At 48.5% G+C, this 71,540-nt stretch overlaps 1 protein-coding gene across 2 annotated transcripts; it reads right to left on the bottom strand.

Moving 5' to 3' along the window:
* Window positions 1–20,934: 20,934 nt before the first annotated feature.
* UBASH3A (ubiquitin associated and SH3 domain containing A) lies at window positions 20,935–60,910 on the bottom strand (the record flags this gene model as incomplete). Of its 2 annotated transcripts, XM_082655649.1 has the most annotated exons (14): window positions 20,935–21,103; window positions 22,924–23,033; window positions 26,257–26,363; window positions 27,019–27,163; window positions 31,227–31,319; window positions 32,639–32,761; window positions 35,570–35,669; window positions 41,178–41,301; window positions 47,726–47,934; window positions 48,866–49,035; window positions 52,893–53,091; window positions 55,883–56,069; window positions 58,772–58,825; window positions 60,798–60,910. In XM_082655649.1, 14 exons carry the CDS (start codon window positions 60,908–60,910, stop codon window positions 20,966–20,968), a joined length of 1,872 nt encoding a protein of 623 aa, XP_082511775.1. In that variant the 3' UTR covers window positions 20,935–20,965. The 2 variants fall into 2 exon arrangements, with proteins under 2 accessions (XP_082511775.1, XP_082511776.1); XM_082655650.1 differs by lacking the exons at window positions 22,924–23,033; window positions 26,257–26,363 and having other exon boundaries at window positions 20,964–21,103.
* Between the last annotated feature and the right edge of the window lie 10,630 nt (window positions 60,911–71,540).

Below are 71,540 nucleotides of genomic sequence, written 5' to 3'. Positions count from 1 at the left end.
CCCAGCACCAGTTCAGGCCCCACTGCTCTGAAATCATGAACTCCGGAGGAGCCCCCGCCTCCCATTTCTCCAGCTCGGCTTCACCCATCCTCCCCTGTTCCCAGAGTCACTCAGAGGGCAAGGGTCTCCAGCTCACCCCAAAATGTCCTTGGGAGCCGGTCTGCCCAGCCCCAGGTCACGCACTGTATCTGGTGGTTATGCCCCTGAACGTGGGGCCTCTGTAAGAAACAGCACACAGCACTATGGATATAAAGTTACATGAAGCAAATATTTATTCAGAATGAGAAATTTCAAAATGATTATGAGCTAAAAGGTGACAAATCCACATATAGCACAACTAGAAAACTGTCAGACTACTGCTACTAATTCATTGCCTAATACAATTCTCTAGTATTTCTTTTCCTACAATTTTTTCGCCGGCATGTTCTTTGATTGCCTCTTCTTACGACAGTAATTTTGTAAGGTTTTCTACAGGGACATTAACAAGAAAATTAGTTGTTCCTTGAGCGTGGTTTATGAAATACCAATGGTCGAGGGGCACAAAACGCTTATCTTCCCTTGCGGGCGTGTTGCTACTCACAAAATTGCTCCAGCGTGGCATTTCAAACAAGCACTGTGATAAACCCCACTGCGTGTGAGTCCCTCAAAAATTGTATACGCTGCGATTAACATACATACACTACTATATATAAAATAGGTAAACAGCCAGGACCTACTGTATAGCACAGGGAACCATAGTCAATATTTTGTAATAACTACAAAGGAAAAGCATCTGAAAAAGAATATATATATATATATATCACTGAGTCAGTTTGCTGTATACTTGAAACTAGCACAACATTGTAAATTACCAATACTTCAATAAAAAAAAAAAGAAAACAAATTGTATACGTTGTATCATCACATTCCCCACAGGACATACTCTGTTTTGATCTGGCATCAGTAGTAACCTCCCTTACAGCTTTGCACATCTGATGATTGAAATACTTTCCCATAGCCTGGAGCCTGTACTCCTTGTCCACTCCCACATCTATGGTGCTGGACTCACCAGACAAGTTCAGACTGAGACTTGACCTTTGACCCCACGCCCTGGGGTGTCAGAAGCCTGGGTAAGTTATCCAAATGGCTGGCAGGAGTGTTTCTGAAAGCTTTTCCAGAACAGCTAGCAATGACAGAACTACACGTGGAAGTTACTGCAAACGTGTCACACACAGATACATGTATTCTACCAAACCCAAACTCCTAAGTCTATCCTCAGTTCAGCTCACTCAATGCTCCCTTAAATGGATTCTAAAAATGCCCCTGATTGTTCAAGTGACCCCATCGTGAGGACGTGTCTGAATGAGCCGGGAGAAAAGAGACGGAGGACGCAGGTGATTATGGTTAAAATACTTCGCTTCCGCAACTACACAAAAAAAGTCACCACATGAATGCACAGTCAGGGTCTTGGAAGGGCCCAGGTTGGTGAGCTGAATTCACGATAAATCCCCTCTGCCCTTCGCACTCTATTTTGTACAGTCCCTCTCACATCGCTGGGGTTTTTTGGTTTTGTTTTTTGTAATGTTTTTTTAGCAACACTGGTTTTGAAGAAACTGAGCCACTCCCTGGCAGAATATCTGACCTTCTCCATGTGTCTGGATTCTCTTAGCTTGTTCTTCTGTCCCCATATTCCTTATGTTCTAGAAGTTACAGCTAAAGGCGTGATGATTCACCGTTTGTGGTCGTGTGTACTCCCCACTTCGTTAAGCAGAAGGTGTGGTGAACCTGGCTGACCCGCCGTCATGGTTGACCCTGGTCCAGCACAGTGGCCGATACCCCTCTGGTCCCCTTTGCTGCTCAAAGTGTGTGCCAGGTGTGATTCTGGCTCTGTGTGCCCGTCCAATTCCCCACAGTCACTTACCTGACAGTTTCAACACTAGTGGATAACCTTCGTCTGAGTTAATTTCATTATTGTCTTGGTTTCCTAGGGCTGCTGTACAAATTACCACAAACTGGGTGGCTCTAAACAACTAAAACTTATTCTCCCACAGTTCTGGAGGCCAGACATTCAAAACTGAGGTCTCGGCAGGGCCGTGCTCCCTCAGAGGCTCCGGGGGAGGATCCTTCCTGCCGCTCAAGCTTCTGGTGGCTCCCACGTCCCTTGACTCGTGGCCACGTCACCACGTCGATGCCTCCTTTCACATCTGTATCAAACCTCCCTCTGTCTCTCTTACAAGGACACGTGTGATGAGGTTTAGAGCTCTCCTGGATGATCTAGGATAATCCCCAAATCTTTAATCACATCTGCAGAGATCCTTTTTCCGAATGAGGCAACATTCACAGGTTCCAGGGTTTAGGACCTGCTATCTTTGGGGCCACCACTCAGCCCACTACAATTACGGTTTAAAAAAATGGTTTTTCTAACTACCGTTCCTTCTGCATTTATCAGGCTGTAAAATGTGCTTTTATTTGGTTCCCATGAAATACAGTCCTCCTGGGAAGACAGGGTAAATACTTAATTCCTTCCTTTGAATTACCAATGTTAAAAGCAAGACATTAGTTCGATAAATGCTTCAAAGGGTAACAGATTAGTTTTTCTGGACCTCTCTTTTCTGAGCCGTCATCATGGACTCCTGGGTTTTCATGGACTCCATGTGTTTTAATCCACTACAATTCTTATTCTTTATCGTGCTGAAACAGACACAACTTTGGCCAGTGGTAGCTCTTCATGCTAGCTCTGGTCCTTTGGGCACAACTCTGTTAGTCCTTGAAAATTTCATTCCATCTTCCTCAGTGTTTTTATAATTTATTTTTATGTATTTTCAAATTTACAAAAACATTGCAAGAATAGTAAAAGGAACTCCTCTATCCTCCTTAACCAGGCTCAGCAATGACTTACATCTTTGCCCCATTTGCTTTACTGACAGAAAAAGAGTATGTATAGTATCTATATAGTATCTATACTATATATACTATAGTATAGTAGATATACTATATATATCTATACACATACTATTTCATATATATATATATATACACACACATATATGTTATATATAGTATATATTATATACTATAATAGTATATTAATAATATAATAGTATATTATATACTATTATATAATATATAATTATATTATATTATATATATTATATATATTATATAATATATATAATATATATAAATAATATATATAATATAATATATAATATATATTATATATACTATATAATATATTATATACTATTATATATTATATACTATTTGTATATATATATGTATGTATACTATATACATGTGTATATAGTATATATACATATATAGTATATATATACACTATTTCTTCAGAACCATTTGAATGTAAGATATGTCTAAGTTTTTCAGTGTATTTTTTAGAAACAAGGACATTCTCTTACATAACCACAGTATAATTATCCAAATCAGGAAACTTCACCTTGATGTAATTTGGTATGATTCCCCCAATCCCCACTCCTTATGTAAATTTCATCAATTTTCCCCTTAATGTCCTTTTTAGCTAATATTAACGACTCAACATTTATTCGTGTGCTTATTGGATATTTACATAACATTCTTTGTGAAATGTTTGTTCAATATGTTTTCTAGTTTTTAACTGGCTTGTCTTATTTTTTGATTTGTGGAAGTTCTTGATCTCTTCCGGATGTAATTCCTTCATCAGACACACGTTTGCTTTCCGTCTGTGGCTGGCCTCTTCTCTTTTCTTTTTCTTTTTTTTTTTTTTTTTTTCTGTACGCGGGCCTCTCACTGTTGTGGCCTCTCCCGTTGCGGAGCACAGGCTCCAGACGCGCAGGCTCAGCGGCCATGGCTCACGGGCCCAGCCGCTCCGCGGCATGTGGGATCTTCCCAGACCGGGGCACGAACCCGTGTCCCCTGCATTGGCAGGCGGACTCCCAACCACTGCGCCACCAGGGAAGCCCTGCCTCTTTTCTTGACAGTGTCCTTGACAAGAAGACGTTTGAAATTCTGATGATCTAATTTGGGCAGATTTATCCACAGAAGTTGAGGCTCCTCCTTTCTGGCTTTATTTTCTGCTCACTTTCCAGCAGCTGTGGTGGCCCTGAGCCTGGTCCTCTAGCTCTTCAGATCAGAGAGGTGCCCTTTTCTATCGGCATCTAGTCACTCTGTGTGGCTACCACTGCCCCAGGCTAAAGTTATAATCACGGAAGCTCACCCTTCTATCTCCTCTCCAGGTGTCAGCTCTCTGTCAGGTCCTGGCCAGTTTTTGTTCACTCCATTGGCATCAGATAGTTGTCTGGTGACTTCTCCAGAGTTTATCTCCTGTTATCTGCAGGAGGGCTAGGTCTGGAAGGAGCTTACTGAATTTGGAACCTTCAGTGCGTAATGCTGGGTAGAGGAGAGTTTTGTTCACCGAATGTCTTCACCATAAATGAAATGAGTAAGACATTCATCTTGATCTCAAGATGTGAGTGATTCATATTCAGGACTTCTGACACCCGGGGCTGTCCCCGGCCTCGGCCAGCTCCGTGGGTTCTGGCATCCTGGGCCTCGGCCCAGGGCACCTCCTCAGAGCTGCCCCCTCTGCTGGAGCCCATCCCGGGGCCCTTCCCTGCATAGTTGCCTTCCCGAGTGAGGTGTCTGGGAGCCCACCTCAGAGAAGCCCCTCCACTCTACCCATTCTTCTCTCCGCCAGCCCAGAAGGGTGGTCTGGATGTTGGCTCACCCCTCCTCACCAGCCGGGGGTCCAGCTTCCTGGGCTCTCCTGCCAGGTGCCTGCACACTAGTTCTTGGTTGTTGATTTGGTTTGGTCCCAGTTTGGGGTGGGCAGGCAGGGGAACAGGGGAAGAGGAGGGCCTCCAGCGAGGCTGCTGTGAATGAGCAGGAAGCAGAGAAGGGAAAGAGGGTGGAAAGGATTGTAGAAAGAGAGGCATGGAGGGTGAATGGAGCTGCTGCTGGATGTCTACAGTAATGGAATCTCACCAGCAAAAAGCATCTATTTCTGCACCTAAAAAGAGCGTGCAGCACAGGAATTCTGGAAACCCTCCAGCAAGGCTGCAGACCCTGGACGCTGCATGATCTTTCAGCCACTCTCCTCGGGCAGCATGTGAACCCAGGGGTGCGGGGCTGGTTCAGAGGGTGCAACGTGTCTGTTCCCTGTCTCCTTTGCCATCATGCGAGTTACAGAGACAAATGCCACCGGGGTACCTCACCAGCGGAGTCTGAGTCTCCCGTCTCTGATTTGTACCCGCTGAATCTTGACCCTTTAGCCCCTGCCACGCCCCCTCTAAAGCCACATGTGTTAGGAAAAGCTCCATCTACCTCCTGCATTTCTCCTTTACTCTCCATGACTGCCACACTCACAGCACTTCTGACACGGATGTGTGGGTTTCTCCACACCCGGCACTTCTGTGACCCCAGCTGGTGTCCTACGACTGAACTCAGTTCTGACACTACCTACCTGGAGATGGCATCAGATCCCACAGGCTAAGGGCTCAGTCCCACAGGACTGCCCCCCACACACTTCAGATGCCAATGACAAGGAGTGGGTCCCCAGGTGACCCACAACTTCTGTCCGACTTGGCTACAGATCGGAGGTTCCCATGACTGCCTCCCTTTTGGATGCAGTAATTTGCAAGAACAGCTCATAGAACTCAGGGAAACACTTATTTACATTTACCAGTTTATTAAAGGATGAGATAAGGGACACGGATGAACACCCAGATAAGGAGGTACAAAGGCGAGGTCTGGGAGGTCCCTGAGTGCAGAAGCTTCTGTCCCCATGGAATTGGGGTGCATCACCCTCCAAATGCACAAACTGGGAGCTCCTCAAACCTCATACTGTTGGGATTTTATGGAGGCTTCCTCGCAAGGGCATGATCGATTATTAACTCCATTTCCAGCCCCTGTCCCATCTCTGGAGAATGTTGAGGAGAAGGGGCTGAAAATTCCAAGGTTCTAATCATGGCTTGGTCTTTCTGGTGAGACCAGCCCCCATTCAGGAGCCCAGAGTCACCTCATTAGAACAAAAGACACTCCTATCACCCAGGAAATTCCAAGGGATTTAGGAGTTCTGCGGTCAAAGACCAAATATAAGAACAAATTCTAATTGTCTAGTTGTCTTAATTGTTGACAAACTGTCAACAAGTTCACCTTGTCTTATCACCTAGAAAATGACTAGGGTTTCAGGAGCTCTGTGCCAGGAGCAGAGACCAATTTATATATTTTCTATTATTTCACACCACCCTTATCTTTCACCTCTTCACAAAGGCCTTCTTTGACCCAGTCTCTTTTAGGCCCCTCCTAATGTCCTATCTCCTAGCACTCTTTTGTTTTTCTTTATGCCATTTCTCATAATTTTCAATTCATTCATTCAACAAATACTTCCTGAAAGCCAGCTGCTTGCCAGGTAGTGTGTTGGAGGTAGGGCTTAGAGTGGGATGCTTATTCCTAGGACCCCCCGTTACACAGTGAAGCAAAAGGGGTCTGGCTTCCTTGACCGTATTTGCCACTGCAGCGGCCACTTCCAGAACGCATCCTCACTCAACACCCAGCCCTGGTCAGTGCTGGCATCTTTCTGCCCTTGACCATCATGCCCACACTTCTGGCAATCAGTTTTTCTGATTGTCAAATTTTCCACAATACAATATGAGTCTATTACCAACAGATGGCAACATGAAAATTTGAATCTTGCAAAAGATGTAGGATTTCATGGAATTGATTAAATTTATGTTGAATGACTGCTCAAATCACATACAAAGCTGGGAGAGGTTCTGGCAAAGTTAGACTGAATAACAATAGGGTATAAGGACATCAACAAAGGGATAAACCCAGTTTCTGGGGTAAACCTCACTTGGTCAGGATATATCACCTTTTTTATATATTGTTGTATTTGATTTGCTAAAATTTTGTTAATACGTTTTGCAACTATGTTTATGAGGGATATTTACTTGTAGTTTTCTGATTTGAAATGTCTTTTTCTAGTTTTGTTATCAAGGTAATGCTGGCTTCATAGAATATGTTGGTGAGCGTTCCCTTCTCTTCAATTTTCTGGAAGGGTTTGTTTAGAATTGGTATTATTTCTTCCTTCATTGTTTGGTAGAATTCACCAGTGAAGTCTTCTGGACCTGTACTCTTCTTTGTGGAAAGGTTTTTAACTACAAATTCAATTTTGTTATTAGATATAAGACTGTTCAGATTATTTTTTCTTTGTTGAGCTTCGACCGTTTGCATCTTTAAGAAATTTTCTATTTAAGTTTTGGAAATTGTTGGCACAAAGTTGTTCATAATGTTGTCTTTGTTTTTTTCCTATTTTTTTTTTTTTAGAAGATGTTGGGGGTAGGAGTTTTATTAATTTATTTTATTTATTTTTGCTGTGCTGCGTCTTCGTTTCTGTGCGAGGGCTTTCTCTAGTTGTGGCAAGCGGGGGCCACTCTTCATCGCGGTGCGCAGGCCTCTCATTATCGCGGCCTCTCTTGTTGTGGAGCACAGGCTCCAGACGTGCAGGCTCAGTAGTTGTGGCTCACGGGCCTAGTTGCTCTGCGGCATGTGGGATCTTCCCAGACCAGGGCTCGAACCTGTGTCCCCTGCATTAGCAGGCAGACTCTCAACCACTGTGCCACCAGGGAAGCCCCATAATGTTGTCTTTTAATATCTGCCAACTCAGTAGTGATGTCACCTCTCCTGATAGTGGTAATTTGTCTTTTCTCTCTCTCTTTTTCCCTCTGGTTAGTCTGTTGGAGGCTTATGCATTTTCTTGAATGTGTTCAAAGAGCCAGCTTTTGTTTTCATTGATTCTATTAGTTTTTCTGTTTTCTATTTCATTGATAAATCCTTGGATCTATATCATTTCCTTTCTTTGGCTTATGTTGGGTTTAATTTGCTGTTATATTTCTAGTTTTTAGGGTGGAAGCTAAGCTCATAGCTTTTAGACTTTCCTTCTCTTCTAAGAATGACATTTAATGTGCTATAAATTTCTTTCCAAATCGTGCCTTAATGACATCTAACAAGTTCTGATACCTCGTATTCTCATTTTAACTCAGTTCAAAACTTTCCATTTACCCTTTTGATTTCATCTTTAATCCATGCGTTATTTAGAGATGGGTTATTTAGTTTCCAAATATTCTAGATATTTTACTGTTATCAATTTCCATTTAATTCCTTTTTGGTAAGAAAACATACATTTAATGACTTGAGTACTTTTATTAAACTTACCAAGACTTGTTTTTTAGCCTAGAGTATGGTCTATCTTAGTAAATGGCCCATGCACACTTGAAAAAGATGTGAATTCTGCGGTTGCTTGGTGGAGTGTTCTATAAATATTGATGAGGCCAAGTTGGTTGATAGTGTTGCCAAATTCTATGTACTTACTTATTTTATGTCTACTAGTTTTTATCAATTATTATGAGAGAGATTGAACTCCATGACTAGAATTGTGGATTTTTCCACAGTTGCAGTTGTATCAGTTTTGGAAGCTCTGTTATCTGTAGTACAAATGTTTGGGGTTGCTATATTCTTTGGATGAGTTGACTCATTAATTATTATGATGAAATTCCTTCTTTATCTCTGGCCATAATCTTTGCTCTGAAATGTTTAACATCAATATAGCCATTCCAGCTTTATTCTGAATAGAGTTAGCAGGGTATATCTTTCTCCATTCTTTTACTTCTAATAATTTTTAAAGAGAGGCAAAAGAGGTTTCACGTAGGTAGCATGCAGTTAGGTCTTGATTATTTATCTTATCTGTTGAGCTATGCTGTTTAATGGGTATGTTTAGACTACTGATGTTTAATGGTATCATCGATATGACTAGGTTTAAATACCAACTGTCATTTTATTACCCTCTCCCCCCCTTTTGTCTTCTTTTAGATTGTTTTTATGGTTCCCTTTATCTCTGTTCTTGGATTATTAGATATAAATCTTTGTCTTCTCTTTTAGTCATTGTTTTAGGGTCTACAGTACACATATTTAGTTCTTCACGCTCCGCTTTCAAGTGATAGTATATCAGTTCTTGTGTAGTATAAGAACCCTATTTCTACTTCTCTGTTCCCAGGCTACTGTTGTCTTATATTTTAATTTACAGATATTATAAACCCCATCCTACATTGTTATTATTTTTGTTTATGTATCCCACAGTCTCTTAAAAATAACAATAAGAATAAATATTATATACTTATCCATGCAGTTAACGTGGTAGATGCTCTTTATTCCTTTGTGTACATTCAGATTTCCATCTGGCATCATTTTCCTTCTGATGAAGAATTTCCTTAAGATTTCTTGTCCTGTGAGTTTGCTGGTGATACCTTTCTTTAGCTTTTTATATTTGAAGAAGTTTCTGTTTCACTTTTATTTTCGATGCACATGTTCGCTGGGTATAGAACTCTATGTTGGCAGTTTTTTCCTTCAGTACTTAGAGATGCTTCGACGTTACCTGTATTGTTTCTGACAAAAAGTCTGCTGTTATTCTTAAATTTGTGTCTCTGTCTGTTCTGTATATTTTTACTCTCTCTGCTTTTAAGATTTCTTCTAATTCCTGGTTTGGAACGATCTGCTTATATTTTTTTCTCATGTAATTTTCATTATATTTCTCGTGCTTGGAGTTTGTTGAGATTCTTGGCTGAGGGCTTGTGGTTTTCATGAGATTTTAAAACATTTTGGCTCTTGCGTTCCAAAACTATTTTTTCTTCCCCCATCCCTTTCAGGGACTCCAGTTCTTCACGTACTAGCCTGCTCAATATTTTCCTACAAGTCGCTGATGCTTTGTTCATTTCATTGTCGGTCATTTTTCTCTCTGTTTCAATTTGGTTAGTTTTTATTGTTATGTGCTCATATTCACCAATCTTTTTCTTCTGCAGTTCTATCCAATGTGTTTTTAAGTCTTAGTCATTATAGTTTTCATCTCAAGAAATTTGACTTAAGTAAGTGCTCTGCTGAATAATTGAAGTTTACCATCCACATGTCCCTGGAGCTCTCTCTGTGCCACTCTCTTGTCTGGTACTGGTGAATCCCTGCTGCCTTGTCTCTACAAACTCTCACCCCTCCTCATCTACTCAGGCAGACTACTGGGCTTACCTAGGTTCTCGCTCTCTGTACTCTGACCTGGAAACCCTCTCTTCAGTCAGTAAGATGGACAATTGCTGGACTGCCTGTTGTCCAACATCTGAGAAAAACCTGTTTCAGATATTTTTGATGAACCTTCTCATTGTTCATGGTGAGAAGGCGAGGGCCATAGCAATTACTTCCAGGACCCAGTTTCACTTTTGATACTGGATCTAAATGTTTCTAAACCTGTACCCATCTCTTCTCACCTGGGCTCTATCACTTACGAGGTATTTGACTTGAAAAGCCACACCTTTTCACTGATACTGAGATGGTATTTCTCATCCTCTTATAAAGTGTTAAAAGCATAAACTGAAAGAATAGAAAATGATTCAAGAAAATAAAAAGCATTCTGTAGAAGCTACTGTTATTTGTCATCTTGCTCTTTTCAGGAGCCATTTTCTCTTCTAAATTGCTCTAACTTTCTGATTACAACAAATGACTACTTTACCTTTTTGTATATAATTCTTTTAAATCCAAGTGCATAGAAAAATTGATTTAAATCAATTTTCTCAAGTTCTAGGTCCTGCTTCCCTCTCGGTTCACAATACCCCATGTAAATATCCCTTAAACACTCCACATCTAGGCTCACAGGGCCAGAGTGGAAGAGGGAATCTAGAAAAAACCTGAATGGTTTTATTGGTAATCGAAGCTACGATATAAAAAATAACAGAGCTTCCAACACAAATTGAGATCACTGTGTTCTAGGCATTATGCTAAATATTTTATGTAAAGAACATTGGTTAGCTTCACCTCACAACGATCCTATGAAGGAGGTACTAACATATGTCCATTTTTTAGGTGAGAAAATAGAAGTTTAGATAATTAAATGACTCCAGGTCACAAAGTAGGTGAGTGTCAAGTGTGGGCTTAACTCAGAGTTTTCTGACTTGAAACTTGTGCTCTTTTTAGCTCCTCTGCACCACCGTGACCTAATGACCAGATTGGGCCACTTCACGTGCTCTGACGTCACCCACGCCAATCATGACTGCAAACAGTCCACAGAGGTTCCCCAGCTCCAGTGTCCTGCTCCGTGCTCTATACAAGCGAGATGGAACAGGAAACTCAAGAAGCATAGACATGGCAAGATGATTTATGTCCTCCCCAGATGACGTCCTGGCCGGGCCGTAGCTCTGCTTCCCTCCCTTGTCCCCTGCGCCTGCTGGCAGGGTGGCTGGAGGCCTGGATTCTTGCAGGGTGAGAGCCCAGGGTGAGCTCTCCAGCCCCGGAGCAGGCCTGGCCCAGCTCATCCACCCATCCAGCCCACAGATTCCAGTGTGTCCTTCTTCCTGAGCCTCTACAGGCAACTGTCAGGTGTGATAACCAAGCCCCCGTCCCCTGCACTGCTCCTGAAAGATGAGTCCATCCACCCAGCAGGGCCCAGGACCACGTTGGGTTTACATCCTGAGTCGAGAACCAGTCTGCTGTGAACAAGGACTGCTTGGTCCACTTTTCTTTCTTTATAACCCCTGGGGTGGACAGCTGTACTCAGTTCACCGGGGTTCAATTTGGGGGCCGGCTCTCTTTTTGAGCTTCGTTTCATCTCTAGCTCACATGAAGTGACCAGTGTTTTCTCCCAGCCTCCTGGTTGGCTATCTTCCCGCTGCTGCTCAGGCCTCCTCGGTGGGGCTGGGCTGCAGAGCCAGAGGACACGACCGGGATGACGTTTATGTAACAGCGAATGGGCACTGGAGATGTGCCCATTCAGACTTGATCAGGTGAGGCGGTCTCCTTGGGGCTCCCCAGACCCCCGCACGCCCCGATGATGTCCCATTGCTCGCTCACCCATGCATGTCCTGCGCACGGCGGGGACTGAGTCTAAGTTTCTGTCTCCAGGGCCTCCAGCTGCCCATGTAGATGATGCCCATGTTCATCTCACATAAACTCTGAGGCTTCCGAGGAGGTCTTAAGGGCGGAAGAAAGCTTTCCCTCTAGTGGTAAAATCTGGGTTCACTTATCTTTTATTTTTATTGAAGTCCAGTTGGTTTACAGTGTTGTGTTAGTTTCAGGTGTACCGCAAAGTGATTCAGTTACACATATATTCTTTTCAGATTCTTTTCCATTACGGGTTATTACAAGATATTGAATATAGTTCCCCGTGCTACACAGTGGGTCCTTGTTGTTTATCTATTTTATATATAGTAGTGTGTATCTGCTAATCCTAAACTCCTAATTTATCCCTCCACCCCTTTGGTAACCATACGTTTGTCTTCTATGTCTGTGAGTCTCTTTCTGTTTCGTAAATAAGTTCATTTGTACCCTTTTTTTTAGTTTCCGCATATAAGTGATACCATATGATATTTGTCTTTCTCTGTCTGACTTACTTCACTTCGTATGAACTTCTCCAGGTCCATCCTCGTTGCTGCAAATGGCATTATTTCATTCTTTTTCGTGGCTGAGTAGTAGTCCATCGTGTACATGCACCACATCCTCTTTGGGTTCACTTATCTTAAGGAAGGAAGGAAGGAAGGAAGAGGACTAGTTAGGAAGACGCTAGAGCAGTCAACTGGGACCTCAGAGGCTCAGGGCGTGGTGGCACATTTCTATCACAAATGCTGTGTCACCATCCCTGTGTTCCCTTCTCTGCTGTGTCCCTTTTCATCTTCGCATGGCACATGACATAATATATTTTCTTCAAGGCAGACAGCACCTCTTCACGTTCACTTCATGCAGACCCGCTGGGGACTGAGTCAAAATGCAGCTTCTGACCCAGTAGGTGAGTGAGGGGCCTGAGACTCTGCACTTCTAACACGCTCCCAGGTGGTGCCCATCCCACTGCACGTTTGAGAAGCAAGCTGATAGATGGCTTATTCAGGGTTCCTTGCTTTTCCTCAAAGACTGGTTGTGTTTTCCCAGATAATAAGCTCTGGAACCCCCGGTTTTTAGTGATGTCAATGTGAGCCAGGGTAGAGGGTCCTCCCTTCCGTCAGCACCCCGAGCAAGGAGAGCAAAATGGTCCAAGGATCACTGAAGGCAGTAAAACGTGTACTTTCCAGAATCAACTGCTAAAATCAGCTGGGCTGCCTTTCTGGGAAGGGTTTTGGGGGAGAGCCTGCCTGCAGTTCACTCAGAGCATTTCTCCTTTGGGATTTATGTGCTGTAGCTTCTTGGGAAAACACTTTGCTTATTGCACTAACAGATTCTCACCTTATTGTGAGTGGAACAGAATGAAAGGTAATGAGTTACCAGTTGAAAGAAACACTTTTGGAGGGAGAAGGAGAAATCTGACATTTCCAGATCATTCATTTTTGGAATGATTTCTCCAAGAACGTCTTTGCTCCACTGAGGAGATCATGTGTGTGTATGTGTGTCTAATTCTTAGCTTTTGGGGGGGCTTCAGTTTTAGAAGCAAATGGTATTCAACAGCTGGAAGTGGCATTTACTTGGAACCAAACAGGGATGAGAAGCTAAGGATTCTGGAAATTTTCTGCGGAGACTTGCGAAGACCTTTCGACACAGCTGAGTTCCTACTACCCTTTGCGATGGAGAAGCCTGTAAAACCTGTGACATCTCTAAAAGTCAAGTTCAGCTTGGTAGTTGGCCATCTCCACCCCCCAGACTTTACTCAGTGCGTGGAGTGTGCAGACTTTGTCTTGCCTTGGAGGAAGTGTGTGGTTTTCTCGTGTGTGTGTTGGGGGGGACAGCAGGTCAGGAGGGGGTGGAAGCAGGTGGTGCCCAGTTGAACAGGGAGACTGGGTACAGGCAAGCGGTGGAGCTCCCTCCAGGCAGAGTCCAGGCGCCAGAGTCGCTGGTTGGACCCGGAACCCGGAAGAGACACAACCTTGGAGGGATCCTAGGAGCCAAACGTCTGTCCAGAGCCCAGCACACAGCATCTCACTTGATACCCCCTGGCCCGGCTCTTCTGCCAAGTCTTTCCTCCCAGCCCAGGGCCATAGTCTCCTCACTCTCCTGTTCTGGCTCCCTCCTCCTGCCCGTCCCCCTCTTTGTGAAGGAGGCTTGTTTTCTTTAGCAGGAAGTGGGCACCAGCCCGAAGCACATGGCTGCGATGGTGCCCGCAGGCCCGTCGAAGCCCCTCTCACTAACCCTGACCTCCCCCCACAGAGCAGTGGTGGGCTGCAGCCGGCTCACGCCAGCTCAGGAGAGCAGCTTTTGATATTCTCAGGCATTTTGTAAATCGACTGTTAAAACGCTGATGGCTCAGAATCCACCACGGTGGGAGGAGCATTTGCATCATGGAAATTGGCAAACGCCACAGACACCCCAGCTCAGCCCCCCAGTGCTCACTGCTAAGAGGGTGCCACTTCCTCCTGAAGAGCGGGTAGGATGCTGTTACCCAATGCCAGGTCACAGTGGCGCACGCAAAACACACAGAAATGGTACCCGAGGTCACATGAGTAAAAGACAGAATCGGAGCTCAAACCCAGGTCTCCCAAACCCAATTTAATTCCTCCGGACAATGCTGGTGGTGACGTTGAATAATTAATGTCTCCTTCGTTATTGGAAACTATTTCTTGCCATTCTATTAATTTTGTGTGTATCCATTGTCTGCTGGCCCTTGGGGCCTGGGGGAGGGAGGAAGCACGGGATAGGGATTGGGAAGATTACTCTGATTTGGGACCATGCGCTGTGTCCAAAGACTCTACAGCCATTGGGCGTTCATGGCAGACTTTCATATGGTATCACTTATACGTGGAATCTAAAAGAACGATACAAAGGAGCTTATTTACAAAACAAACAGACTTAGGAAACAGACTGATGGTTACCAAAGGGGAAAGGTGGGGGGTGGAATAAATTAGGAGGTTGGGATTAACATACGTAACTACTATATATAAAATAGATAAATCAATGAGGATCTACTGTATAGCACAGGGGACTCAATACTCCATAACAACCTGTATGGGAGAAGAATCTGAAAAAGAATAGATATATGTACATGTATAACTGAATCACTTGGCTGTACACCTGAAACTAACACGACATTGTAAGTCAACTATACTCCAATATAAAGTAAAAATTAAAAAAAACAAAAACAGACTTTCAACTTCTAGAATTTGGTTGGAGGTCTCGGTCAAATGGACTAAAAGACTAGAAACAAGGCTGGGTTGTCACCAGGTCTCGGCCACCCGGACAGAAAGACCCACTTGACAGAGCTCTCCCCTGCTGGTCTTGGCCACCCCTCCGTGCAGACCCCAGGCTCACACAGCTGTTCACAGGTACCCCCGGGCTTCCTCTGTCCTGTGATGCACAAAGCCCTGCCCTTCAGAGCAACACAAGCTGCTCAGCTCAAGATAGGGACCTATTGGTTAAGGCATTTGTCTCCATGATAGCACGTGTACCCAGCAGGGGTTCCACCCACACACGTGTGTGGGTCCTGGGGAGCCCAGGTGACTTCACGTGTCATCACCTGGGGACAGGGCTCTCGGCATCTCTGGGAAGGGGATACATCAGTGGTTCTCAACTGGGGTGATTTTGCTCCCCCAGACACATTTGGCAATGTCCAGAGACGTTTCTGGTTATCATCATGGGGAGGAGGGGTGCTTCTGGCATCTTACTGGGTCCAGACCAAGGATGCTGCTGGATGCCCACAATGCACAGGACAGCCCCCATAAGAAGCAATTATCCCTCCCCAGTGTCAGCAGTGCCGAGGTTGGGAAACCCTGGACCACGTAAATGGAGCAGGTTCGCAGGTGAATCACTGTCACAGAGGTGACGGGGTGCCACTCCCTGCCCAGGTCCTGGGCTTGCGGTGAACTTGGCACGTGGTCACCGTTGCATCCTTTGAAATAAGCAATGTCTACACAAACAAGTGACAGCAAACAGCAGAGCGAGGCAGAGCATGGCTAAGGGCATCGGGGTCCCTGCGGTGCAGAGGGAGGAGGCTGGGTGGGCTGGGGGTAGGGTTACGCTTGTAGTACTTTTAAATTTTGTACTTTCCCAGCTTGTACTTTTGAACTTTGTTTAAGGTGCTTTTTAAAGCAGATTTGAAGAATATTTTAGTTGAATTTATCTATTTTTCCTTTTATAGTTCCAGATTTCTGTGTCATGGTTACAAAGGCCTTCCCCCCACTCTGAGATACTTTTAAAAAGTTCTCACATGGTATCTTCTAGTACTTTTACAATTTTACTTTGTACATTTAAACCTTTGATTTTTTTTTTTTTTCCCTTGCAATGAGTGAGGAACGACTCCAACCTTCTCTTCCCCGGATGGCGACCCTATTGTCCCAACATCACTGACTTAATCATCTTCCGCCCCACCACCCAGTCATTCCATTACCCAGTTTAACATACATAAACGCTTATATTTCAGGGCTGATTCCTGCCTTTCTATTTATACCTCTGATCGCTCTGCCTAAAATCCAGCACTTCTGCCACACTGTTTTAACTACAGTAGCTTTATAATGTGTTTAAGGGGCTTCCCTGGTGGTGCAGTGGTTGAGAGTCCGCCTGCTGATGCAGGGGACGCGGGTTTGTGCCCCGGTCTGGGAAGATCCCACATGCCGCGGAGCGGTTGGGCCCGTGAGCCATGGCCGCTGAGCCTGCGTGTCCGGAGCCTGTGCTCTGCAATGGGAGAGGCCACAACAGTGAGAGGCCCACGTACTGCAAAAAATAAAATAAAATAAAATATAATGTGTTTAATATCTGTTGGGGTTACTTCCCCTCTTTATCCCAACACTCCCTTTTGGATTTTGTTAGTTATTCCTCCTGGAAGTTTGTTTTTCCTCATGAACTTCAGAATCCACTCATTTCTCCCTCAAAAGTCATTTTCATGATTTGAATTTGATTGTGATCACCCTGTGGATGAATTTAGGAGATGGCATCCTTGTGATGTTGAGTCTTACTTTCTATGGGGGAACATGGCGTGCCTTTCCAACCATTCCAGCCTTCTTCTGTGCCCCTTGGTGGTATGTTAAGTTCTCATGAGTCCTGTAAGTGTATTCCTAGGTGTTTCATGTTGTGCTGTCAGGGCCATGCAAACGGGACATTCTCTGTGTCGTATCTCCTAAGGATGTGGGCCTAAACAAAAGTTATTGATGTTTGAACTTACCCATGAGCTCAGCCATGTGGCTGAATTCTCTTCCTGGGGTACGAGGATTTCAGTCCATTTCTTGGGGTTCCAGGCTTATGGTCCCAGCATCTGCAAGTACTGACAACTGGCTTTCGATGTGTGGCCAGAGGGTGCAGGGTCTCTGCACGTGGGTAGGAGGGACGCCTCTGTTCCCCACTTCCTCTGCCACGCTCCTTGGACTGATCTGGGGGTCTGATGGAGTGGGAGAAGCAGTTAGGGCTGTTTGTAGGCCTTTGTGAGCCCCCAAGACCGGGTGACAAAGGGACTTGGAGAGGCTCCAAGCCTGGCTCCCCAGCCTGGCTCTGTGTAGGAGGTTCTGGGAGCGTGGGCTGTGACCCTAGGTGGGTGCCTTTCTCTAGACAGTAGGATGGCAAAGCCACTAGGGGCTCTTGAACTTGGGGGCTGAGAAGGGCAGTGTCCCACAGATCCCTTCCCGAGCACCCGTGCTCCCCAGAGGACTTCCAGAAATAACTGGGGTGGGAAGAGGGGGTCAGCACAAATGTCCCTGCACCTCGTTCTTCCCCAAGGCCAGGGAGGGAGGACTTTTAGGTGACCCAGGTTCTGGCCTTTACTCCTCACAAGACCTGCCCACAGGGAGTTAGATTTTTATGTTAACTGAAAATAAGTACAGAAAAAGTCAGGAGGGGTCGTGTATGGATCTGGACGCTTTAAACAGGCTCGGTTGATGGTGACATTTATTATGGGCCTTGCGCTGAGCTGCGTGCCCTGGCCAGTAACCAGCCCTTCAGAAGTATCCATGTTTGGTGTTTGTGTCAATGTTTTTTATGCTCTGTAGTAGAGTCTTGGGGCTGCCTTGACAAAGTGCCACAGGCTGGGCGGCTCAAAAAAAAGTTGTTTATTTTAGTCTTATACTCTGGAGGTTTGAAGTTCAAGATTGAGGTGTGGGCAGGGCTGGTCCCTCTGAGGCCTCTCTCCTGGGCATGTAGATGGCCTTCTTCTCCCCGTGTCCTCACATGATTGTCCCTCTGTATGTCTGTGTCCTAATCTCCTCTTCTTATAAGGACTCCAGTCATCTTGGATTAGGGCCCCACCCCAATGACCTCATTGTAGTTTTATCACCGCTTTAAAGACCCATCTCCAATAGAAGTCACATTCTGAAGTGCTGTGGGTTAGGACTTCAGCTTATAAAATTTAGGGGGACAGGATTCAACCCATAAAATTCACCAACATGACTCATACCTAAAGCATCTCAAATTTGGTGCTAAAATAAGACTTGCTTCAGTGGAAAATTATGACGGCTCTTTCTTCTCAGAGAAACTTAGCAGCGTTTGCAGGGATGGGTGGCCCCAGACCTGTGGCTGAGGGCTTCTCTGTCACAGGCATGAGCTCAGGCCCCTCAATTCCTTTGCAGCCCAGCCCAAGGCCAGCTCCTCCCCCTGCTTTCAGCCTCCTCTCATCTTCCGAAGGAGCCAAGTACTGGCCAGGAGAAGCCCCAGTCACTGTGCCGCAAAGTTATTAAACAATGTTAACCTCCACCGTGTGGGGGGCAGCAAGTAAAACACGGTGGAGGGCCCCTTTCCAGGTTTGTGTTTTCGAGCTCACAGGTGAGAAAATCAAAGAGATAATGTGGGCGGGAACGGAGGTGGGTGCCAGTGGGCACAGGACATCTATTTCCAGATGACGTCAGCAGGGCTCAGACTAAGCTTGTAAACACCTGAGGACCAGCAGGGCCAAAGGAAAGAGGAAAGAGGAGAGTGCTCAGAAATCTTTCTTTCCTTCTTCTTTTTTTTTTTTTTTTTTTTTGCGGTACGCGGGCCTCTCACTGCTGTGGCCCCTCCCGTTGCGGAGCACAGGCTCCGGACACGCAGGCTCAGCGGCCATGGCTCACGGGCCCAGCCGTTCCGCAGCCTGTGGGCTCTTCCTGGACCAGGGCACGAACCCGTGTCCCCTGCATCGGCAGGCGAACTCTCAACCGCTGCGCCACCAGGGAAGCCCTCTTTCCTTCTTTTTTGGTTCCTTATTAGTTCATAGAGTTGAAAACTTACACCAAATAACGAAAAGCTTCCAAAGGCACCTCCATCCTTACCCCTCCGCACGACAGCTCTGTGCCCAAGGACGCCCCGCACAGTGAGGGTCATTCTGGAAGCCGAGAATGACAGAAGTGGGCTTTTCTATCTTTGCAGCACAAGTGGGGGCCTAGTCAGAAGAATTAGAGAATATAAAGAAAACAGTGTTTCTTGCACACGTGACTTCAAGCTCCGAGATTCAAACCCATCTCGTCGTCCTGTGTAAACCCCCATCAGCAGCCCACTGAAGACGAGGTCGTTGTCTGCCCCCTTCATCACCCAGGGGCGTGAGACCCAGAAGCCTCCCCCGTGAGAGGGTGACCCTGGACATCTTGTGGACCACCCCAGAGCAGTGACCACTATGTGGACCACCCCAGAGCAGTGACCACTATGGAAACCCCATTTGCTTGATTTGTGAAGTTTTTATCATCATCGTGATTAGGAAGGTCTGTGTGGCACTGGGCTACCCAGGAGAGAATGCAGAGGGATTGCGAGGTGGTGGTGTAGCACATCCAACCACGACTGTGCCCTCCCTCTGAGCACTTGGAGAACTTTTTCTGTTTCTTCAGCACGGTTGGGGTGAGACGACACCACTGGGGGCCCCCCCTCGACTGCCTGGACCAGCTTCTTCAAAGTCAGAGCACCGTTGGATACACCATCTCTGGATACTTCACTGTGCCTGGTGGGCTTGGGGGCTCTCTGGTTTTTCCTTCCTGTTAGTCAGGGCAGGACCCACTGCCTCCATCTGTAAAGCTCCCCTCCCCCCTCCACTTGATCAAAGGGAGAAAAAGAGAAGCTGAATAAGACCTGCACCAAGGGGGGATGTCACAAATCCTTACACCTTGGCCTCTGTATAAGCAGTTGGAAGTGCTTGGAAGGACTGGGGGTGGGGTGGGCTGAAGACTGAGCGGCCCCAGAGATGTGCACATCCTAATCCCTGGACCTGTGACTACGTTACATCACATGGCAAAGGGGACTTTGCAGGTGGGATTAAATTATGGGTCTTGAGATGGGGAGATAGTCCCAGATTATTGGGATTATTGGGTGGGTTCAATGTAATCCCAGGGGAATTTACAAAAGGGAGCCAAGAAGGTCAGAAGCAGAAGGCAATGTGACTGTAAGTAAAGGAACAGGGAGATCTGAAGGGGCACCACTGCTGCCTTTGAAGACAGAGGAAGGTGCTGTGAACCAAGGAATGCAGGAGCCTCTAATGCCTGGAGAAGCAGGGAAGCAGACTCTCCCCAGGGCCGCGGAAGGAAAGGAACCCGCTGGCCTATTTCAGAACTGCTGACCCGCAGAACTGTAACAGAGTAAACACGTGTGTGTTTAAAAAGTTGTGTCTCTAATCAGTACTGTGCAGTTACTTGTTACAGCGGCAACAGGAAGCTAATACCTGGTCTGTGGTCACCAAGCCTGTTTCCCGGTTTTGATCTGGTAGGTGGTTTCCTTGCAACATTTTATTCAATATTCCACCTCTTTTGGCCTATGTGGACATAGCCAAAGAGTGATGGAAACAGAAAAAGAAAAAAACGATTGGGAACTTGATGAATAAAAACATATAAAGTAAAGTAGAATTTTCTGTGGGGTCAGTGTCATGGTTCCTCATTCCCCTCCAAGCCACATGGCCAATGCACATGGTACACGGTGGCATCCCCACAGCTAAGCTCACAGGATGACGGTCCGCAGAGGGCAAACACTCTGGTATCTAAAAGTGCCTTTTGTGCTTCTACAAGTCACATTAGGGGAGACTATGACTCCTTCGAAATAACGGTATCTTACAGCCACTGCGAAGCGTTTCCCCTCTTCATCATTGTGAATTATGCAAACATAGAGGCGGCTCTTAGTTGCCCGGGATCCAGTTACTCCAGTTAAACGCTGAGTTTGAGCCATGAGTCAGCGTCTTCACGGGAGGGTTCACCAGCTCCCATTTTCCTTCTTCTTTGTTTTCTTCTAAGAAGCACATACCCAGAGAAGGGATCTAGAACAGAGTTAAATCACTTATTATTATTTTATACCAGGTCCATGGATTTCAGACTTGTTCCAAAGGCAACAGCCTTGGAGGCTGGCGTGACGTCCCCACGATGCCTTGAATGCAGCGCTAACACCCAGTGCAGCAGCCCTCAGTGGGGCCTCCCCGCCCTCCTACGGGCAGTGGGAAATGTCTGCCGACCTTACTCTTGGTCACAGCTGGGGGTGCTACGGCATCTCAGGAGTAGAGGCCAGGGATGCTGCTAAACATCCCACAATGCACAGGACAGTCCCCATAGCACAGCATCGTCCCGCCCAGATGTCAACAGTGTTGAGACTGAGAACCCCTTCTGTCTACCCTACTGCTTCAAGAGCGGCTTCCATTCTCGAATTCAGCGTCACAAAAGGATACAGGTATTGTGTTTTCAAACCCAAGATTAAAGGACAAAGCGAAACTTCAGACCTCAATTCCCTGTAAAATAAATGGTTTGGAGGAGATCTTTGTTTTTAAGGCTTTGTTTGTTTACATGTTCTGCTTTCCTTTATTCCCCCTCTCTTTTCAATGTCCAGAAATTCCTTGTTTAGAAGAAACGTGCAAAAATTCCAACCTGGGGGGCAGGATGCAAGTGGGGGCTGGCGTTGACTCAGGGACACCCTCTCCTTCTGTGTGTAGAGACTGGGGGGAGGGTTCGGGGATGAGTGTGATGGGGGTGGGCTCCTGAATGTCCGTTTTCAGCTGCCCCTGACTTTAAGGCCCATGGTTGGTTGGTAAAGCCCTTGATGAATTTCTGATATGAACTGGCAAGTCCAGCTAACTTGGGGATGGGGTGGGGTGGACTCTAAGTCCTCAGTGTAAGAAAGTGGCGGGAGTGTGGAAGTTCAAGGCTGGCATCTCGAGAGGGGAGGCCAAGGGTCAGGGGAGTGGGTGGGAATTTGGCCACAAAGACTAATGGGATTTTGGAACCGTGTCAACATGCAATTGACATGCAGTCTCAGTCAGCGTCTGGCGTGTGCAGCACTGCTGTCTGCATGGATAACGAGGACCCCCAGGGGGCCCCGGGGTGGGAAGGGATGCGAGAATAGGAGCGGCCACGTCGGAGTACGCGGGGACGGGAGACGTGGTGATGTCAGCAGGAGCAAGGCCCTGAGTAGACTTAGGGGGCAGGGATGGGGGCGCGGTCTGAGTCCTGAGTTTCCTGCCTCCATTCACCTCGTCATCTGGATAAAAGCCACCTCTGCTTTGCCGGGTGATGCTCCAGTTTGGTCCAAAGTACCCGTTATCCTTCTCTACACATCCGTCACCTGCTTGCTTTTTCAGTATGTGTTTATACGGCCCCGGCCCGGCACCAGGCACCCCAGCAGCTTTGACCAGCTCGTGTGTTCCGAGGCTGGATGACTCCAAAGGCAAGAGGGAGGGGCTCCCTTCTGTCCGTCAGCCCCCCAGTCCCCAGAGCAAGTGAGCCCAGCAACCGCCCTTTCTCTTCTTATCCAAATGTCTCACCCCCCACTGGACCAAGTGCTCAACTACTGGAGTGACAGGAATTATCATGTGACCTGATAATAAAAGTTCTCTGTCTTGTTTTTTATATTATGTGGGTAGCAAATGGCCACAGTTGCCATAATGGTAAAGATGACAAACATCCCCGTCTGCTCCCTGCCCAAGGCTGCCCTTTGCGTCAGAGCAGGCGGGCACGTTCTCAGGTGACAGGTGGGTCCCTGCTGCCCTGGGTTGTCAGGACGCTTGTCTTCGTCCTGAGAGGGGCGTGTGGTGATGCCGCATCGTCGGGCTGCCTGTTTCTGCGGCAGAAACACGAACGAGGGGGCGCGTACCTTCCTCACTAGCTGGGTAAACACTGTGCAGTCCCGGGGCGGCAGCCCAAGGAGTGGGCGCGTGCAGGAGTCCAGCGCCGAGCCATGGCCAACGACCAGGATGACGCCCACTGTGGGAGGAAGGACACCCCGAGGTCAGAGCAGGCACAGAGAACGCGTCTTATTAGACGGTGGGGGGGGGGGGGGCAAAGTTGTCAGGCGGAACAAGCTCGTGGTGCCCCGAGGCCTTGAGGGACCCCGGGTAGGAGGGAGGCGTGGTTGGTAAGAGCTCGTTAACACTGGCAGTCGGCCTCTCGTTTGTGTAGAAGTTCTTCTGAGCCCGTCGCATCCTGTGCGGGGCTCGGGTGGCTGCACCCGCCCGCAAGCTTCAGGGATGGGCCGGCGCCGTGCGCTGAGTGGCCTCGTCCAGGCCTCGTCTGTGAGCTTGCGAAAGATCAGCTGCTCAGGGCCGAAGGGGCCACGGATGACTGTCTCTTTACAGAAAGACCTCCAGAGTCCAGGGCCGAGTGAGTCTCCTAACGGTGACGGGCGCGGGCAAGGCTGGGAGTTAGACCCGCGCGTGAGCCAGGGGGGCCCCAAGGCCGGACCCAGCCCGCCAGCTGAGGACGGAATCAGAACCCGAGCTTCCCTGGAAAGCTGACAGTCACAGAGCGATCTATTCATTTGCCCCTAATGTGGCTATAAATTCTCCGGTGTGACCCCCAGAGCCAAGCCCCCGCCTGCTTCTCCTGTGTTATTTCTGAGTAATTTCACACTCATTTCTTTGGCCTCCAAGGTCATGGTGAGGTTGCCGGACATGCAGGTTTGACCCCTGGCCTGTGCTCTCCAGCCGGGCCACCTGGACACGGCGGCCTCCTAGACACTCTGAGCTTCCAAGTCACATGGTGTCAGTGGAGGTGATATCTCAGACCGCACGGGAGGGTGAGGACCTAACAGGTAAAGCCTGTGACGGGCCGCCAGTGCCGCAGGATTGGCAGGTGTTAGGTTTTACCCTCCAGCCCCACTGGACTTTCCGTTGCTCTGTCCGCTGGATCCACACGTCTCTGCCTCCTCCTGGCCCCGCCTTTGCCTTCCAAACCCTACTCATTCCGTGGCTCAGGTGCTGCGCCCCGGGTGCCTCAGCCATGGTGGAAGGGCTTGCATCCCTGCCGCAGGCCGCGGCCACCTGTGTCACAGGCAGGGCTCAGTAGGCCCTAGAGGTAATGAAGCAATGGTTCTGCATCCTCTCCCAGAAGCCCTCAGGACCGTAGGCAGATGCTTGGAAGGAAGGTCATCCGTGGACACTGAATTTCAGCCTGGGTCAGGTGCAGACAGGTGGGCCAGGGCGGGGCCTGGGTGCATGAAAGGCCCTCATTTCATTCTGTCCTCTGATGGCCTGTAGCGATAATTGTGAGCAACGGGAGACTGATAATGAGTCAAAGGCCACTAAGGTGTGGTTTCCAAAAGCACCTTCCCCAGGGTGTCCGTCAGTCAAAACAGGTCACGTGGACCCGTCTCGGGGCCGGGTGTGTGTGCGGTGCTGGACACCGCAAGGTTGAGGCCTCAGAGCCTGTGCCCCACGGTGCACTGGGGACTCTGGCGGGAGGGCAGGGGCTCAGCTGTCCCTGAGGTCCTGGTCATCAGAGTCTTTGGTCCCCTGAGCTCCTTTGGACAAGGGATGGAAAGAACGATGGTGGGGCAAGCGGGCCGGGTGGTCCCTTATCGACTCCTTCTGAGCTCTTTTTCATGTTATTTAATATTCCTAATACTCCAGACGTTTGTGTCTTTTCCTCCAACAACATTCATACCCTTTGAGGGCAGAACGTGTGTCTTCTTTGCTTAGATTTTTCCCATGATGCTTTATCTGGTACCTGACACATTGCTGATGTTCGATACGCACTTGCTAACTTAAATCTTACAGGATTCGTTTTTCCAGTTTTACTACGGACATTTTCATATATACCCCAAAAGCGGGTCTGATGAATCCCCGTGCTCCCATCAGGGAGCTCCAACGGTTGTTGACATTTTGCCCATCTTGTATCATCTGTCTGCTACCCCACGCCCTTTTCTGTGAAGTATTTTTATTTTATTTTTACTGAAGTATAGTTTATGTACAATATTATACTGTATAAGTTACAATATTATATAAGGTGTACAATATAGTGATTCATAATTTTTTTTTTTTTTTTTGCGGTACGCGGGCCTCTCACTGTTGTGGCCTCTCCCGTTGCGGAGCACAGGCTCTGGACGCGCAGGCCCAGCGGCCATGGCTCACGGGCCCAGCCGCTCCGCGGCATGTGGGATCCTCCCGGACCGGGGCACGAACCCGTGTCCCCTGCATCGGCAGGCGGACTCTCAACCACTGCGCCACCAGGGAAGCCCCTGATTCACAGTTTTTAAAGGCTATACGCCATTTAGTGGCTATAAAATATTGGCTATGTTCCCTATGTTGTACAATATATCCTTGTAGCTTATTTTATACCTAATAGCTTGCACCTCTTAATCCCCTACCCCTATCGTGCCCCTCCCCGTTTCCTCTCCCCACTGGTACTCCTCGTTTGTTTTCAATACCTGTGAGTCTGCCTCTTTTTTGTTATATTCACTAGTTTGTTGTATTTTTTAGATTCCACATGTAAGTGTTTGTCTTTCTCTGTCTGACTAATTTCACTTGGCGTAACGCCCTTCAAGTCCATCCATGTTGCTGCAAATGTCAAAATTTCATTCTTTTTTCTGGCTGAGTAATATTCCATTGTGTATATGCACCACATCTTCTTAATCCATTCATTGGTTGATGGACACTTAGTGAAGTGTTTTAAAGCACATCCCAAACATCACGTCATTTCACAGGATATACCTCGGTTTGCATCTCCAAATGAGGACTTTTCATTCTTACACAACAAGCATGCTATTATCACACCTCACAAAATTAGCATTAATATTTCTCAAATACTTCCATATTCAGATTCCAGATTTAAATTCCATGTTCAAATTTCTTTCATGGTCTCAACCATCAACTTAAACAGACGCTTTGTCCGAACTGTCATTTAAACATGACCCAACATTTGGCTGTTTGCTCCTTAGTTTCTTTTGTTTCCTAGGAAGTGGGCTTGGGTGGTCTGTGTTGACCCTTCTGTCCTGGATCCCATCAGGTCTTGGTTCCGAAATCAGGGGCCCCAGGGCCTGGGTCGGGGGGCACGTGTCTATGCAGAGGCAGCGATATAGCACTCCAGAGGCAGGGAAATGGGGCAGGGGAGGCTGGGGCATCCCTAGGTTCAAAAATCCATCATTTCCATCCCGGAGGTGAGAACCCAACCCCCAGGGCGGCTGGTACCCGAGGACGACGGGGGCACGTACCATCCTGCGGGCGGATGCTGACCATCTGTTCCATGCTCACCGCACACCTGTGCAAGTAATCCTCGTAGCGCTCGGCGGGCAGGAGGGAGGGAAGGGGGAAGGCGGGCCTGGAGGAGGGGGAGGGGAACAGAAGAAAGGTGACGGCTCGCCTCTAGCCAGGGCTCGCGGTCAGCAGGAAGCCTCCAGATCTGTGCTCAAAACCAGCAAAGAGCCGGCGTTGGGCCTCCAGCGTGCCTTCTCACTGCGCACCAGCCACACGGGCTTGTGATGGCGGCCAGCCGCGGGCAGAGGGAGATGCAGGTCCTCTGGCTGACGAACTCTAGCCAGACTGACTGACCCTCTTCTCAGCGGGCCCGACTTGTGGGCTTCACATCCAACCTTGTGGACTCAGTTTAGCCAGAATCGCCCACCCCCGTATCTGACCACTCTGGATATCCGAGCAAACTCGGCTTCCCCTCCAACCCCAGGAGGTGTCCGATCCCCTGGCCTGCCTGCGGAAAGGATCCTTTTAGGTTCCGTTTAGCGAGAATCACCCTGTTCTCTTAAGAATCTCCCATCGCCCCACCCTGCTCCTGGGAGGAAGAATCCCCACTTGGCCTTGTATTCGGAGGGGAAGCTGATCTTCCTCCCGTTCTGCAACCCCCCACTGCAGCGGTCCCTCTTGAATAAAGCCTTCCTTGGTATCTTTACCAAGCGTCGGGAGTAATTTTTCTTTAACAAGAACGAGAAAACCCCAGCAGCAGACGACGCGAGGCGGCTCACCTATAATCCATGCTGACGTTGAAGTTCGCCCCTTTCAGCTCTTCCAGGGTCATGAGGGTCGGGGTAGTTTTGCCAGCCTCCCATTTGGTCCATTCAAAGATTCCGGGCTCCACTCTTATCTTAATTTTCTTCTCCAGTTTGAGCTCTGGATTCAACAGAATACAAGTGTTTATCATCTTCGGCGTCTGTTCTGGCTTTCTGTAAAGATGTCTCTTCCTAGGTCTAAATCAAACCTTTGGAAAAAAATCTGACTTTATACTATTTCTCAGACAAAAGCCACGGGGCAGTTGGAGGGTATGAGAGGAGTGAGGACCCTCTGTTCATCAGGAAGGGCCAGAGTCTCTTGGGATCTGGGAGGTGCCACTGGCAGCAGCCTCCCTGGAGCTCATCCTGGTCACGCGATGCAGCCCCATGGCACGCGGAACCCGCGCGCCTCCTTGGGTCAAGAAGGAACCTGCACCTATGAGGACTTGGCTGGTCCAATGATCTGAGGAAAAGACGAGGGCAATCGTGGAGCTTGTTAGTCACACGGAAGCGCCATCCTGGTAAACACTTACCCCGGACTGAGCTGAAGCGGAGGGTGGATGGGAGTCACCTTCTGGAACATTCTATCTCTCACAACTGGCCCTTCCCTAGGATTTTTTTTTTAATGAGAAAAAACCTCCACTTTCTATTGTAAATTAAACAAAACTGGAAATGGAAGTCATGAATTCAGTAAAACCTAACTGGTGAAGCTGTTTTGGACAAGACTTCATATAATCATATTTGCATCTAAGTATACTTCATCTGTTTTGCCAAAAATAGTACATATGTTTGCTACAGAAAAGCACATTCCATAAGCTGACATTTTTTTTTAATACCTTCAGTAAGAGACCTGTAAACTAAAGTCACCTCTTTTCGAGTGGGGGAAAAACAAGACCTTAATGCTTTTATTCGAAATGGAGAAAATGACATTAAACGGAAATGCTGGCAATAAAACCCATTCCCCAAATGTATTTCAGGCTCATGAAATGGGTTCCTTTGCAAAGCACATTTAGAAAAGAGAGTTAAGCCTGGTTGATGGGGCTCCTGGGCTCTCCCGCAGCCTGTGAGGGGCTCGTGTCCACCGGGAATAGGTGACACGAAGAAAGAGTTTGGAGAGGGATGGATTGGGAGTTTGAGATTAGCAGATGCAAACTATTATATATAGGCTGGATAAACAACAAGGTCCTACTGTAGAGCGCAGGGAACTACATTCAATATCCTGTGATAAACCATAATGGAAAAGAGTACGGAAAAGAATATATATGCATACAACTGAGTCACTTTGCTGTACAGCAGAAATTAACACAACATTGTAATTCAACTATTCTTCAATAAAAAATAAATTGAAAAAAGAAAAATAATACTCTACAAAATTAAAAAAAAGGAGTCTGGAGAGTGTCCCAAATGGCATTGGGCCCTCTCCCTGTTCTGTGGGTCACACGTTGGGAAATGGTCCATCGGGACACATTCACTGACATGGTGGTGAGATAAAGCTTAGCATTCTGGGGAAAGGATGGTCATGTTCGAGGACATATGAAGAAGGCCGGGCATCCTGCTTTCTGGGTTAACACAGGATTTATGGATTTATGCTCTTTTAACTGACTTTGTCGTCCTCTCCCCACCTGCATATAGAGTAAAAGTCAATGAGAGATCATGTTAAAGACATTGACATGATCATGGTCAGAAAACATTTTGGGGAGCTTTTATTTTAAAGGCAAGAGATCCACATAATAGAATAGAAGTCAGAGAAATTGGAACAGATACGTTCATAATGAAGAAACATGAATGATAACCAAAAGGGGATAAAGTTATGAAAAATGTTTTTGAAGCTCTCAGTTATATTCATTTAAGGCCAAAAGAATATTCCTTTATCTTTTTTCTCATACATTGTGACCATGGCTGGGAGGCTGGGTGGGGAAAGGGAGCCCGAGAGCATCCTTAGCAAAGGGCCTGGCGACTCGGAGGAAGTAGTCACCGTCAGAGACATCCGCGTGCTGGCTTGGCTGGACACGGGCTATCTGCAGGTGTCACCCCCGCTCACCTGTGGGCTGCCAGCCTCAGATGGAAATTCAAGTGTTTTTTTAGGTTAGTGGAAACGTATCAGCCTCTCGGATGGGTTAAAACAAAATAAGTTCCATTAAATGGCAGGTTTAAAGGCGGGTGGGGGGCATAGGAGAATCGGGGATGAGCCTGTCACCTTTTATCCTGTATTTGTGCGTGTTTCTTACTTTCTTCACATCTGATCACTGTAGCTGTTGAGTTAATTGCACATATATTGATCCTGAGCTATCCGGGGATAGAATGACTTCATATCTATTTTGCTTTCTTCTGTCCTATTTATTAAGAGTTATCAAATGGAAACAGAGCAAACACGGCGGGGTCCTGGGCCCCTCCCGGGTTTGTTTAGCAGCTGACATTGTGCGTTAACCTGTCCTCGGCTCCATGGGTCCAGAGCCCAGAGCTGCAGGGAAGCAAAGCAATGAATGTGCACATCTCAACAGTGGGGGAAACCACGGGCGTTTCTCCATCTCAGGGACCCGAGAAACCGTGCAGGGGAGTCCAGGGTCCCCTGTCATGCTCGGATGAGACATGACAAACGGAGGACGTCTGCAGGGCTGACGATGCACAGAGACGACGTCCGAGTTTTAAATGTGCGGAAAGTGGACAGTGATGAAATGGGTTTCTACCCTCACAACTTAGCCAGTGGATCAAGAAACAGCACGTTAATGAGAAGGTAGGAAAGGACTGGATTGGCCACGGGCCCACACGGGTCCTGTGCAAGGATCAGGTCCATCCCTGGGAGGGATTCCCGGCTGCATGGCAGAATTGGGAAGGCACTTTGTCCGAGCTTCTCTGATCTACGTGGAGGAGATATCGGGGAGGGGCTCGGGCTGGCGGACCCGCCATCGTTTCAACAGCTCCTCCCGTGAAGGTCCGCTTGCTGCCCTCTTTCTGACACCGCTCCAGCAGTAGCCTCTTTCCGCTTTGTCCCCTTCCTCCACTGATGTCCTTCCTCCCTGGCCTTGATCTAGTAGGTCATTCCCAGCAGCTGCAACCCCCTCTAAGCTCAGTGCCATTCCCTTCTCTATCTCCAGCCAGCTTTCCTTTCTCTGTAGCCTCCTGTCCCTCGTGTCGGATTCCAACCCTCCAGCCACCTCCCGGGATTTCACTCCACGGAGCTGACTCTTTTCTTGGTATCATTGGCCTCCCCCAGCCCCTAACTCCCTACCTTACACAGCTTAAAATCTCCACTCAATCTCCACGGCCCTTCCCTGTGCACCTCGCACCCTTTCTTGCTTCATCGTACTCACTTCTCAAACCCGTCAGGGGTTACAGCCCCAGGTCCTTCCGCTCCTCCCGGCCCATGCCTGGGGGCAGCCCCAGCCCAGCTGATGGGTCTCCGTGTAAGGCTGTGCCCATGACGTCAAGTGGCCTTTGTGCTGCCCAATGGTCACCTTGTACTTCCCCATCCCTGTCCTGGTCCCCCTCCCCAATAAGCATGTCACACGTTCAGCACTCCCCTTTCTCATGCTCACCTGGTGACCTGACTTCCTGTGTCTCTGAGAAAGCAGAGGCAAGCCACCTCCTCCACATGTGCCCACCTGCTACACCTGTGTCCACACGCTCTGCCCTCATTCCCATCACTGTGGAGGACCGGCCGTGCATGCATGGCGACCTAGGTCTTGTGCCCTCTTCCCCACACTGGGAGGGGCGGAACCAGGACCTCCAGGGCAGGCTGCCCATCTCTGGCAGGAAGTTGCTTCTTCCTGTAGGTGGACGCTCGCTCAGAAGGGTCTGCCACTGGCTTCCGATCACACAGCAGCTTTTGATGGTACTGAACAGCTCCCAGGAGCCGATTCCCTTGCCCAGGGAGTCTTGCATTTTGGACTTGAGAAGGGACCACAGCAGTTCTCAGCTCTCTGGGAACACCCTCGCCCCCAGCTTTTTAAAAAACACATGGCAGAAGCAGGCCAAAGGCGAATTACAATCCTGACCTCCCAGAAATGCTAAGTGGCTCAGTGCCTCCTAACAGTCCTCGAGGGCTGGTTCACGGCTGTCTTGTGACTTTGTGTGGCCATTCGTGGTCACCCACCCCAGTCTCACCTCTGTTCACTGTCGTCTCCCCCAGGAGAAGAGTCATGAGGTCAAGGCCACATGAGAAGCTAGCTACAGTTCTCACTGACCTTCCAGGATGTGTTTGGCTGTCTGCACACAGCGGAGGGCTGGGGAGGTGAAGACGGAGGTGATCCTGATGCCACTGTCCAGCAGAGCTTCCCCTGGAAGACAGCAGGTGGAGAAGTGCTCTCTTTATAACTGTAGCTACCCATGGTGGCAACTCCAACAGGTGGCTTATTACCCGTGGCAGGCAGGGTCTTAAGTGGCCCCAAGAATCCCCACCACCACCCCGTATACACACCCTGTATAATCCCCTGGTGTGTGGGTGGAAGCTGTGAGTACGGTGAGCTAGCACCCCTGTGACCAGGTTATGTTATAAGGCAGAAGGGAGATTATCACAGGTGGGCCAGACCCATTCAGGTGAGCCCATTAAAAGCAGAGATTTCTCCAGCCGGTCACGGAAAAGAAGTCAGATAACATATTCACACTGCTATGTATAAAACAGACAACCAACAAGGTCCTTCTTCATAGCACAGGGAACTAGACTCAATATTTTGTAATAACCTATAAGGGAAAAGAATCTGATAAAGAACATCTATCTATCTATCTATCTATCTGTCTGTCTATCTATCTAAAACGGAACCACTTTGCTGTACACCTGAAACTTATATGATATTGTAAATCAACTATACTTTAATAAAAATTTTTTTAAAAACCAAAGGTAGAGGGATTTGACATGCAATAAATTCTCTATTGTTGGCTTCCAAGATGGAGGGGGCCATGTTGCAAGGAAGGTGGGTGGGCTCTAGGAATCCAGCAGGCCCTCTGCTGGCACCAGGCAAGGAAGTGAGGACTTCAGTCCTACAACCACAAGGAACTGAATTCTCCCACCAGCCCAATGAATGTGGAACGTCTTCCAGGAGGCTCCAGGTGGGAAGTCAGCCCAGCCAGCAGCTTGATATCAGAGTTCAGACCCTGAACAGAGAACCCAGCCATGCTGTGTTTGTGTTTCTGACCCACAGAACTGTGAGCATCAAGTGGGTGCTGTTTCAAGTTCATGGTCATCTGTAGTAATGGAAACTCAAGCCCCCGGGGGCTCATGGAAGGACAAGCCTGTAAATTACATTTCTTCTTGCAAAATTAGAGGACCTGGTCTTTGGGAAAGAAGGACATCTCTTCAGTACAAAATCTGCACGGTACCAACCCCAGTGAGGTTTCCGTGGATGTTGTGATGGGCTGATTTCTGTTCCCTAAATTCACATGTTGGAGTCCTAACCCCATGCCTCACAGTGTGACCTTCTTTGAATGTAGGGTCTTTCTAGAGGTGATCAAGTTAAGACGAGCAATTTGAGGACTGGTGCCCTTATATAGAGGGGAGATCTGACCTCCAAGGGCACGTAGCAAGGACTCAAGACACGTGAGTGATAATCACTGCTACAACTATTGTGACTATTCCTACTAGAATGATCCTCAAACATACCTGCCATTCTGGACTGGAAAATTCCACAGGACGATAAAGGTGGATCGTTTTCAAAGTCTTTGATACCTCGGCTCCGTCTGGGCAGACTGCGAGGGAAGTTCAGGTCTGGCCGGTAGTATTTCCCTAAAGCATAAATACGTACCAGATGCTCAGTTCCACTGAGTTAGTGCACATTTGTCCCACTAAACTCTTAAGATCAAGACCCACATTTGAAACATGGTAATTATTTACATTGTGGTCGACTGTGTTTTTTCTTGAGCATGCTCTGTGATGTGGATTCCAGGAGGAAGTCCTACTCCCACCACCCATTCCCTCAAACACAGAAGACGTATGTTTCAGCCATAGGAACCATGAGACCTTCCTTGTCCTCTCAACCCCCCCCCCGAAGAGTCATTCATACAATTTTCCTGATGAAGAGCCGAGACTGATTTAGCTTAACTCGATAAGAATCTCAAATTGGTATTAATTAATTAGATGAAACTCAACCCATCCCCACAGCTTGAAGATGTCCCATTGCCTACGGGACAGAATACAGATGGCGGGAGAGGGTCCTGCATTGTGTATTATTAGTCAGCTGCTTGAGGTAGGACTGGACATCAGGGGGCTCCACTGGGACTCCCCCCCCCCACCACCCATTCAGAGGCTCAGAGCACCTTGGTTCACTTTGAGTTTGACCTTGGGCTCGAAGATTGGATGATCTGGTGCAAATCCTGGCACCACCAGTTACTAGCTGTGTGTGTAGAGGCAACTGACTAATCTCCCTTATCAATAAAAATCGGGAAACAACAGAGTTGTCTGAACGAATCAGCAAGATAATGCTTGGAGCCTGGAGCCTGGCTCAGAGGTAGTGGCCAATAGGGTCAGGTCTGATCTCATCCTCAGATTATCCAATTATCCCTGCGGATAAATGGATAATCACGCCACACCACACCAAGCCCTCTCATCCTCCCAAGCGGCCCCCAAACCTCCTGGCTACAACAGATTCTAGCAGCCAACCTGCCTCTCCTGAGACCTGCCATACATCATAGGGCTGGCCTGTCACTTGCTCCTGAACACGCCACCCCAGCCTCCCAGCAGTTCACCGAGGGGAGGCAGGTGGAGGCTATCTGCATGCCTTGTGTTTTTAGGTTCCCTGCAAGATTTTTCTGGAAGCTGCCTCCCTGGAATTTCCACTGGCAGAGACTTTGTTTGAACCGTAAGCTTTACAGACCTTTATTAAATGCCAGTGTTAGGTGTGCCTGCAGGGAAAGCTGGTATTTGTTTTTCATTCAAAGCGAAGGTCCGTCACTTCTGTCATATTCTCAAGGGCATCTGTCATCCCCAAATGTGAAACTACTCCATTGAGGTCTTTTGCCCTCACTGATGCTTTATCTGTGATCACTTTGGGAGGCAGAGGGCAGAGCTCAGAAGAAGCCGAGGACCTGGGGGGTGGTTGGGTTCTGACGGGAGTACAGTCTGAGCGAATAGGGGTGCCCTGGGCCAGTGCCGCTGGGAAGTCAGGGGCCATAGAGAGTGTGGGTCCTTCGTCCAGAAGTGAGCAGAAACCAGGAGGGACGCCGGAATGCAAGGGGAGGCCAGCAGTGTCCCCAAATACCCGCCATTGTAATTGATCAAACACTGCAACTTGCAGAATTCAGACCAAGTAGACAGTCACAACGCACTTTACCAGGGCTTCCTTACCTGGTAGAACACCCATCAGCAGCTTCCTCTAAGCTGGGAATTTCCAGTGCCTTTAAAATATTTTCCCTTATAGGTGACTTGATCTTTTGCATAGATGACCAAATCTTTTCCCTCTTTTTATGAAGTCCAGTCACTTTTTTTTTCAGTCACTCTTTTTTGACGTTGGTTGTTTGGTCTGGTTCTCACACCACCACCACCATCATATACCTACTGACGTGTGTGCCATTTCAGTCTGTAGTTTTAGTAATTGTTTTATTGCAAGAAGTGTCTTATAATTCTTTGTTTGAATGCCAATGCATCTTCAGAGCCACCTGTTTCTTTCTTGAGCCTTTGTGCCTCTACTTGGTCTTGTTTTGTAGAGACAAGCATTGCATTAGTTCTATGGGTTCTTGGCGATAGGTGTAGTCATGACGTCATTTGCTCAGGAATTTTCTTCTGCATTCAGGTCATCTGCCAATGCTTCCCCTATTCACCTCCCCCTTTCTTGGCCTGTTGGGCTCCTGGAGGGATCCCCAAGGGCTCAGCAAGTCCAGCCACTGTGAATGGATTTTATCACTGGGTTCATTTAATACTTTCATTTATATAATTATCCATGGCTCAGAAATAGTGGCACGCTGGGCTTTCCATTAGGGGATGTGTGTGATACAATTGTGGATCAGTACAGAGACTGTGGGTATTTTGTGTTTACAAGCCCTGTTCTCAGTTCTTGGCATCCAGAGGGGTGAAGTTGGGGTAAGCACCCAATACATTAAAAAATATGCCCTTCAGTTGAGTATAGCACGGCCAGACATTGTAGGGAAGCGACCACCGCAGGGAAGAGGACCTCAGAAAGATGCGGCTGTGAGACTGCAAGCTGGGGTATGTGCCAGCAGCTGAGGGTCCGTGACTGCGGTCAGAGTGACTGGCTTTCAAGGCAGTGCCTTACCCACTAACTAAATGCCACGTGTGTGCTGCCAGGACACACAGGGCTGTCCACGTGTCACTCCAGCAGACTTGCTTACTATTGAAAACCATTCCTCCATCTTCCCCAAGCGTTTGAGGTAAGATACTTACGGATGCATACACGCTCACATGCACACATGTAATGCCTGTGGAGAGAGATGGAGCGTGTGTCTATCCCACATGAACAGTCTATGCACGGTCATTCTGAAGAATGGTGCCCCAGGGGCTCTGGCTAAGAAGTCTGAGACGTGATCTCATCTGTTAGCTCTGTCTAATTCCTGCCTCTGGATGCTCCAGGACTGCACCTACCGTCGGGAGTGGAACACTGCTGCAGCCAGGACTTCCCGAAGATCTGGTCCACTCTCTCCCCATGGCGCACCACCAGGACGCTTTTCCTCAGTATGGTGGCCTGGAATGGTGGAAAGAAAGGCACGTGAGAGTGAACACCCACCTTATGAGACTTGTTCCAGCAGCTTCTCCCCCTCATCCAGTGGTGGCCTGGACACCACGTCTCTTCCTTCCTCGCTCAGCAGCTACAGCCCGTTTTTCCAGGATCATCATGATGAGAAGGGACTAGAATTGCAGGTGATCTCTAATTTCTTGCAACTTTTAATTTTCTGGGCACTACAGCACACATAGGAAATGAAAAGAAAGTAGAACAAATGACCCACATCATGACACATCAACTGTCTACTTTCTGTCTCTTCCAAGTTCTTACCCTTTGTCTTGGTCCCTTCAGGCTGCTGTAATAAAATACCTGGGTGGCTTAAAGACAACAGAAATTTGTGTCTCATGGTTCTGGAGGCTGGAAGTCTCAGGCTGCCAGAGATCAGGCACCAGCACAGTTAGGTGAGGGCCCTCTTTTGGGCTAACATCTCACTGTGTCCTCACACGGTGGAGGGTAAGGGAGCTCTCTGGGGTCTTTTCCATAAGGTCACTAACCCCTTTCATGAGAGCTCCACCCGCATGACCTAAGCCCCACCTCCAAACACCATCACATTGATCAACAAGATTTCAACATAGGAATTTGGTGGGGGACACAAATATTCACCCCTCCATAGTGACTTCTTAGGAAATGATCTGAATCTATCTAAATATAATAATATATACATTTATTACTTTATAATATGATATGTAATTGTAATTCAATTATATAATATAATTATAATCTTTATAATATACTATATTATAATATATCTATCATAATGTACTATATTATAATATACTATCTATTATAATATTATAGATTACATAATATCTATTATATATAATAGATATATGTATATACTATTAGGTATGTACAAATCTTCCTCAACATAGGATGGGGTTACATCCCAATAAACCCATATAAATTGAAAATATCTTAAGTAAAAAATGCATTTAATATCATTTGATATCTGCCCAACATCAGAGAGAGGATTGGACCACATGTCACTAGTCTGGGAAAATTCAAAATTCAAGTATTCAAAATTCTACTGAATGCATATTGCTTTTGCATCATCTTAAAGTCAAACAACGGTAAGTCAAACCATTGTAAGTTGGGGACCATCTGTGTGTGTATATCTATATCTATCTATAAAATCTATCTATTATCTATTTATCAATCATCTATCTATCTATCTACCTATCTATCTATCTACCTATCTATCTATCTACCTATCTATCTCTCTATCTATCTATCTCTCTATCTAATCTATCTATCATTTAGCCATCCATCCATCCATCCTAGTCTCCTCTGTTGTTGGCACTCGTTTTCTTCCGAGGGGACCTCTGGGACCACCCCAGTGTTGGTGTGTTAAATGTGGTTCTCTGCTTAAATGTGGTTCACCCTGTTCTCCAGGGTGCCAGGGCGTGTGTTCAGCTCTGGGCACCCAGGGGAGAAGCCCTGCATCTACCCCTTCCTTCTCCTTTCTTGCCGGTCCTTCTTTCCCATAGCTGGCGTTTTTCTGTTTGGCTGAGGGCTAGGGGAAAACAGCACTTTATTTTACTTCATTTATTTTGGGGAGAGAAAGGCATCGACAGGAGGTTAGCAGGGTCCAGCTGTGGAAACAGCAGAGCTCTCTGGAGCTCTCCCCCTTTGCTCTGGGCAGGGGCTCAGACGGCCTTTGGGCCTCAAAACTGCAGGGCTCATGTCCACCTTTGCTCTTGGGGAGGTCAGTGCTTCGGTGAATTAACCCAAGGGCTGCATTCCAGGCTGTGGCGTGGGGGGTCTTCGAGGAGGGGGCCCCTATATGCGGGGTGGCTGGGGGTTTCCTCAGGGGAGCTGGGGCTGAACCTTCTCCTCGCCGTGCTATGTCGGAGGGAGAGGTTGACCTCGAGAGGAAGCCTGAGCACATTTTCTGCAAAAAAGACGGAGGGAAAATGAGGGGGAGAGAATGAGGGGGAGCTGAGATGGCCAGACAGGTGAGAGTGACCTGCAGAGGCTGAGGGTGGAGCCGACGTGGAGCTGCCAGGACAGCTGTGTGGGGCACAGGCCTCCCCCGGGGGCCCCAGAGGTGACAGAGAACCTCTCGAGGGAGGCGCTGAGGCTGGGCCGGGACCCTGAAGGAGCTCGCCTCCCAGCCTCGGGGGCGGGGGTGATGCTGCCCAGTGCCAGGCCCAGACCATTCAGGGGACTCGACTCTGGAGCAGGATGGGAAATTCCACATCAGCACAGGCCCGCTGCCTCTGGGGACTCGCACCGTCAGGGTCCGGGGACACGCGTGCCAGATGCTGGGACACAAGTTGTCGTCCACAGGTGCCCCACTTAGGGGGCCTCGGATCTCACTGGGGCCTCTGGACAAACATGGAAAGATGAGTCACAGATGGCAGAGGACGAGGGGCAGAGCTGACAGTGCCTGCCACAGGAGGTGGGCTGGTGGGACTCCAGGGAAGACATGGGACTTGGTCATGCCTGGAGCCATGGTCACCAGGGATGGTCAGAAGGGGGAGGGCGTCTGGACAGGAGACAGCTCCAGCCAGAGGTCTGCTTTGCCCTGACCACTCCTTTTCGTCAGGTGGACCCTTTCTCTCCTTCCCCATCTTTGGCCTCACATCCCTCTGAAGGTGGGCTTCGGGGTGCAAATGAGAGAAGCTGATAGTTTTGTATCTGCTATTTTTTTTTCTTTTGGCTGCTCTGCGCAGCATGTGGGATCTTAGTTCCCCGACCGGGGATCGAACTCTCGCCCCCTGCATCGGAAGTGCAGAGTCTTAACCACTGGACCACCGGGGAAGTCCCTCTATCTTTGCTATTGAGTGAGGTGAGGAAGAGGTGACGAGATGTGGCCCTCCTCAGTGTGAACTCCATCACCAGACCCAGAATCACACTCTGTTTTCCCCCAAATACTGGAGAGGAAAATGTAGGTATTTTTAACAGGTAAACACCCTGAGAGACACGGCGTTCATTTGAAACTAGCCAGTGCTACTGACCACGCCCTTGGGATTGATTCTGCCGACAGGGGTGGGGCCTCGAGGGTCTGCACCTCTGGCTGCCCCCCCAGCATGTCTTCAAGTTCATCAAGAAGGACGAAGGGGCCCCAGCAGAGTCCCCGCATGTTGGAAAGTGGTTGGGAATTGCTGAGAAGGGCAGACACCAGAAAGTAGGGTCTCGGGCAAACTGCACCTGCCTCACAAGCGCTCTTGGGTCCGACACCATGGGCAGCCCCAGCCAGACCCTCCCAACCCCTCATGGGGCCCACCCACCCCCGGGGGGGTGCAGAATCCCCAGCTGCTTGACATACAGTGCTCTTCTCAGTGGACCTGACTACGTTCTGACGGGCGCGTGAAATGCGGTGTTTGTGAGCCGATGGGACGGTCAAGGTCTCCATATGTAGTTTCTCGGGGCCTTGGGGCGGAGTCTTCAAAATGGGCACAAGGTCAAGGTGAAGTGAATACTGTGGTGGAGGGCGCCGATGTTTGGTCCAGGATGCAAACACCGACCTCCGGCAGCTGCAAGGGGAAGGTCGTCTTGCTGTCTTACATTTTTTTAAAATTATTTATTTGGTTGCACTGGGTCTTAGTTGCAGTATGTGGGCTTCTTAGTTGCGGCACGTGGGCTCCTTAGTTGTGGCGTGCATGTGGGATCTAGTTCCCTGACCGAGGATCGAACCCGAGCCCCCTGCCTTTGGAGCACGGAGTCCCAGCCACTGTGCCACCAGGGAAGTCCCGTTGCTGTCTTACATTTTGAAGTATGGCTGTGGGACTGCCTGCACGGACACCAGGACCCCCTTTCTATTTCACTCCCCCTGCCGAGGACGGATCTTCCCAGCAGGTCACAGGACACACATGTGCTCCCAACCTGGATCTGCTCCCTGATGGTCTCAAAGCACATCACTGCCTTGGGCTGAGGTTTTGGACTGGGGACATTTTCTTCCCTGGAAGAGCACGTACGAGTTGAACTTTGAAATGCAGAGCTTTGCATCAGGAATATTATGATAAAGTGAAAGGTCTGTGGGGAATGGAATGGAGTAAGCCCTGGGCCCACACAACAGCAGGGCTGCATCAGATCTTTTTTTTTTTTTTTTTTTGCGGTGCGCGGGTCTCTCACTGTTGTGGCCCCTCCCGTTGCGGAGCACAGGCTCTGGACGCGCAGGCTCAGCGGCCATGGCTCACGGGCCCAGCCGCTCCGCGGTATGTGGGATCTTCCCGGACCGGGGCACGAACCCGTGTCCCCTGCATCGGCAGGCGGACTCTCAACCACTGCGCCACCAGGGAAGCCCACATCAGATCTTTTGACAGAAGGCGCCGGATGCCTTTCCTGGGACTGCTGTAACAAAGCACCAACTGCGGGGGCTGAAAACAAAGGAAGCTTATTCTCTTCCAGTTCTGAAGACCGGAAGTCCAAAATCAAGGCGTCGCAGGGCCAGGCCCCCTCAGAGGCTCTAGGGGAGGGTCCCGGTGGCCCCTGCATCCTTGACGTGTGGCTGTGTGGCTGCAGTCTCTGCCCCGAGGTCACGTGGCTTCTCCCTGTGTGCCTGTCTCCTCGTCTATGAGCATCACATCCCCTGTTTCCTGTGATTAGGTTTAGGGCCTGCAAGATAATCTCCCCATCAAGATCCTTGTCTCAGTCCCACATGCAAAGACCATTTTCCTCATAATAGGTGGCAGGAATTGGGACCTTACCTCTTTGGAGACGTTTTTCAGCCCACTACTCGACCATAGCAAAACGATGGCCAGTTTTCCTTTCTCACTACCTGGATGGAGTGACCTCAGGCCAGGGGAGGGTTCAGTTATCGGGGACGGTGTCAGGTTCTCGTTCATTTAAAGCACCAGTGTTCAGACAGAGGCCGAGCTCGAGCTCGGGGCTGACCATTGCAAGCCAGCTCCTCCCCTCCTTCAATCTGAAAGGGGGGCTCAGCCTCAGGGAGCCCACGGCCCCAGTCCAGGCCGGCCCCCCTCATTCCCAGAGAGTCTGGGCCGGGGGCCCCATTTTCATCGGTCTGGGGCTGGCAGGCCTCTGGCTCCCAGTCTGCAGCTTCTCCACCCAGGCCGTTCACCCCCTGAAGGCCCAGCTAAAGAGGTCACCCATTGTCCTCCCAGGGTCCCCTGCCCTGCGCTCAGCTCTTGTCTGAACTGGAGGCAAGCTCTGGGGGCCGGTGGGCTCTTGGGGAAGGAGGCAGCTGGCCGATGGCAGAGTTAGGGTGAGAGTGTGGCCCCCCAGGAGGGCTGGGTCTCTGCCCCTTTCCTGCCCCGTGACCTAGTGCCAGGATGACAGTGGTCAGGCTCACAGCGTGTGAGTGTGTGCAGGGGTCACCCTCTGCCCGGGGTGGACGGGGCAGGGGGACCTGGTAGCAGAGAGATGGGGCCCTTGCTGGCCCACCTGGGTCTGAGCTCAGGGCAGCAGTGTCTGAGTGAAAGCTGCCCCTGAGAAGCTGAGTCTACCCGGAGTCGACACAGAGTCGGGCTGTGAGCGGCTCATTTGACCTCAGGGCCCCGTCACCTGTAGGGACTGCAGGCTGCTGCTCTGGGACACGGGCAGAGGCTGAGGCTCCCCGTTCCGTCTGCTGCTGGCTTCACCGTCCTTCCCGGAGCTCTGGTCTGGGGCTACACCGAAGGTGTACGTCCTGTGGGAGAGGAAAGAGATCAGTGTCATGACGACCCCGGGAAGCATCCGGTCGTCACGTGATGGAGAGCACGCATGCGACGCGACAGGTGGGTGGGGTCGTCGTGGGGATGAAACGAAACAATGGTTCAAAACGGCTCAGTGCCCAGCACATAGCAGCTCCTGAGCCAGTGGTGGTGGTTCACGTTCTCCGTCACCACCTGTTACAGACTGAACTGTGTGCCCTCAGGTGTATAGTCCTGACCCCCAGGACCTCCGAATGGGACCCTATTTGGAGGTCAGACCTTTAAAGAGCTGATGAAGGTAAAATGAGGTCACTAGGGTGGGTGCTAATTCAATCTGACTGGGTCCTTTTGAGAAGAGGAGATCAGGACACAGGGACGACAATGTGGGGACACTGGGAGGAGACGGCCATCTACACACCCGGGAGAGAGGCCTCGGGAGGGACCAGCTTCAGCTTGGGCTTCCAGCCTCCAGGGCTGCAAGAGAAGGGACACCTGCTGTTTAAGTCACCATGTCTGTGATATCTTGTTATGAGGCCCGAGCAAACCAGTGCATCATCCTCTAAGAATCGCCTTCTAAAATAACCAAAGGTGTGAAGATGCTCGTGGTTGGGAACAGGGATAAGGGAGCAGAACAGACACATTAAACACCATGGCAACACACAGGAAAGGCACAGATGCATTAGCGGGCGGGAGGGTGACCACAGTGCCCGAGCAGTTGCAGGTGGAGAAGAAACTGCTGCTCGTCTAGGGGATCAAGAAAGGTGCCCCGGGTGGGCAGCTGTTTGGGAGCTCTGAGGACCACTGAGGGCAAAGGTCATGGCACACCAGAGCTGTGAGAACTCCGGAAGGCGAGTGGCTGCTGGTGCCGAGGTGAGGAACAGGGGAGGGGCCAGGCGCCGACCATCATGGATGCAAATCCTCCAAGAGCAAGAAATGGCCAGGTTCCCGGGGAGATTCCCTTTAGAAAGCGAAAGGCCATCTTTGTAACCTCTAGTTAAAAACAATTTACAAGCACCTCTGGTTCCCTTTCCCATGGGATCGGAACACCTGTCCTGGTGGTCGTAAAAGGACGACTAGTTAGACTGAAGCTGTCCTCAGGAGCTGTCTGCTTTAGAGCATGTGGGCTAGTTTCAAACAAGGCTGAGTGAAAAAGATACGTACAATCAGAGGAGAGAAATGGACAGTAGCTAGAGAGGGAAATGGGAAAAAAAGAGCTTGTGCTTGATTTTGTTTTTAAGATGACAGCATGTTTGCTTGCTGGTGGGAGCCATTGGGGAGGGCCTTGGGATGACAGGTGATGCTGGCGTGATGCCATTGGAGGGCAAGGGATGCCCAGGAGGGATGGGATGCAACGCGCCGTGAACAGGTGGCCTTGGCTAGGAGTTTGGGCCCAGCATCACTGTGTGCTATGGGGAGAAGGGCACGTGGGCCCAGAGGCTGCAGGTGACCAGAGCGGGTAGACACCCTTCTGATGTTCACCTGTCCCGGTGGATAGGAATGAGGAATGCAGTAGGTGGCCTCTGGGTTCAATGAAAAAATCGGACACAAATCAACGGGTGGGCAGAGTGTCCAGGGATGCCTGGGCCTCCAGTTTACGGGGGAAGAGAAGGAGGCAGACAGTTCGCTCACGTGAGTGACTGGTAAGGGAACGTCATCTTTATTACTATTCTCTGGAAAGCATGTTCTCATCTTGCTCTTTAAATTGTAGTATTCTTTATGATTTTTAACATACAGAAGGCTTACATTTTAAGCATTTAATAATCAGTATTAAAGACACATCTGTTAAGTCTCACCCTAAGATCCATTCCACTGCTTCTCTGCTTTCAAAGCTCTCCCCAGTCCAGAAATCAGAAATACAGTCGTTTAAACTGCCTTCTATTTTAAAATGAGTTTCTTTTTCTGTTTAATTCTTGACTCAGAATTAAACTGATATCAGTGTGTGCTGTGAGGTCATACAGAACACCTTATTTTATACCCATTTATTTTCCTATTTCTGATGTATTTATCAGATAGGAACCTCCTAATATACCAGGTCTCCTGCTCTGTTAGCTAGTCTGCTCCACGGATCTATTTTTTCTCTTTCCCTCAAGTCAGTACCATATTATAGATTTATAACATGCTTTTAATATCTGGTAGGGTAAATATCTCCTCTCATCCCTTTTATTTTTCAAAGTGTTCTCAGCTCTTCTCTCCTAGTTATTCTCCCAGATAAATTTTTCAAGCACTCAGTGAAGTTCCAACAGACGATCCCATTGGGATTTTCCCTGGAATTTCATTAAACCTGGAAATGGCTCTGGGAGGATTCATTTTGCTCCATCATGAACGTGGTGTGTTTCTACTTATTCGGCCCATTTGTAAATGTTTGCCTTTCTCTCCCACAGTGGCCCCAAGTCCCCCAGTTCTCGTAAAGTTGATGGCTCCCAGGCCTCCATCCTGAGACCCTAACCGGGTCCTGAGCTGGGAGTGGCATCATTTCTCCTGCATCTCAGGGGCCCACAGGCTCAGGCCACCTGCTTTTCACCATCAAAACCGTACGCCCGGGACCCTCAGTGCCCACGCGGTGTTTCGATGTAGTGAACTCACTTCTGAAACTGTCTGCCAGTCGTACCTTCTCTTCCCATCTTGTTGCCTGTCCTGTCTTGAGCGGTAAATCCTACTGGCGGTGAGACAGGCTGGGACCTGGGACCTTTTGCTGGGACCTGGGACCCTTTGCTGCAGGCCTTGCACCTGGACACACCTCTCCTCCAGCAACAGAATACAAAGAAACTGTACAGGACTAAAAATAACTGAGTGCATACCCAGTTGGGTCAAATTCTGGACCCAAAAGATACAAAGAGACCAAAAAACCCAACTGCCACTTTTGAAGAGCCTGGAGCAGAAACAGGGTGTCGGGAGCAAAAGCAGGGCACTGCGCGTGCCCCCGCACACACCACCACCTAAGGGGTGGGCAGACCACCTAAGTCGCCCCTCCAGCCTGACCCCTGGACACACCCTACCCTCACCCCATATAAGGAACTAGCTCGCCCCCCCTCGGGGAGCAGGCAAGCAAGGGAACCTGTTGTTGGTTCTCACTCCCCCCTGTGGCAGCAGTGGTCCCAACAAAGCCGTGCCTGAATTTCTTGTCTGGCCTCTGATCAATTTCCATTGATTAAGGAAGCTAAGAACCCTGGTCCGTAACAGCAGGATCCAGGTCAAATAGATTTACAGGCTCATATTCTCACAGCGTCAGATGTCAGCACATTCGACATCTTTAACTGGTCGTAAATAGACAAGAAGGTGATCCCCTTATTCAGACCATTGACATTTCCCTCTTCTAGTGAGCACGCTCTCAGTATTTGCAGAGTCTCCTGTTGACACAGGAAATGCTGGTGGGTTTCCCCTTCCTGAGGGCGAGGCGTGACCCTCCCGCACCCTGCTCCCGGCCCTCGGGGCAGAGAGTGAAGCCTCCTTATCTATAAATAACATCTGTGAAGCTTACAGCTGGAGAGAAAAATTGAATTTTTTTTTTTTGCTACTCTTTCAAATGAAATACAACCTTGATTACGACGGGGATGTTGGTGATGAGAAGAGAAAGGAAAGAACATAGCATTTTAATACTTCTGTTTTTTTCTGAAACGTCGGAGACCCACTTACTGCTTAACTGACACCATAGAAATAGATGTATTTGAATTCTCCCTGGCTTTTAAAAGGGGCACAGCTGCCGTCTGTGGGGTTGTGTGGACTGTGTCTGCTAGGGATGCCGTAGCGAGGTACCATGGACAGGGCAGCTAAAGTAACAGATACTTATTCTCATACAGTCTGGGGGCTGAGTCCAAGATCGAGGTATGGGCGGGGTTAGTTCCTCCAGAGGCCTCTCTCCTTGGTGTGTACACGGCCGTCTTCTCCCTGTGTCCTCACATGATCATCCTTCTGTGTGTGTCTGCATCCGGATCTCCTCTTCTTATAAGGACACCAGGCAAATTGGATTAGGGCCCTGTGACCTCATCTTACCTTAGTCACCTCTTTAAAGACCCATCTCTAAATACAATCACATTGTGAGGTGCTGGGGCTTCAGACGTCAACGTACGGATTTGGGGGACACAATGCAGATGACAATCTCTATTATGTCTGAGCTACTTACCTGGAGCTTGCTCTGTGGCTTTGGAAAGTTGCTGAGCATGTATTGCTCCAGGGTTGGTTCTCTCATCTTGGCTCAAAGAGGACAAAGTGTCCTCTAAGCTCTAACGTTCATGGCTCCTTGTTCGAGATTATGCTACATACATTCTTGTCCGTGGAGGGTTGAAAACTGCTGTGATGCATGACTATGTTCCATCAATATCACAGTGGTCACCTCTGATCTTTTTCTTCAAAGTAACAGGCAAATCTTGTGGGGTCATTTTGTTGCTGAGTAAATCCAGAGACCCTGAACCATTGGCACAAAGGCTGAATTGTCGCACTGGTGGTGGGTCACTGATGTAAGGCCAATAATTTTTCCTGCTTGGGTTGCACGTCCCAGGTGTGAATTCTGTGCTGACACTGTCAGAGATATTTATCCACTGTCTATAAACAACAGTTTGTCTGCCCACAGCTAAAGTAGCCTTGGACAGTATCATCGGACGGCATTTCTGCTCAACCAATTAGTAAGGTGTCCAGACATTCTAGGGCCATTTTCTGAATTTGAAAGTTTGAAGTTTAGTAAAGTACACTTTGGACCATTTTAAAAGACTTAGCCAGGACAGCTGAGTCCGACAACAGTGCTGGCTCTCTGTCCTTCTGACCCATAATCACATGTCACAGTTTGTCTTACTTCTTCCCCAGCACAGCTGGGGTGCTTCCAAAACACGGCCAATCAGACACCCCACAGCCCAGCCCAGTACTTAGTTTTCTCTTCTTTTGCTATAATTCTTGTTAATACTTATCAATTCCTAGGGGAAACTTGTTTCTAGAAGGAATAGTCCCAGAAATGTTCAGCTTAAAAGCTGGAACCGTTACTTTGGTGACAGGTGACTAATAATAGATTAACTGTGAGGTGAAAGATGCGATAGCCACAAACTCATTTTCTCCAGAATCTTAGCTGCATAGCTCTAGAAACATCCAGTTTGCCGACTGCCTGGCGACAGTGATGCTCTCTCGTCCTGAGCAAGGATTGGAGGACTTGCTAGAGGACAGGGACCAGACGGGAGCCCACACCACCTGGACCTCAGATGGTCAGTTGGGGTGGAACTGGCATCTTCTCCCTTGTTACTCCTTAAATGGTTCATTGGACCGGGTGATGGTCTGAGCTGGTTCTAAAAGGAACCAAGTGCTTCCCTGATTGCGTGATGTCATCTGGCCCCTCCACCTCCCTGGGCCCAAGTGTTCTCAGCTCTCAGGGATGACGATGGACCTGATTATCTCTGCAGTCCCTCGTGACACCAATGTCCTGTGATTTTGTTGTGGCCACTGGACACATGGCCATGTCCACACCTGCAAAACTGTGCTTCTCCGGGACGACTGGTCTACCCACACCCGGGATGGCTGTGATCTTTTCGTGGAAGCCATATCCCTTTCCACGTTGGGTGTGGGAGAGCTCAGAGCCTGGGGCCCACAGCGTGCATGGTGTGCACAGAGCTTGGCCCTGGGTTTGTCTGACTTCTCTCCCTTTATTCTCCCTTTGACCCAGTTTCCTTATATTCTTTTCTTTAAACTTAAAATTGATTAATTTAGATATTGAATAAGTAATGCATTTCTATGGTTCACAAAGTTAAAAATTATGCAGTGGTAGAGGGTGAAACGTCTCCCTCCCATTCCTATTCCATTCTCCCAACTCCCACCCTCAATCCTGCAGGTAGCCACTGTTAGACGTTTATAGACATCTTCCCTTCCAGGGAACTATTACATATGAACGTGCATATAAATACATATTGTGCAGATAGAAGTACAGATGGTAATGTTTTAATGCATCTGTTTGCCACAGTTAGTACTATCCTATACACATTGTTCTGCAACTTCTCTTGGATTTTTTTATATCAGTACATAAAATACTTCCCTGTGATCATTTTTAAAAACCTCCAGTATTCTATTGTATGGATGTATCATAATTTATTTCACTGGCTTACCTTTAATTGAATTATCTCTTCTACGGAGCTTGCATGCTTCTATAATTTGTTATGCTCATAATAAGGAAGTGGTATTTTGTAGTCCTTTTGGGATTATGATCTCAGAAAAGTTTTGTAGAGTAATTGATGTTTTCTGAATGTTTTCAGTGGAAAACCACAAATCAACCAAGATATTTACCGTATACCTTCAGGGATAATGTTGCCAGCACGGAGAAGGCAATTTTTACCAACAATGGAACTGTCTAGAAGCATACAAGCACCGTGGCCACTGTTTCCAAAAAGACGCTCTCAGACACTAAGTCTGAGAGAGGCGTCTGGGCTGCGGGGGCAGAGCGGCGCTCACCTGTGCTTCACCCAGGTGTCACACTCGCTAGCTCGCTCCGTGTAGTTCTCGGGCAGGAAGCCCCGGCAGCCGGTCTGCTGCGAGATCCCAAACACCCAGCCCTCGCTGGCTTCCTCCTGCTGCGTGGGGTCCACGAAGATGTAGTCACCGGGGCTGAGGGTCAGCTCATCCATGTTCTGCGGCTTGTACTGGAACAGGACCCTCAGGGTCTAGAATGGAGGAAAGTGTCTTCACGTCTCAAGCAAGGATGGGTTCTGTGTCTCCAAGACACATCCAAGCCTCTGTCTGATGACAGTAGACTATGACAAAAGGAAGTATACACTTGTTCAGATACATTCAGAAATGCATTTTGGTATCTATCTATCGTCTGTCTCTCTAGTTATTATCTATCTATCATCTATCTATTATCTCTCTATCTATCATCTATCTATACATGTCAATCATCTATCTATCATCTATTTACCTATCTGTATCTATCAATCACCTATCTAGCTAATCTATTATCTATCTACCTCTTATCTACCTATCAATTTATCTATCTACCTATCTATCATCTATCTAGCTATCTCTATCATCTATCTACCTATTTTATCAGTCTACTATCTACCTACCTATTTATCTCTGTTTACTTATTTCTTATATGAAAATCTCAAAGCATAACCAGATGTTCACATCTGGCCCCCTTGGAATGAGGTTATTTACAGCTTCTCCCACACCACAGAACACGGTGGATTCATTCATACTTGTTCCATGGGTCTGAAAGGAGCGTAACAAGCTTTCTATCTAAAGCAACCAATCCCGTGGGGAGGGAGTCTTGAACCGAGGCTTCACTCAAATCATTATCTAAACAAATTAGCAAGCAGCACAATGTATTCATAAATCTTTGCAACCGTCCATTTTTAATACCAGAAATGTTTCCACTTTTTCCCCAAATTTCCGTGTCTGCGACTCATATATACAAAAGAATGTTAATTCCCAAACGCAGGCCACAGAATGATTTTAGACAAGGGATAGAAGTTCGTCCTTCTGCTGAAATACCTCCATCCGAGGGCTCCTGCGGGTCAGGGCTCCGTCAGGAGGGCAGCGTTCACCTATTCCCATGGCGGGGTCCAGTCCAGCCGTCCGCCTGCATTCGCTCACCTGGTAGTGTACAAAGCGCATGTCCCGGGAGTAGAGTGCGGCCGTCCACTGGCAGCCGTGGCCGGGGTGGACGGCTCTGGCCAGCTGCTCCAGCGTCCTCTGGTGGTGGGGATAGAACTTGTGGGCCAGGGTGAGATGCAGCTGCTTGGTGCAGGGCTTCACGGTGCAGTCTGTGAAATCACGCAAACGAGGCACCTTGACCCGGACGTCCGCAATGCACGCCCGGGGTCTCCGCATCCGGGGCGGCCACGAGCCCGGGCTGGAGGTGCAAACGCCTTTACACACGCACCTCCTGCCTCTGCCCACTCCCCTCCCCACACCAGCGCTCCCCAGCCAGGGCAAGGAGTTGGCCCAGACGGGCCACCACACAGAGGTCACCTCGTTAAGGAGGTGGCCGGGTACTCGCAGATTCTACGAAGAAGCAGGAAAGCAGAGGGTATAGAGACACAGGTTTTGGGGGCGGCTGTTTGTGGCCCATCAATTTGCAAGCTAATTGCCCCGACAACTGATTCAAATCTCCTTCATCCCCCGGGGTGTGCATGTGACACAGTGGCCTGAACGGGTGGGCTCACGCTCCAGTCAACTGCGGAGTCTCTGGAAGAAAATGCCCTAAGCAATGCGATTCCATCAGGCATCGCAGTGCCTTTAATATTCTGCTGACTTTGGTGAAGCAGGAAGCCCTTGGAGCGGCCAAGGCCCTGGTCTTTTTTTTTTTTTTTTTTACGCGGGCCTCTCACTGTTGTGGCCTCTCCCGTTGCAGAGCACAGGCTCCAGACGCGCAGGCTCAGCGGCCATGGCTCACGGGCCCAGCCGCTCCGCGGCATGTGGGATCTTCCCGGACCGGGGCGCGAACCCGCATCCCCTGCATCGGCAGGCGGACTCTCAACCCCTGCGCCACCAGGCCCTGGTCTTTTGGAGTGACCTCTGCCCTCATGGCCCCAGTCCTCCTGGCCCCCATCCCAGGGCCCTCAGGTTAGTGGGCAGCAGCGTCCCCGAAGCAGCCAGGATCCGGTTTCAGCCAGGTCACAAAGCAGCTTTGTTCCGGGGAGGCGGTGACTAGTGGAACTGCACAGACTCTGGAATCGGATAGACCTGACTTTAGACCCAGCTGCCCCGTTTGGCAACTGACTTTGGGGACCATCCTGGTCTGACTCAGCTTCAGTTTCGACAGCAACAACTTGAGGATTGGACGGGCTGTCCTGGGAAACCGACCTCTTAACCGTAAGGTCCCCGGGAAACTTTCAGTAAATCTTAGTTACCTGCTACCTTTCTCACAGGCAACACTTAGCAACACACAGGATCCGTCTTCCCCCTGAAAAACGTCAAGGGTGATGCACCCACTTCCTGGAGCCCAGACTTGGCAAAACCCCATTGATGTCTCTCGTCCTCTATCTGAGCCTTTGGTAGCAAAAGAGGAACCGGCGAGGTCTCCAGGCCCTGAGCTGCGAGGGAGAGGAGCTCGAAGCAAGAGAGCATGTGGGTGGCGGGGAAATTCCTTTTCTCGGGTGTTCCAGACGAGGTGGGGGGGACGGCCCTGCCGTGGATGAGTCAGCGTGGCCTGGGAAAGGCCCGCTGAGGTCATCGTCAGAGAGATCACTGAGTCACCTGATCTGAACGGGCGCTTGTCTATTTCTCTGTGTGGCCCATGCCCCTGGGGACCGTGAGCTGGCCAGGATCACGCTCGCTGGCTGAGCTGTGCCTGGTGCCTCCCGATCCATCAGGGTCAGGCCCAGGGTGCCGGCCGTGGAGGGCAGGGCGGAGCCTGCTAAGGGGTGGGCGATGGACGTGAGGTCAAAGCCCGTTTCCCGGGGTGCGGAGCGGGTCAGCACGAAGCCCAGGAGGCGTGAAGCAGGACGTGGCCGGGCTCTAATGCCAGGTCCACCACCCACTGGCTTGGGGACTCTGTTGTCACAGATGGCCACACCCTGGGTGGCCTAGAACAACAGAAATTTGTTCTCATGCGTCTGGAGGCTGCAAGTCCAAAACCAAGGTGTTGCAGGGCAGTGCCCCCCGCTGAAGGCTCCCGGGGAGGGTCCCTCCCGGCCTCCTCCAGCTCCTGTGGCCCCAGCATTCCTTTGCTTGTGGCCACATCCCTTCAATGCCTGCCTCCGTGGTCACATGGCCTCTCCTCTGTGTCTCTGTGTCTTCTCGTCATACAAGGACACCGGACTTAGGGCCTGTCCTACTCCAGTGTGACCTCAACTAATTACATCTAATAGAGACCCTATTTCCAAATAAGGTCCTTTTCTGAGGTTTTGGTGGACTTGAATTTTAGGGGACACTTTTCAACCCATGACAGTGACCTTGGGCAGGCACTTTACCCTGCACAGCCCTTGGTCACTCTATTTTTAAATGAGTGGTCATTAAGAGCTACTTTTGGGGGGCATGGGAGTAAGTGAGGTACTAGGCCTGCTCGGAGGCAAGCGGCTGATACACTGCATCAGGACAGGAGCCATGTCCGTCGTCCTTCTAGAGATAAGGAGATTCAAGAACCATCCCCTGAACTCACGTTTACATAAGGGAGGCAATCCGCAAGGACATGGGGTGAGGTTATCATTAGCTGCAAATATGACCCCAGACTCGACAAGCGAGCCTCCAAATGGAGATCTGGGTCTAAGGAAATTATTCATGTGACCGGCACCTGCGTTCATACATGTCTGCAGGGGGCAGGGAGGGGTCCTGCTACCAGGGTGCCGCGGCCTCTTCGAGTTTCAGACTCAGCAAAGCACAGCTGTGCGGAGCACCTCTGAGTACCAGGACCACGGGGAAGTTCCCCAAACATACCGCACTGTTTAAAGGGCGAGAGCCCCAGTCATTTGCAGAGAAAGCAAACGACTCAGGGGTCAGAGGACATGATTCAGGTCACATCACCAACCAGAGACGAGGGAAAATTCACACCTGAGGTCAAGTCTGGAATTCTTCCCAGTAAACCCCAGCCGGAACCTAAGTCTCCAGACCGGGGCTGGTGTCTGAGGAAAGTGAATTTGGTTGATTTGCAAAGTGAGTCTAGATAATTTTCCCCCCAAGAGGCCAAGGAGACAAGACTACGCTCATACCTAGAACGTTAAAATGAATCAGCTAGGACTTGTGTTCTACCTACAGCGCTGGCCTGGTGAGGAGGCCTGCCTCTGGTGGGCGTGGGGCTGGGGGAGGTGCCCCAGCCTACGATCCCCTGTCATCATGTGACCACACACCGTCCCTCCTGGGACAGTTTCCCAGCAGCCGGAACACGGCTGAGTGTTTTGAAAAACCACATCGATGCAGACAAGGCTATTCCCACTCAGAGAAGAGCCGTCTGCTAGTTCTGAGTCTTTCTATGCGCTCACTCTGTTTTGTTTTTAATTAATTTTTATTGGAGTATAATTGATGTACAATGTTGTGTTAGTTTCTGCTGTACAGCAAAGTGAATCCGTTATACGTATACATATATCCACTCTTTTTTAGATTCTATTCCCATATAGGTCATTACAGTGTACTGAGTAGAGTTCCCTGTGCTATACAGCAGGTTCTTATTAGTCATCTATTTTGTGTATAGTAGTGTGGCTATGTCAGTCCCAATCTCCCAATTTATCCCTCGCACCCCTTTCCTCCTTGGTAACCGTAAGTTTGTTTTCTACATCTGTGACTCTGTTTTGTAAATAGGTTCATCTGTACCATTTTTTTTTTCCACGTGTAAGTGATGTCATATGATACTTGTCTTTCTCTGTCTGACTAAGCTTACATTTTTGAAGGACATCCTGGCCCGTTACGGAGGTTCTAGCTAATCGTTCAGTCTCAGGTTAAGGCCGTGTCATAGCTGCTGGCTGTAAAGGGCCAGGTGGGTGTGGAAGTGACCTGGTGAGGGTGCAGACAGCCCTGTGCCCGGCCAGCCCGTAGGATGACCGTCGCTGCATCGGGGAAACAGCCTCACTCTTGCGGCCCTGGGGTCTGCCCATCGCATCCGAGTGTGGCGGGCTCAGCTCCAGGCACAAAGGGACCACTTTCTATTAACCGGGCCCTGCGTGTGCTTCTGCCTGGGGCTGCCTACCTGCTAAGATGGATGCTTCCGTGGCGAACATCACAGCAAATTCCTGGATGATGTCTGCGGTGCTGTCGTTCACGAAGAAGCCCAGGTAGCTGACGGAAGAATGGAGCACCAGAGGCACGGCCGGGGGGAAGGCGCCCAGGGTCCTGTCCCCGGCTCTCTTCAGCGCTTCGTACAGACACTCCAGCTTCTGGTCCTCGCACTGAGGGACAGAGACAGGACGTCACCTGTTACCTTAGCTAATAAAAGTCAGGCAGCCTCGGGAGCCTCCTTTCTGTCCACGATGCTGTAACATAACTTAACTAGTCCTGGCGTTTGGGGTGATGGATCCGTTCTGTAGCTGGTCCCCAGTTTCTTACAGAATTCAGGTCCAGCTCTTTTGGGAATAGAATAGCCTTTGAGTGCCCAGGTCAAACATCCCTTGTCCCTCTAAACATGTGCCTCACTCCATGTTGAGTTGACCCAACCCCGCATCACATCCTGAGCCCCGTCCTCCGGTCCTGTGGCCCACAGCTGGGCTCAGCGCTGCATCACTGGCTTCTGGAGGTTTCCTGTAGACACCAAGGCAGCCCCGGGGCGCACCGCTCGGAACCTACCCTACTGAGGAGGGTTGTAGCCTACCCCTCAGCTGCTGACCTTCAGACCCGGCAGCAGGCCACACACTCGGCCAGTGACCGAGCCATCCTTGCCCCCAACGGGGTCTCCTCTGACGTGGTCTTGGCTCACAAGCTCCCCCTCAACCCTGCTGTCACCCACTCACCTGCCCTCTGGCCACACAGCCCTTGGCTCCTTGCTCAGTGGGAAAGACTCCACGCGCCCGTGTGGGACCCCAGTGGAACCCTGACAGAGCGACCCCCTTCGGGGAGCCGGCCAAATCCCGCTCTCCCCAGCAGCGGGCTCCCTCTGGGCTCCCCACAGCCCTCTTTACTCTCTGAGTTATGAACCTTATCATCGCTGGTAATGCGCACTCTCAGCCCCCCTGCTAACCAGGAGCTCGCTGAATTCAACCCTTTCTGTTGTATCTTTGCAGTCCTCGTAGGGCCTGGGAAGCTCGTGGTGCCTGGAGGGCACTCACCTCATGGTGCCTGGAGGGCACTCACCTCGTGTGATCTGGGAGCAAGGGGCCGCGTTACACACCGACCTGTGGATGACGGCGCTATGCGGAGGTTGAGCATTATTTTACAGAATCAAAGGCAAGGGTGAATCCCTATTACACTCCTGTGCTGCACAGGGGCGCTCAGCCACCAGGGCAGGGTGGGACGTGGGTCGGGCGTGAGGGGGCAGCTACCTCGAGAGGAGGGAAATGTGTGTGTGTGTATCTACGTGTATGGTGTGTCTGTGTGTCACGCTGTGTGTGTCTCTGTGTATCTGTGTGTATATCTGTGTTTGTGACATGGTGTGTGTGTGTGTCATGCTGTGTGTGTCTCTGTGTGTATATCTGTGTGTGTGACATGGTGTGTGTGTGTGTGTGTGTGTGGTGTGTCTGTGTGTCATGCTGTGTGTGTCTCTGTGTGCATATCTGTGTGTGTGACATGGTGTGTGCGTGTGGTGTGTCTGTGTGTCTGTGTGAGATGCTGTGTGTGTCTCTGTGTATCTGTGTGTATATCTGTGTGTGTGACATGGTGTGTGTGTGTGTGTGTATGGTGTGTGTGTGTGTCATGCTGTGTGTGTCTCTGTGTGCATATCTGTGTGTGTGACATGGTGTGTGTGTGTGTGTATGGTGTGTCTGTGTGTCATGCTGTGTGTGTCTCTGTGTGCATATCTGTGTGTGTGACATGGTGTGTGTGTGTGTGTGTGTGGTGTGTCTGTGTGAGATGCTGTGTGTGTCTCTGTGTGTCTGTGTATGCGTGTGTGCGTGCACAAATGGACATGCCTCGACAGGCTGGGAGGAAGAGTTGGGGGCCCCGGTCAGCTCGCTGGCTGTCAGGACCCGGTGTGTCCATTTCTAAGGTCATGTTCGTTGCTGGCTTCACTGCCTCTCCTTTCCCTGATGAGCTCCTAGGACAAGCCAGGAAGGAGCCTGTCACACATGCCATCAATGTGCACGTAGGGTGACGAACTCACCCTGGTTTGCCTGGGACTTTCCTGGCTTCAGAACCTGGGAATCCCTCCCCACTGGCCCTGGCAAATGAGGATGATTGTCAAGGGCTTTGGAAGATGCTGCTTCTCCTGGGCATCTTCTGGAAGCCTTCCTGCACAGGTTTGCATCCCCCTTTCCATGCAGCGCAAAGGAGCCTGGAACAGAGGGCTCCTTGGGCCCCGGTGGGACCCTTAGAGTTTGCTGGCAGTAGAGCCGGGTGGGGCCAGGGTGTGCCCTCAGTACTTTCCTCTGGTCGGGAGCCACAGTGGTGTCTGCCCCTCCTTCTCTCACTCTCATGCCTCCCTCTTGTCTTTTGAGCATCCCAGGTCCTTCTCACCTTCCCAGGACCCCATCCTGGGAGCTGCAGCTGGCTCTCTGAACATCTTTTGAATCAGAGAACTGGTCCCCCAGGCAGGGAGAAGTCCTACATCTGTGGCTGGCCAGCCCGTCCTTTAGTTGATCCATCACACACCTGTGTGAGGCATGGTGCTGGTCTCTGGGGGGCAATGGTAAGTGAATTATCCTCCCTCATTTGAGCGGTTCAGTCCAGTGAGGGATGCAGAGCTGAACCAGACACATGGCCATGCAACAGGGAAAGAGGGCCACTAGACTTAGAAACAAGAGGATGGTGGGAGCACAAAGGGCAGCAACCTCTTCTGCCTGGGGAGCTGGGGAAGACTCAAAAAGGGAGGGGATAAATGAGTTGGGTTCTGAAGGATGAATAGAAGTTGACCAGATGAAGATGAGGAGGAAAGTAAAGAATATCTCACACAAAGAGTCTGGGTAACACCACCATTGTGGGCCACCCTGTGAAAGGAAACCCCTCAATTTTGACCCATCACCACCTAGTTCTGGCAGAAAATGATTCAGCTGCTGTGTTAATGAGCATGAAAAACTCCTTGGACAAACTCACCGTGAAGAAGTCACAGAGCGTTATGTGAGGGAAGACCTCATGGGCTCTGTTCTTTGCGCACTGACGCCTGCTCTCTCTCCAGAACTCTTGAAGTTTGTCCAGCAGGGGTCCCGTGGGACAGAGGAAAAGGGCGTACTCCTGGGGGATGGGGTCGTCGAGAGAAGGGTCATTGCAATGGCAGTGCAGCCTGCAACAGAGAATGGGACACTTTTACCTGGCGTCGTGGCCAAAAGAGTCTTTCCCCATGGAGGACATGGGACAGTGGTGACAGCGACTCAGAACAGCAGGCCGTGCAGAGCAGAGGTGTCCATGCCCAGGCGGGACTTGCCGAGCATGGGGCTGAGTGTGGCCGCAGAGCAGGTCAGTGTCCAGCCAGGTCTCAGATCCTGGCTAGTCTGATTCCCAGGCCAAAGACCCAGAAAAGCAGAGAAAGGTGACAGAAACACTCAAAACCTGGTCTTCTAATGGTCTTTGTGGGCCAGTCATCTCCTTAGGGTTGAAAATTTTGTGGAAAAAAACTCACACTTTAATTTTATCTCCAACTTCAAATTAAGTGTAAAAATCAAAGCCACAAAGAACTAGACAGAACTTAGGTGGCTACTATACTTTCTTTCAATTCAGAAAGTTATTTTAAATACTAAGAAAAAGAATACTAGGAAAAATGACATAGAGCCCCCAATTCAAGTTCATTCTCACCAATAATAAAAAAAAAATTGGGGCTTCCCTGGCGGCGCAGTGGTTGAGAGTCCGCCTGCCGATGCAGGGGACGCGGGTTCGTGCCCCGGTCCGGGAGGATCCCACATGCCGCGGAGCAGCTGGGCCCGTGAGCCATGGCCGCTGAGCCTGCGCGTCCGGAGCCTGTGCTCCGCAACGGGAGAGGCCACAACAGTGAGAGGCCCGCGTAACGCAAAAAAAAAAAAAAAATTGAGGCAACCATGAGACACTAATTTCTCACTTGTCAAATTAACAGAATGTCTTTGAGAGGGTGAAAGTTAGGCTTAATTGTGTCGAAGGTGCAGTGAGACTTAAGGATGAATTTCTGCAACCTTTACATATAGCAGTTTGCTAAGATGTGTCAATAGCCTTAAAATACCCATTATTTGAACTAATAATTCCACTTCCAGAAATTTATCCGAGGCAAAAAGTATAGATAAGACTTCATATAACATATTCATTGTACGGTTATTTATAATAGGAAAGAAGGAAAAACGAGAAAAAAGATAGTAACTTTATCATGCAGTCATTGGAAATTATGGATTTGAATAATTTTTGATGACTCAGAGAAGTGCTTGTGATATAATATTGAATTTAGGAATCAGCGTACAGCCACTGGAGAAAACATAAGATACACACAAATACCTTCTCCTTAATAAAAAGAAAATACCAATAGAGGAAGCTATACCCCTTCCACTGTAGCTCACTTCCCCTTTTCTAGAGGAAACCTCAAGTCTTAACCTGCTTTGTTTTCTTCTAGACATCTAGGTAACCAATCCAGATAGCACTTGTGTGTGTTTTATATAAATCATAAGCTATTGCTCAAATAATTCAGCAACTTGCATTTTTTACTCAACCCTGTGGTTTTGTAATCTCTCCACATCGATACACACACATCTGGGGAAGTTTGTCAGAATGAACCTTCTAAGGTCTGTATAACAGTGCACCATCTACATAGCTCATCCACCCATGCCATCGATGGACAGTTAAATTGTTTTCTTTTTTTAAAATTTCACAGCTCTGTGATCGAGATCTTTGTCCATGTCCTTTTAGGCCCTCTGTGTTTCTCCAGGGAATGTACTTGGACATGAACTTCTGGGGGGCAGCTACACATTCTCAGTGTGGATATTCACCACTATTGCAGCTGAGAAAGCGAGAGACCACCTTCCCCGCATTCTCACCAACACTCGAAGCCACCTTTTGCTGTTAACGGCATCCTGATTTGCAGCCCCCCCGCCCCCGATTAGGAGTGCGGTTGCGCCCACTCTCACAGAATCTCGGGGACCCACCACCTCCCTGTTCTCCGGCGGGTCTGCTGGGCTTTCTGGCTGAGTCACCACTAGTACGACCCTCAGGGCAGCGGGTTTGGTTTTTAATTCCAATTCTGCAATTGACTTTAGGGTTAGCCTAGCCCAGAGGGTCCCAGGTGCTTCCCTTTGTCCCATACAGGGCTGGCATTTTTGCCCTTGGCCTAGAGTTGTTGGAGGAGGAGGGGGTTCCCGCCGAGGACACGCTGAGCCCTAAGAGACCTGGTGCCTGTGTCTGCCATCCTGCTCTGGGGAGGGCACCCCAGCCTGGCGGGACCTGGGGTTTTTGTTTGATTTTCACTGCAGCTATTCCGGGGCGGAGCACGAGGGGACTTCCCACCAGGGGAAGGATGATGGCATCAGGCCACACACGGGCGGGACTGAGTTTTAGAGAACGGGGTGTCCGCTTTGATTCCCAGGGCCAGAAACCGAGGCCCGTAGCAGCAGGAGGCTGGCAGAGCCGCAGAGCTCCTGGAACCCAGAGCTCCCCCCAGCCCCCAGGCACCTGGCACCCTGAGGGGCAACGTGCGAGGCCTTGGGGGGCATTCAGCACCACCTGCAAGTTCTCGCCCCATCAGAGGTGAAGACGGTGGCAACCTCGCATTCATATCAGCAAGACTGGCTCTGCCCTGTCTACTCAACAAATCACATGGAAATTACTCTTCGCTGACAGGCACATTTGGATTAAATCAGACTCTTAAGTGAAGAAAACGTTGTTCAAAGTTCTCTCTCTTTTGTTTTCCATTTTAAACGGGGCCTCTTTATTCCTTTCCCTGGGTACTGGGTGGGCGGCATGGAGGTTCCCCGCCCCCTGGAGTGTCCTGGGCACTTCCCAGCGCTCACCCTGCAGAAACCTCACCGCACCTACCAGTCTGACGCCTCCGCCGCCGTCTTCCTTCCAGTCGCCGCCAACGCCTTGAGCCTGTGGGGAGGGAGAACGCGAGGAGCTCTCAGAACCTGCCTTCTGTTCTTTGGAAAATGTCAGAGAGACAGGAGTGTCCCTGCAGCACATGGGACCTTAGGGGGTCCCCCCCAGGGGCTGGACGGCCAGACCTCACAGTGGGATGCAGCGCCCAGGCCACTGCCCTCTGCGTGGCATCACTGTGGTTTTGGAAACGCAGACGCCCTGCATCTCAGCCCATCATTTTCCTTCCCTGGCCCCCACCCCCAGTCCCTGGCACGGAGTCCAAGGGCTCCTGTCCTGAGGTCCACCCACACCTGAATCCCGCGTCCCCATCCCTCCCCAACGCACCTGCTCCCAAGCCAGGTGGACCCGCTCTTGGACCCTTGAGTCGGCTGCGCAGGGCCATGTCCCAGGCTTGCACACCTGCCTCCCTGCCAAGATTAGGCCCGGTGCCAACATGCCCTGGGGCAAATGGCACTGGGTCTTCCAGGCTCGGCTCAGAGGTTTCTCTTCCAGGAAGCCCTCCGCAAACCACCCAAGCAGGATGCCCGTGCAGCTCTCCTGCACTTCCCCACCGCACATATGGCCACCTTGCCCCTCATCTCAATGGACTTGAGTCCATCTACCTGATCAACTGGACCACAAGCTCCCTGGGCCCAACCAAGTCTTAAGCATCCTTGAAACTGGGATGAACGTACACTGAATGGAGTTTAACTGAAGGGGACTGAACTGGACAGATGGAGTTTGGTGAAGGTAATTCATCCGGGAATCCAGCCTGGAAATAGCCGGAGTTGACCAGGCACCCAAGATGGCCAGTGCCCAGCGCTGCTATTTCAGAGGATACTGGCGGGGATGAGGCTGCTTGGAGACGTTAACAGGAGCCTTACCTGGGCGCTCTCGCCTAAGGGAGACGTTTAAAACACGTTTCTCCACCTCCAACACGCAGCTGTTTAAACTGGAAGGAATTTTGAGTATGTCTCCGATGGTGGCTTCGGTCACATAATAAAGCGTGAGTGTTGCGAGCGTGAGTGTTACTGGGAGTGGGGTTCCAGCCCTGCCCCTCCAGAATCTGCCCTCTCCAGCCTCGGTGTCCCCGTCTGCCCCTGACGGACGGTGCCCGGCCCACGGCAAGCACCCTGCACACGCCTGGTTCTGTTCCCGTCTCACAGACCCCCGATTTACTATGAGCATAACATGACAACAAAGTCCTGATTTGGGTTGGGGAGGAAAGGGGTCCAGCCTCAGTCATTCCACGCAGCCGGGCAAGGGTTTGTCATCTGTCTAAGGAGAGTTTGCCCCCCCACCCCAAATCCAAGGTTACCTAAGGGGACTTATGATGTATTTCCCACATGAATAAACACGTGAAAAGCACCAGATCTAAGAACACTGTGGAAGCTGCAACCTGATGTCAGTCTCAAGCTCATTGTTTTGGGGGACCCTGTCCTCTCCCGGAGGGTAACCTTCAAGGTGGAGTTGTCTCTGTGTGGCCCTTCTCCTTGGACAAGTAGGCTCATGTCCACCCTGCTCGGGGAGTTCCTTAACCATTTCGCTCCATTCTCAGACATTCAAGAGAGTCCTCCCCTAAGGACAAGGGGTTTCCCTGCATGTTTAGAACTACATTCTTGTGTATTTCAAGAGGTCCCAGCATCAGAGACCCACCCGGCTTTGGGGCTTTCAAATTCGAGTCTAAAAAGCTGTCTCAGATTCACTGAGCTGCCCACAGAGGAGGTACAGCCAGGCCCCTCCAAACCCTGCTTCCAATTTTCACAAATTTCGAGGTCCCTCCATCACCAGCCAGCAGAGTTTGTCTTTAAAAGGCAAAGATCGTGTCATTTATAAAAGCAGAAAAGGCCTCATTTTGAGCCAGTCTCTGGCCCTGCACGGTGCACCCCTTGACAGGAAGTAAGTGCTCTGAGCCACCTGCAGTTTTGTGGCCCCAGAGGGGCCAGCTCAGGGTCCAGGGCACATGGCCAGCCAGGGCGGTACTCACGCGATGTGTGCCGGGAAGCCCATGCCCAGGAGGGGGTCCAGGAGCGAGGTGGTGCTGCGGCCCTTGAGCTTGTTGGAAACCTTGGCATAGATCTGAGTCTCGCCCGCTGCCATCTCTTCCTGATGCCGACTGAAGCGAGCAGATAAAGCAGGGAGGGAGAGGCAGGGGAGGCTGAGGCTGAGAAGAAAAACCTCAAGCCCGTTTTGATCTTTCTGACAAAAGCTAATATCCTGTTTGCATGAGCTATTGGTTTTCAGAATTCTCTTTGCAGAGTACGGGTGTAAGGTCAACCAAGCCCCTTCCACAGTGGGGTTTGGAGTCTAGAGGTCCAACCGAGTACCTGCAGGGGATCGGCCTTGGCTCTGACTTGGGCTGTACTGGGGAGCGAGTCGGCCTGAGAGGGAGGGGGCAGGGTGGGGGAGGGGAAGCCGGTGTGGGGTTAACTCTGAACCACTGTATCTTAACTTCCTTATCTGCAAGGCACTGCATCTAGTGTCCCTGCTAGCTCTAAAAGGTTTGGCTCTTCTAGTTATTCATTGACTTTTTTTTTTTAATTTAAAAAACTCTTAAAGTTTAATATGCATGCAGAAAAGCTGATGAATCGTACGTGTACAGCTCAATGCATTTTCACAAAGTGAGCTCGCTAACCTAACCCTCCAAGACCAGCAATAAAACAAAGGTCCTCAACCAGGGGAATTTTGGCCCCCATCCCCAGGGACCGCTGGCAATGTTTGGAGACATTTTTTGTTGTCACAGCTGGGGGAGGGGGTGTTTGCTACGTGCACCCAGTGGGCTGAGGCCAGGAATGCTGCAGCGTATATGACAGCAAAGAAGGGCCCAGACCAAGATGTCAACAGTGTCAAGGTTGAGAAACCCTGTTCTAGAACATCACCAGAACCTCAGAAAACCCCTGGCCCCCAGCATCATTCCCCCAGCCTCCTCGTTTTCTCCTCCCTCCCCCAAAATGTAGCTGCTGTGCTCACTTGTATATTAATTTTGCTCATCTTTGAATCTGACATAAACAGAACCGTACAGCATGTACTCTTTCATGTCTGATTCCTTTTGCCCAAAATTATGAGTGTGAAATTTATCCACGTTATTGAGTGTAGCCATGGTTCACTGTATTGCTGTGAACTATCAGATAAATGCACCGTCATTTATTTCTCTAGTTCCCAGCTGATGTACATTTGGGGGGTCCAGTTTTGCCGCTGCACACATTCTTGTCTATGTGTGTGAGTGCCCCATGCGTGCATTTCTGTTAGGCACCCGTCTAGGTGTGGGATAGTGAGGTCATAGGACATGTGCATCCTTCATTAGAAACTGCTAAGCAATTTTATAAAGCACTTGTACCAACTTGCCCCCTTGCCAGCAGCGGAAGAAAGTTCCTTCTGCTCTACGTCCTTGCCCACACTTGATGTTATCAGTCTTTCAGCCAGTCTGGGGCTGCGTCGTTGTATCTCACTGTGGTTCTAATTTGCGTTTCCCCAAATGTCAGTGACACTGACCACCATGAGACAGGCTGTTGACCATCTGAATTTCCTCTTTGGGGATGGGCCTCTTCTAGTTGTCTGCCATTTTTAAATCGGATTGTTTGTGCTTGCTTATCAATTTGTGGAAACTCTAGAGATGAGTCTTTTTTTTTTTTAAGATGTTAGGGGTAGGAGTTTATTAATTAATTAATTTATTTTTGCTGTGTTGGGTCTTCATTTCTGTGCGAGGGCTTTCTCTAGTTGTGGCAAGCGGGGCCCACTCTTCATCGCGGTGCACGGGCCCCTCACTATCGCGGCCTCTCTTGTTGCGGAGCACAGGCTCCAGACGTGCAGGCTCAGTAGTTGTGGCTCACAGGCCTAGTTGCTCCGCGGCATGTGGGATCCTCCCAGACCAGGGCTCGAACCCGTGTCCCCTGCATTAGCAGGCAGACTCTCAACCACTGCGCCACCAGGGAAGCCCTAGAGATGAGTGGTTGGATGCCTTTACAGGTAACTTCTTCCAGGCTTTGGTTTGCTTTTTTAATCTCTTACTAATGTCTTTGGGCAAAACAAAAGTTCTTAATTTGAATAAAAATTAATGTAGCAATCTTTTCTTTTATGGTTAGAACTTCCTACATCTTATTTAAGAAATCATTGTTAATCCAACATTGACGAAGATAGTCTCCTATGTTTCCTTCTTGGAGCTTTTCCATGTTTGCGGTTCATATTTAGCTCTAAGATCCCCTTGAATTCATTCTCTATATGGTGGGAGGTAGGCATAAAAGTTCACTTATTTCCCTATACCTTTCTTTATTCATGGATAAGACCATCCTCTGCCCAGTGAATTGCAATAGAATGCTTATTATAAGTCAGTAGACTGAATATGTATTAGTCTGTTTCTGACTCTGTTTTCCTGTTTGATTTGTTCATTTTTGTGTCCACACTACACTATTTTAATTACTATAATGCTAAGGCCTCTGATTTGTGTCTTCTTTTTTTTTTATTTTTATTTTTTGCGGTACGCAGGCCTCTCACTGTTGTGGCCTCTCCCGTTGCGGAACACAGGCTCCAGACGCGCAGGCTCAGCGGCCATGGCTCACGGGCCCAGCCGCTCCGCGGCACGTGGGATCTTCCCGGACCGGGGCACGAACCTGTGTCCCCTGCATCGGCAGGCGGGCTTTCAACCACCACGCCATCAGGGAAGCCCTGACTTGTGTTTTCTACTTCAAGATTGTCTTGCTCCCCTGGGCCCTTTGATTTTTCATATAAATTTAAAAATCAGGTTGCCATAGTGAGCCATTGGAGAGTGCAGAAAGACCCTCATATGTAGCCAAACTGATTCTCAACAAAGGGATCCATGTAATTCATGGGGGAAGGGGTAATATTTTCAATAAATAGTGCCGAAAACTGCATATGGATATGGGAAAAGTATGAACCTCAACCCTTTCTCCACTTCATGCCCCCAAATTAACCGAAAATGTATGATAAACCTAAATGTAAAAGCTAAAACTGTGAAACTTCTAAAAGAAAAAGGGTTTGCTATGCTGGAGTTTGGAAAGCTTTCTTAGTACATAAAAAGCATGAATCATACAAGAAGAAAATTGATGAATTGGCTTCATCGAAATTGAAAACATCTGCTCTTGAAAAGACATCATAAAGAAACTAAAAAGGCCAGGCACAGACTGGGAGAGAATATCATCCTATATACACCTGACAAAGGACTTATATCCAGAATATATAGAGAATATAATATAATATACCGCAAGTCCCCTACATACGAACGAGTTCCATTCCGAGAGCACGTTCGTAAGTCCAATTTGTTAGTAAGTCCAACAAAGTTAGCCTAGGTACCCAACTAACACAATCGGCTATATACCGCTGTTCTTACGCTTGCTTCCAGACATCCTGGGTTTGAAATAAAGACACTATACTGCTGTGCTCTATACAGTACTGTACAGTAAAGTACACAAAAGCACAACCACTTGTAGAGGATGCTCGCACGTGACAATGTACGCTAGACACGTGAACTAACTTACGTGATTGGACATGCGAACGCACGTTTGCATCTTTGACAGTTCGCAACTTGAAGGTTCGTATGTTGGGGACTTACTGTAATTGCATATGTATCTATTGTGTGTATTTATATTACTATAATCAATAATAAGAAAACAAACAATCCAGTTTAAAGATAGGCATAAGATCTAAATGGACACTTAACAATAGAAGATACATGAATGGCTAGTGAGGATGTGAAAAGATATTCAATATCATTAGTCATTGGGGAAATGTAAATTAAAACCACAACGTGATACCACAACACACTTACTAGAAGAGCTAAAATTGAAAAGACAGACGATACCAAGTTTTGACAAGACTGTGGAATAACTGGAACTCTCATAATGTTGTTGGTGGGAATACAAAATTGTCCAACCAGTTTGGAAAACATTTTGACAGTTTCTTATAGTTAAACATACATTTGCTATATGACCAATCCATTCTTAGCAATCTGCCACAGAGCAATGAAGATGTATGTCCACAGTAAGACTTGTATATGAATGTCCACGATGGCTTTATTCACAAGAGACCCAAACTGGAAAGAATCCAAATGTCCATCAGCTGGAGAATGGATACACAAATTATGGTATATTCAATCCATGGGATAACATTTATCAATAATAAGTAACACACCACTGATTCATGCAACAGCATGGATGAATTTAAAAGAACATTTTGTTGTCTGAAAGAAGCCAGACACAAGATCATGCATACTATATGGTTTTATTTAAATGAAATCCTAAACACGGTAAAACTAATCTATAGAAACAGAAAGCAGGTCACGTGGTTGACCAAGACTAGTGTATGCAGGGGTTTTGGGAGGGTAATGGAAATGTCCTATTTCCTGATTTGGTGGTGACTGTATAGGTGCATAGATGTTCAAGACTGACTGAACTAAACACTTAGGATGGGTGCATTTTATAGTGCGTAAACTAAACCTCAATAAAATTGATTTTAAAAAAGGAAAGGGAAGGAATCCAGAGGAAAATCAAAAGCAGTATATGCCAATTTCCACCAATCAAAAGGCCCGCTGAGATTTTGCTGGAGATTTCGGTGACTCCATAGATCAATTTCAACAATGTTAAGTCTTTCATGAGTATGGTATATCTCTCTATTTGTTTAATTTCTTGTAGTAATGCTTTGTAGTTTTCAGGGTCTTGTACTTCTGTCATTAAGTTTATTCCTACATGTTGTATGTTTTCAATGCTATGGTTTAAAAATAATTTCAGTTTCCATTTGTTTGCTGCCAGTGTACAGAAATACAATTGAGTTTTATGTATTGATGTCACATCCAATAATCTGGCTGAGATCACTTATTTATTTATTTTTTTTGCGGTACGCGGGCCTCTCACTGCTGTGGCCTCTCCCGTTGCGGAGCACAGGCTCCGGACGCGCAGGCTCAGCGGCCATGGCTCACGGGCCCAGCCGCTCCGCAGCATGTGGGATCTTCCCGGACCGGGGCACGAACCCGTGTCCCCTGCATCGGCAGGCGGACTCTCAACCACTGTGCCACCAGGGAAGCCCTGAGATCACTTACTAATTCTAATATTTGGTAGATGCTTTTGGATTTTCTATGTACACAATTATGTAATCTTCAAATAAGGACAGTTTTCCCCTCACTTTCTAATATTTATAAACTTTATTTCCTCTTCTTGCCATATTGTCTGGCAAAGACCTCCAATGCCATGTTGAATAAAAGTGGCTTTTTGGTAGATACTTGTTATCAAATAAAAGAAATTCCTTTTCACTCCTAGTTTACTGAAGTGTTTTAAAATTTCATTAATGGATATTAAATTTTATCTTATGCTTCTTCTGCGTCTATTGAGGTGATCATATTGTTTTCCTTTTTTATTCAATGAATGAGGTAACTTACACCAATTGACTTTTGAATGTTAAATCGATCTTGTTTTCCAAAGATAAAACCTCCTTGGCTATAATATGTTATCCTTTTTATATATCACTGGAATCAATTTGTTAATGTTTTGTTTAAAATCTTTGCATCAATATTTGTAAGTTTGCTTGGCCTTTTGTTTTCCCTTCTTGTAATTTCCTTGTCAGGTTTTGGTATCAGCAGTGATCAACTCATTCTGACTTACCTGTGACTTTCTTGGTCTTAGCACTGAAAGTTCCCATCCTGGGAAAACCCTCTCTGTCCCAGGAAAACAAGAACAGTTGGTCACCCTAGTGTCAGCCTTATTCTGGCCTCATAGATGAGTTGGGAAGTGTTACCTCGTTCCAAATTCTGAGTTTTTGTAAGTTTGGTATAATTTCTTTCTTAAATATTTGAAAAGATTTATCAGGGAAGTCATCTGAGCCTAGAATTTTCTTTTTTGGGAAGTTTTAAACTATGGATTTACTTTATTTAAGCAATATAGCACTATTCTTCTTGTGTTTTATTAAATGGTTTTTCAAGGAATTTGACCGTCTTATGTAAGTTGCCGAATTTCCAGGCACTTCCAATTCTGTTCCATAGTTTCTGTATCCAGATTGTCATCTTAAAAAATAAAAGTCCGTTATTTTACCAGCAAAAATGGGTTTATTCGAGAATAAAAGAGAATCGCAATTCAGGACAAGTAAGTCACAGTAAAAACCACAGGCAGGTCTAATAAACAAAGGAGAGGAACATTATTTTATAGTAAAAAGGAGGAAGCTGGGAGGGCTTATTTTGAACTAAGTCCATTGGATAAAAGTGAGAATTCAGGGTGATGATGGTTTGTCCCTGGCTGAGTTACCGGGCTGGTCAATTTCTTGTAGGAGATGCAATGTACATCTTTTCCTGTTGGGGGGCATAATTGGCGATTCTTTCCTTTTGGTGATCCTTCCGCTGGGGTCTGTAATTGACAATTCTTCCTGTAATTGACGTCTACCTGTGTGTCTGTGAGAACTCCCACTTCTGGCCTTCCAATTCCATTTTAGTGAGGTTTCCCTCTTAATTTTCACAAGGTTTTACACTATTGCTTTTATTATTCTTAGATATTTGATTATTATTGAGGCACTGTAAAGTATATCTTTTAAAAATTTCATGTTCCTACTCTCTGTTGCTGGTAAATCAAAATACTATTGATTTCACATTATTTTACACTCAACTTATATCCACAAGTCTTACTTGACTTACTTATTCATTCTAAAAGTTTATCTTTAGAATTTTAAAGATATTCTTTGTGCAAAAATAATTTTGTCTATGAATAATACTAGCTGTGTTTCTTGTTTTCTAACCAGTACATATTCTTTTCTTTTAAAAATTCTCCCTTCCTTCCCTCTTTCTTCCCTTCCTTCCCTCTTTCTTCCCTTCCTTCCTTTATTCCTTTCTTTTTCTTTCATCTTTTTTCTTTTTTCCTTTTCTTTTTCTCTTTCTTCTTCTTCCTCCTCCTCCTTCTTCCTTAGTTTTATTGCTTTGGTTTGGACACCAAATATTGAATACATATGACATATACCTATATAGTGCATCTCCTTATATTTTCGTCCACCTCAGAGGAAAGAGTTTCGATATTTCACCTTTAAATGTGAAAAGTAAAAATTATATTTTAAAGTAATATCTTTTTCCTTTGGGAATTTCAAAAGATGAAATAATTTCAAAATCAAAGAATTATAGATCTTAAATTTGAATGTCTGAAAATAGGCAAAGCTTGTTACCCAAAGGGAAAAAAGTAGAGTTGGGGTCTGAAATAGAGCCTCTCTTCAAACATACTTTTCTCTTCTAATAGTAAGCCACTTTGTGAACCCTGGTGCTTATAGCACATTAAAATGTAAATTTTTTAAAAAAAATATCTTATCCGTGTAAACCAGGAAGTGCCCTATCTAGCTTAATTCCTTTCTCTTAGATTGCAAAGTTATCTTCAAAGGCCAACAGTGAAAAGACTAAAGCTTCCTGATCAACGATTTCTACTGTGGTTGAGCCCCAAAGCCTCCCTTCACTCACTAAAGGAATCAAGGTGGAAACAGACCACACCTGTAACTCAAGCTGTGTGAAGATGGTTACTAAGGCTTCACAGCTTCTAGATCAGTCCTCAGGGGAGGATGCCCCTTCTCATACCTTCAAATGGGGACCTCTGAAGACATTAGCTTGGTGAATATCTGCCAGCCCTACGTATGCTGATTTCTGTTTCCTTAACATTTTATTTTGAGTTTGATGGAATTGAATTGTAGGTAACCTTTCTGAAAAGCTACTTTATGGTGGTAGAAGTCCAGCTACCTTCATGGGTTCTTTCCCTAATACTCCCTGGTGAATTGTCCCAATCTTTGACTTCATGTGACCCACATGCCAACATGTGAACACATGGTAATATGCCCTCGTGGCTGCTTTTGGTTTTCTGCATGTCCACTCAGTATTCTCCATCCACCTAGGTTTACAATCAACTCGTAGACATGGAGGCCCATCATACACTCACCATTGGGCTGGACACCCAAAGAGTACATTCTAGACTCTGTCCTTCGAGAGCTGTACCACACTTGGGAGCGCCAGCTATGACACTCAGGTAAAAGCAAAGAAAGAATTAAGTTCTAAGTTTCCTGTTGCTGTCTTTGAGAGCAAATGCTCCTTCAGGGACTGGGGAGGGTAGTTAGGACAGATGTAAAGAAGGGATGTATGGGCTTGAGGGACACCTGGTGTTAAATGCAAAAGACACTGAGAGATATGTGAGCAGGTGCTCGGAGGTGGGAAAACAAGACTGAAGTAATTCACGATTGGCTGAATATAGTTCTTTGGCTACTGTTGCCATTGACAAATCCCACCAAGGCGACCTTCAAAATCAATCCCAAACCCTGCCCTTGATCTCCACCTGCACCACCAGCACCCTGGTTGCAGTCGTGGTGGCCCAGGGTTTCAGTAGCCTCCTACTGGTCCTCTGTACACACAAACCTGCCCCTATACTTGGTGCACACAGGTCGATCCCCACCACACCCGGGGATCTACCACATCAGCTCCTCCACCCCTTCCCTCACGTGGATGCCAAACCAGAGTCCTTCCAGGAGCCTGGGCTCTCCAAGCTCTGCCCTTTGGCCTCTCCAGGCACATAGGCTTTCCTGAGCTTCTCCAACACTCCTAACTCATCCTCTCCACTGGGCCTTTGGCATTGATGGTCCCATGCTTGGAGCAAGCTCCCCTCTTAGCTGGAGACAGGCTGGGACCTGGGATCCTTTGCTGCAGTGCTTGCACCTGGACAAATGTCTCCTAGAGAAACAAAATGCAAAGAAACTATAAAGGATTAAAAATAACTTCGTGCATGCACAGTTAGGACAAATTCTGGACAACAAGATTCAAAAAATACAAAAAGACCAAAAAAAAAAAAACCACAAAACCCCAACTGCCACTTCTGAAGAGCTGGGAGCAAAAGCAGGGCACTGCGCATGCCCCCTGCACTCAACACCACCAAAAGGGTGGGCAGACCACCTGAGCCACCCTCTGGCCTGACCCCTGGACACACCCCTCCCCTCACCCCATGTAAGAAACAGCTCAACCCCCCTCGGGGAGCGATCAGGGGAACCTGTTACTTGCTTTTGCTCCTTCCTGTGGCCACAGGAGCCCCGATACAGTCTTGCCTGAATTTCCTGTCTGGCCTCTTATCAATTTCTCTTGGTTAAGGAGGCCAAGAGTCCTGGTTAGTATCAGGCTCACGAGACCCACTTTGCCACATCATCAAGGGCTCTACGAAAACATCACTTCCTTCCTGGAGGCCTTCCTCCACCACACCATCCCATCATTATCTAAACCTCTCCTGGCCTCATCTCTTCCTACTGTTTGTCATCACCTGAGACCACAGGTGAGTGCTTTGTCCCCTCTGCCACCTGCTCTGAGTCTAGATGGCTGGCTCATGGCAGACGGCCCATCAATGTTTGCTGAATCAGTGAATGCACGACTCTCATCTAGCTCACATTCACCCTGGCCTTCCAAAGGGCTTCCTAGTCCCCTGCCCACAGCAGCAGGGCTCTGTGCTTTCCTGATAACACATCTCTAAGCCGTATTGTGTGCAGAAGCCTCTTGGGACGCAGAGGACTCTGCAGAGTGGAGCGGGCAGGGTGTCTCTGTAGAGTGCTGGCTGCGGGTCCCCTGTCCTTTGTCTGCAGAGCGCTGCAAGTCTAAACCTGAGGTCGGGCACACAGGGGGCTCGAAAGCCCCACCAAAGAGTTTCCCTGCCCTGCTGGGTGACCTTGCTCAGCAGCGGGCAGGACCTGCCTGTTCTTTTAAATAAAAGGAGTGCCTGTGTCCCAAAGCCTCTCTTATGAGAAGTTTCTGAAAAGGTTTGCTTACCTTACTTAACTAATTAAAGGCAAGCCACATTTTCCCCTCTCTGGTCGCTGCAGTCAACCACCAGTGGTACTTGATAGTCACTGCCAGGTAGGGTTACCCAGGGGCCCGTGATCAAGCCATTTGCGTGATGATTGAGTCGACAAGGCTGAGTGCCTCGGTGGAAATATTTCCCGGTTGGACTCACCTGTCGGCAGCCTGCTCACCATCACTCTTGCTTTTATAATGAGAAAGGAAATTATTTCTGCTTTTAATGATGGCGGCTCCAGAAATGGTGAGTGGAGTGGGGGGTGGGGGTGGGGCAGGTGCAGGGGAGAGAAGCCGCTTCTAAAAGATGACTTCTCAACATTTCTGGATGTGAAACCCCCCAACCATGACCTGCTGGGAAGGGACTCCCTTACCTAGGTTCCCCGTTTCAGAAAGCCTTTTGCTGTTGATTCTTATTCTCGTTCTAAAGCCAGGCTGTGGAATTTGCCACAGGCTGACGGTCAGCTGCAGTTACGAGCAAGAATCAAGGTAGAAGATGCTGAATGTGAATTATTAGTTTCCTAAGCTGTTCGTCGAAGCTACTCTCGCAATGGAAATGAAATAAACATTTTTAGCGCATGACTCTTGCTTAGATTTTCCCATGACCACGTGAAGCAGCATGAAGACAGAGTCTGTTTTAAGTGGCTTAATAGTTCCCTTTTGAATTTCAAACATTACAAGTAAATGGAGAGAAAATAACAATGGGTGATCTAAGTATCCATGTTTATATGGCTGTTGGAAAGTCTAGGCGTTAGCACGTTGCAGAAGCAACTTCCTGGGGTGCTCTCGCCTGAGTCCTCGGAGAGTGAGCTGCAATTCAGTCGGGAACATTTGGACTGTTTCTTTGCTCCCTCTGCCCCTCTTTTGAGTTATTGGAAATGACTTCCAAAGGCTTCTGACCTGTCCGGCATCACGATAGGTGGAATTCTCTTGGAGGAAACAGATCCC

Source organism: Grampus griseus (assembly GCF_964374135.1).
Source record: "Grampus griseus genome assembly, chromosome: 5".
In the NCBI taxonomy this organism is placed as follows: Eukaryota; Metazoa; Chordata; class Mammalia; order Artiodactyla; family Delphinidae; genus Grampus; species Grampus griseus.
The sequence above is the reverse complement of the archived record's forward strand: the minus strand, read 5'-3'. Positions and strand labels throughout refer to the sequence as shown.